Source organism: Halichoeres trimaculatus, unplaced genomic scaffold, assembly GCF_033239565.1.
Source record: "Halichoeres trimaculatus isolate MK-OKI-2021-1 unplaced genomic scaffold, fHalTri1.1 fHalTri1_scaffold_16, whole genome shotgun sequence".
Classification (NCBI taxonomy): Eukaryota; Metazoa; Chordata; class Actinopteri; order Labriformes; family Labridae; genus Halichoeres; species Halichoeres trimaculatus.
The window spans coordinates 2,642,157-2,697,572 of NW_027437194.1; the positions used below are offsets into that span (position 1 = coordinate 2,642,157).

General features: G+C 38.1%; 1 protein-coding gene across 3 annotated transcripts; it reads right to left on the minus strand.

The window, feature by feature from the left end:
• Positions 1-209: 209 nt before the first annotated feature.
• kcnt1a (potassium sodium-activated channel subfamily T member 1a) lies at positions 210-50,295 on the minus strand. Of its 3 annotated transcripts, none has more exons than XM_074690281.1 (31): positions 49,815-50,295; positions 46,862-47,035; positions 36,254-36,333; positions 35,861-35,984; positions 32,616-32,663; positions 31,968-32,016; positions 31,393-31,452; positions 31,017-31,091; positions 29,124-29,207; positions 28,778-28,872; positions 27,352-27,532; positions 27,109-27,273; positions 26,876-27,012; positions 21,792-21,855; positions 21,508-21,616; positions 18,743-18,851; positions 17,458-17,607; positions 14,850-15,079; positions 14,543-14,759; positions 14,112-14,217; positions 13,806-13,978; positions 10,887-10,958; positions 10,605-10,739; positions 8,683-8,794; positions 8,401-8,502; positions 8,043-8,126; positions 7,829-7,957; positions 5,961-6,255; positions 5,822-5,881; positions 5,638-5,722; positions 210-2,138 (listed from the first exon to the last, which is right to left on the minus strand). In XM_074690281.1, exons 1-31 carry the CDS (start codon positions 49,982-49,984, stop codon positions 2,021-2,023), a joined length of 3,792 nt encoding a protein of 1,263 aa, XP_074546382.1. In that variant the 5' UTR covers positions 49,985-50,295; the 3' UTR covers positions 210-2,020. The 3 variants fall into 3 exon arrangements, with proteins under 3 accessions (XP_074546382.1, XP_074546383.1, XP_074546381.1); XM_074690282.1 differs by having other exon boundaries at positions 5,822-5,884; positions 5,961-6,249; positions 49,815-50,294; XM_074690280.1 differs by having other exon boundaries at positions 5,822-5,884; positions 49,815-50,294.
• Positions 50,296-55,416: the final 5,121 nt, after the last annotated feature.

Genomic DNA, 55,416 nt, shown 5'->3' on the forward strand with positions numbered 1-55,416 from the left:
TTATAGTTTAGTTTTAGTTAGTTTTGACATTTTATTTTCCATTACAGTTTAGTTTTAATTAGTTTTAGAGCAGGCAATCTAGTTTTTATTTAGTTTTGATTTTTGCAACAATGCTTAGTTTTAGTTTAGTTTTAGGTTAATTTCAGTTTAGTTTTAGTTTTTTCATACCTTTTTTAACCAGGTGCAGGATTCAAAAAGGTCAGAGTAAATATTTTTTAATACTGTTTATTTTCAAGTCCAACATAGTGCTAACTGCTCAGTCAATGCTGATACTGAACTGTTGGCTGCTGCCTTAAACACAAGAAAATAATATACACTTAATATAAAACATATAAACATCAATTATATAAAATAATTTACATAAATACATAAAAATAATATTAACATAAATGATAAAAAAACAATATAATATGAGCTTCAATAAATAAAAACTTGGACTCTGTAACAATTAAACTATTACAGATGCTCTGATTCATTGCTCCACGTTTCATTGCAGCACAGTACACAGCCAGTCAGTGCAGTAAACAAGCTCGTCCCTATACGCCGCTATAATGGTGCTGTGCAGCACTGACAACTGCCTAAAACTGTCTAAAACTGGTTGGGAAATGTGTCGGATTAATTTAAATCCTGAAGGCGATTAATATTGTCAAAAACTATAACTAAGGGAATTTTGTCTATCATTTTAGTTAGTTTTAGTTAGTTTTGTGAACACAAGATACAGTTTTAGTTTACTTATCATTTTTGTTTTCTTTTCTAGTTTTTATTAGTTTGAGTTAACTGCAATGTATTTTCAATTTTAGTTTTCCTTTTTTGTTTCGTTTTAGTTAACGATTATAACCTTACTGCAAATTCAAATCTGTTCTGTTGGGAGAGTATCTCCAAAGTTAAGCTTTTAAAAAACAAGACAATAAGCTTGGTTACCAGGGCACGTTATGCTAACATCCTGGCTTGGGACGCAACTGTTTTGTACATATTTTGCTCTTCAGCTCAAACCATGAAACAATCCCTCAGCAAAATCATCTGACACCTCAAAGAAGATGCTCCATGCTCGTTTTTCATAACACAGCACTTTAATGTGCGAATTATGACTGAGTTCAATCCAAGTACAAATATATTCAACATTTAAATATGTAAGAAGCTAAAGAGACAAAGTCAAAGTAACTCTGTATAGGTTGTACTTTTCTATAAATATCTACCTTGATCAAACTGCCACATTCAACAAGCATTTTCTTAAACAGGTGTTCTTACTACTAATATAGTAAAATTAAATCAATAAAAATCTTTATGGCACAAGTTAGAATACATGGCATGGTCCGTGTAAAGGGCTGAAGTAGGCTAGTGCGCAAAAATCTAATCTAAACAAAGAAATGTAATGCAGCAAATTAACAAGTTACCATCACTCAATAGTTATACCTCTGCACTACTGGTTAACTACTTCTATAGTTCAGCTACAAATAAAATAAGTGGAAACCCAGAGACTAAAGCCTTAATGCACATCTTTTGTTTAAGTCACATCGTGTTGGTTATTTATAAAGGGAAGTTTTTGCTTCAGGAGCTTTTGTGTGTTTGTATTTTGCAGTTGAAAGTCAAGAAAAGACGTATAAATCCTGGGCTGGAAACTGTGCAAACTTTGACATGTAATACTAATGTTTAGCTTTTACTTTCCTGAGGGATCCACCACTCAAAGGATCAGGAGAAAATATACAATCAGATATAAATACTCCAGACTAACTCTTAACAAAGTCATTTCTTCTCCAGTTGGTCAGAGAAAGGTACCAGAGACATTAATAAGCTTTTCCTAAATATAGTCTGTGGCAGAGGATCAAAATGTCACAAATGACATCAAATGCCATCTGCCAAGCAGTAGGCACTCGTATAAATACAGCTGTGGACTGCAGAGCTGGAACATTGATGTGAAAATTGTCCTCTTTCAGACTGGACCTGTGGGATGCGACCCGCCGCCCCTGGCAGTAGAAGAGGGGATGATTATGAAGAGTACCAGAGAAGGTCAAGGATGGTATCAGAGCTGAGTGTCCTCTCTGATGTCTATGCTGGACTCGTGTCTTTCTTTCAGGCTGCTGCTGTGGACCGGAGGTACCTCTGGGACGTGAGCCAGAGGGTCCGGACGAATCAAGTATCTGCAGATGAGAGGAAGAGGACAGACGAAGACCTGGGGTCAAAATTCAACAACTTGTTTCAAAATAACTCACTTTGCTCCCCCGCAAACGTCTGGGGCCTCACGGACAAAGAGTTGCATGGATTTCTTACTGAAACTTGCGTACGCTCAAATCCAGAAACATCATAGGCATCGTAAGTAGGCTCATAAAGAAATTTAACACTTTACACACAGGGTTATTAACATGAGTACTTTGCACACAGAGACAATCAGGGGCTTGTCAGAAATGGCTCAAGCTGGCGGTCTGGGTCGCACTCGTCATGAGGTATAAAATCCCATCACTTCCTGCTCTTGCCCTGTTTCCTGCTCTATCCACTGTCCTCTTAAAGGATAAGTTCGGTTTATACAGCTTTTACATTGTTTATAGAATGAAGTAGAACAAAATACTCACCCAGAAGGTTTTCCTGATCCAAGCAGTGCTTCGGGAGATATTTAGATCCAAAATCCTGCAGCGGACGCCCATATAATGGGATCCATCGGGGCATAGACAGCGCTGCTCCTAAAACTGCATTAATCGTCCAAACACTTGTGTTTTTCACCAATATTCCATCATGGTCCGCTCCAGGTTAGTCCTCTGCTGCAGTCTGTGTCACTCCAGACAGCGCTGTTTGGTTGTAATGACCTCTGAACTGACAAAGACTTTGTTTACGTTTGCCCCTCTGTGCATGCGCAGTACTCTCTGGAGAGCTGACTCCACTTCCTCCTTTCTTAAGTCTTTGTCAGTTCAGAGGTCAGTACAGCCACACAGCGCTGTCTGGAGTGACACAGACTGACGCAGAGGACTAACCTGGAGCGGACCATGATGGAATATTGGTGAAAAACATCGTTTTTGGACGATTAATGCAGTTTTAGGAGCGGCGCTGTCTATGCCCCGATGGATCCCATTATACGGACGTCCGCTGCACGATTTTGGATCTAAATATCTCCCGAAGCACTGCTTGGATCAGGAAAGCCTTCTGGGTGAGTATTTTGTTCTACTTCATTCTATAAACAATGTAAAAGCTGTATAAACCGAACTTATCTTTTAAAGGCATAAAAGCCCCAAAAAAATAACTTAAAAAAAAAAGAAAAATCTTAAACTGTAGTTTAACCAGCAAAAAAAGCAGCAAGTCACGAACTCAAACTACCAACTGGTAATGATGCTGTGAAGATAGGGTAGAATTTAGGGGCGCACATGCTCAATGCACATCACAGGGATTAATACAAGTGACAACCTCCAGCGACAACCTCAAGCTCGCTTGATCTTGATTTTCAGTATGAATATGAACCGTGAAAGTGGGGCCTCACGATCCTTCTGACTTTTTGGGTTTTAAGCAGGAGGTGTCAGAAAAGTTACTGACAGGTGCCCCATAGCAGTACGCGAAGCCTTTGCCACTTCCAATATGGCCACGATAGCCGATCTGCTTCATTTTCTGTTTCAGAAACAGACGGGTGACGTCGGGGAAACTATGTCCATGTTTAATACAGTCTATGGATAAATTTCAAGACAACTGACCTATGGCCAAGTCCCGCCCACAAACAAGAGGAACCAATCACAGTACGTATAGCCTTCCAATACATTTGGACAGTCTCTGCCCATATGTCATGTCCTGAGAGGCTGGGTGACGGGATGTACTTTTTACCCATAAGCAACATCTCAACAGAGAAAAGTGTCTTCTTTTGATAAAGTTGTGCAGTATAGCAACATCAGCTCAGTGTGAATCAAATGAAGAAGGATGCCCCCGTCTGTTCTAAGGTAAGCTAAAATCGTAGCTGAGGCAGCAGATTGTGACTTTGCTGTAAAGAAATATAAAGTTATCTTTAACACTAAAACCACCACTGCAATAACGGACCCTTTGAGATTTTCTCTGAAGTTAGCTAAAGTTAGCCTAACGTTAGCGCCTAGCTGTATTGTTCATCATGTCTCTTAAGCCACGTTTCCACCAAGCACTCCGGGTCGGTTCAGTACGGTTTGGCACGGTTTGGTACAGTTACGCCTCATCCCGTTTGTGTTTCCACAGTAAACTGTGCCCTCTGGTGGTAGGCGGCGTGTAAGCCGGATGCCGAAAGCCGCAGCTGTTAAACAATAGCGTGATGCCGTAGCAGCTTACTGTGCTATTAAATCCAACAAAGAAGAAAAACGCGACACAGTAAACAAAGAGCACAGATGAAGACATGCAGCATTTCATCCTCTCTGTGATTGGCATGTAGCTCTTTGATACAAAGAACAATCAAACTTTGTTTCAGATAAGTCTGTGAGCCGCCAGGAGAAATACAGCCGCTGTCGGGGTAAGTGACGATTCTTTTGACCAATCAACGGTCTGCAGTGTTATAGCTCCACCTTCCGAGAGCGGATCGGTTCCGTCTTGCACCGATACGAAAGGGTCCCAAAAAAGTAGGCTGGCTCGTCTCGGTTTTTAGGGATCCGTCCCGGGATAAGTTAGCGGAAACACCACAAAATGAGCACCGTACCGAGACGAAATGAACCGGTCTGCTTGGTGGAAACGCGGCTTTTGTTTGTTGGGAGTTCATTGGCCTGTTTTGTTCCAGTTTTTGTCTTTTGGGATCATACATCATTGTTAGCTGTTGTCCAAAGAGCTCCAGTTAAGCTAACGTTAGCTTCTGGAGCTTAGCTTCATTAGTATATCTGTAACAACCGAGATAACAAAGGTTGGTAAAAGTAGTGCTGAATGATTCAGTGTAAATACTGTAGCTCCAGTGAATCTTCTTTGTCTATAAACACACGCTCTCTTCTTATTCCACCATTTACAGTGTCCTTTAAATCTGCTGAAGCAGTTGTTTTCATGCTATTTTGCACCACTTTGGGCATGCTTACATACAGTTTCCCAGCATCACCTTTAAGTGCCGTACGCCAACTTCAGGGCTAGCGTACGTCATTTCACTCTTGATCCATCTGGACTTCGCTGTGAAAAAGAGTGTACGCCATGTTCTTCTGTGTACCCACTCTTTGTACATGAGGCCCCAGATGATTGTTTTCACAGAAAGTCAAAATGTTACAGAAGGTTTCATCAAGTGGTGAACCAGCCACTCTTCATCACAAACAGGAAGCTGCCATTGCCATGGATACGAGTAGGGGCATTGCACATCAAGCTGTTGTGTTAAAAATCATGTTTCCACAAAACCAGAAGGGTCTGTCCTCTTAATTTAAAAAGTACTGAGAGATTTTTCTAGTGTTTGCTTTAAGATACACATCCATGAGTCACTTCTTTTGATGTGGTGTCATTTTTCCAACCATTTCCATCACAATCATCCAATATTCAGCGCTCGTTTAGCTCTGGTTTTTAATCTTCAAAATCTTAGTAGGTGAAAAAGAATGATTATGTGTCCCCTGCTGTTGGGTGCGGGGTGGATAGATTATCATGGGCTTTTTTAGATGGTTTTAATGAGGAAAGAAATGCCAGCTTGAAAATGTTAGAATCATGTAAAGTCCAGCGTAATACTCCCCAAAGGGTTATTCTTACACGATGTCATTGAGCTCCAGTCTGGTGTCAGGAGCAGGATTAATCAGGACGTAGGACAGCGTGTTCTGGTTCTCGTTCTGCTCATCTGAAACAAAAACATCAGGTTATTTTAACAGAAAAAGAAGAATCAGACACATCTGAGCTATTGTTTTATTCTCATCCCTCTCAGTGACTGGATTCTTACCCTGCAGGTATCCCAGATTGACTCTGTTCATGACGTCACTCGCCGTCAGATTAGTGAGGTCTTCTACAAACACAATATCGTTAAGCAGACTCTGTGATGTTTGAAAAAGAAATCTTTAACAGTGTAAGTCTGTCCTTACCATATCCAGAGGTGGGTAGTCCAAGATGTCTCATGCGGTTTCGGACCAGCTCAGATAGCTCCTCCCTCTCAGAGCGGCGGTACAGGTTGAGGCGCTGCTGAGCGATTCGCTGGGCGTGGTCTCTGCTGGAGTCCCGGTTCGCTCCCTGCCACCTCATGCTCTTCTTACTCAGGCGCCGAGCCCACTGCATGCTCTTCTTCCTCAGCAGGGGATGATCTGAGGGGTCGTTGCTGCGAGACTCATCTCGACTCTCTTTGGTGTCCTCGCAGTCGTCGACACTGACCGAAACCTGTGACTTGAGTGAGGGGACAGGACGTCTCCTCTTAGACCAGGATGCTCCTCGTAACAAAAAACCTGAAATCTTAGGTAGTCACTCTTCTTATTAGTGAACTTGTTTACTTTGGCACTGTTAGCATGCTAACATTAAAACCTAGCAATGTTCAAATTAGCATTTAGCATGCTAGCTTTTAAATACAGAGTTTTTGCATAGTATCTTGCTAACTGCTATGATAAAAACTGAAAGTCTAACTTGTTAATATTGGATGGTTCTCGTTCTAAACTACACCTGCTAAACACCTATGCTATGCTACATGTTTATATAATCATATTAGGAAGTGGTTTCCCACAATTACTTGTTGAGGTCTGCAATAACTGGGTTTCATATTTTTCCACAGAAATTATCAGTTCTTACTAAACAAACAGTCCAAAGTTAGGGAAACGCTCAGAAAAGTGTTTAAATTGAAGAATGTTTTTGATGTGGCCAAACCATAGACCAGTGGTCTGCAACCTTTACTTTCATCAGAGCCATTTTGCCTCAGCTCACCTGGATAAAAAATTGTTCAGGGGCCACAAAATCTAGTTTATCTTCACAATAAAGACTACAGAATATATAAAATTCTATACATATTTAAAATCAGGAACATAATTGTCTTAACTGTAAGGTTGTTGAATTCATGAAATTTTACATCTGATGCACCAGTTTTTAATATTAAATTTGTTATTTGAATTTACAAAAATGTAAAAAAAAAAAAGAACAGCATACGTTTCGAAAGTTTTTGAAATTTCAAAAATTTACAAAACTCCCCAAAAGATTTTGAAATAAAAAAGAAATGTCAATTTAAAAAAGAAGAATAAATAAAAAATGAAATGTGAAATTTGCAGAATTTTTTTAAAAAATTGTGATTTCAAAAATTTGAAAAATAAAATAAAAAAATGATAAATTTGCAAAAATTTTGAAATTTTCTGAAATAAAAAAAGGAAAATTAAGAAAAAGTTTGAAATTTTAAAATTTGCAAAAATCAAGTTAAGTTTGAAATAAAAAAGAAATGAAAATTAAAAAAGAACAAACAAATGTAATGTGAAATTTGCAGAAAAAAATAAAAAAATGATTTCAAAAGTTTGCAAAAATTAAAAAAAAAGAAATATACGAAATTTTCAAAAAAAAAAAAATTCTGAAATTTATAAATATGGGAACTCAAGAAAAAATGTGAAATTTTAAAAGTTTGAAGAAAAAAAAAAATCAAATATCACAAAAAACGTGGTTAGTTCCAAATTTGCAAATTATGGGTGGGCTGTTGATGTTGTAGGAGGTGAAGTAGAGCGGTGGCAGGCTTTATTGACAGATGGGATGAAGATTTAGTTCAACTAAATGTTAACACAGGATTTTATTTAGTGTCAGTGTCTTTAATCATCAATACCCTCTGTAAGAAAAATAACAATTCTTTATTTCAATAATATTTTTTAAAGCTACAAGGAGCCACTGGAAAGGAGCCAGAGAGCTGCAGGTTGAAGACCCTTATCATAGTTGGTAAAAGCATTTTAAATGCATTTTTACTTGATTATAAATTCAAATGGCTCTGACATCTCACCTCATAGGTTGAGAAAATGTGGGATTCTGTTCGATAGATCCCGATGGGAATTTCAGCACTGGAGGAGCAAAGTTTCTGGAAAAGTCTTCCATAAGTACCAATCCACAGATCCTCTTCCTTTACTTTCATCTGCAGCAAAATGATAATTAAGTAAATAAAAATACAGCACTGTCTGATCTTTTGCTAATGTAAGTTATTTTCTTTCAAAACTCACGGCACAGAGGTATCCTGATCCTGGAGTTGTGTCCAGTCCCAGGAGCAGTCTTGCGATCAGGATCATATAATCCTTCACGAAAGACTGACATGGAAAGGAAAACACTGTTACAACTTTGTAACTGGTGAATGGACTGTGCTTTAAACTTGAAACTTCAAAATAAAAGAAATTGGATAAAAGGACAGTGAAGTAAGTCTGTAATAAATGACTGAACACAAGGTGGCGCTTTGGCTCCACTGCTGCTCTGCTTCTTCAGGTGTTTCTGTCTCTCCGCTGAGCTGCTGTATGACACATTCATTCCCTTCACCTGGTATTTAAAAGAGTCATTTAAGGATTTTAGCTGGAGGTGTGTACCAACCTGATACAGCAGGGTGTCCAGCATGCTAATGCTGAACACTCTGCCTGCTGCGAAGGGTAGGCGAAACATGAAAGCCAAGTTGGAGCCTTTATCGCGCTCTTTCTGTGGGGAGGGGGCAGGTTAACAGCTTTTTAAAGGTCTGTCAATTTTTCTGTCAACGTAGAAAACAGATTGAAATGGCAAACAGCGTGACTGCACTTAAAAAGTACGGGACAAAAAATCCTGTGTTTACAATTCCTGCACATGATTCTGTTCCCCGGAAGCCCTTGTGTTGTGTCGTACCTTCTCCAGCTTGGAGAGGGCCAGTGAGTAGCAGTCCTTTGCTCTGAACTGCATAAACCTCATGTTGGATGGATGAGTGAGCTCGGTGATGATACTGAGACTGGGAAACAACCTTTGAGTGGAGAGAAGAGGAAAGTTACAGAACATGATTAAAAAAGAAGAAACAATCAGCTATTTAAGTAGTTCAAATTAGCGCTAAAACGATTCCTTGAATTCGAGTAATTTGATTACATAAAAATGATCGAGGAATCGTTTTATTTCAAAAAGATCAAAGAATATTTCGTTGGACAACAATCGATGCGGCACAAAGAGCTGAAACTACATTTGGTGACTTTCTAGACCCCTCCAGAATTTTTTTTACAAAAAGCAACCAAAAACAAAACTAGCTTCTTTTCCGGAGTCTGCAGCACCAACCGCTTCTCAACGAGATCGCCACAGATGGACGTCGCACTGGCCATCTGAACCGTGCTCAGGGACGCTTCAAAGTCCAACGTTTGGCCAGTTCACCTCTTTGGCACTTTTAGAGAGGAGTGCTTCAGCACGGTACACTTTCTGTGACTACACCAACATGTAGACACCACGTATGATCAACGACTTACGTCGACTGCTCCTTTCAAAACAGTAGCAACGGTGTCGGACCAAACGACTTGAAATGAGTGTCGAAGTCACTTAAGTTATAGCAGTGTTCTCTGCGTCTCTTGTCCAGGCAATCCTGCTACAGTAAGGGTACGGTCACACTGCCTACCTGAACCGTGCCGTACTCAAGCACAATCTTTCCCCTGCAGCACCGTTAACCCCCTGGAAAGTACGGCCAGCGGGGGAAGAAATTGTTGAGAGGAGCAGTTACAGCAATCATACGTGGTGTCTGCGAGCTTGTGCTTGCTGAAGACCACATCTATGACGCGTGCCAAACAGAGAAGTGAATTGTGCTCAAGCACGGCACACTTGTGGTCACACTCGCCAAACGATCTGGGCTTTAAGGCTGAAGCATGGTACGGTTTGCCAGTGTGATGTGTCCTCAGGCACGGCTAGGATGGCCAGTGTGACTCCTTTAAGCCGCGTTTCCACCAAGCAGTCCAGGTCGGTTCAGTACGGTTTGGGACGGTTTGGTACAGTTAAGCCTGATCCCGTTTGCGTTTCCACAGCAAACTGTGCCCTCTCGTGGTAGGCGCGTGTAAATGGTCTACAGTGTTGTAGCTCCACCTTCCGAGAGTGGATTGGTTCAGTCTGTCACCCATACGGAAGGGTCCCAAAAAGCAGGCCGGCTCGTCTCGGTTTTTGGGGATCTGTCCCGATATAAGTCAGTGGAAACACTGCAAAATGCGAGCCGAACCAAACCGGTCTGCGTGATGGAAACGCGGCTTTAGTGACTTGTTATGCAAATTAGGTGATTGCATCATTAAGTGACTTATTTGATCCGTAAAACAGCGCTGGAGAGAGGGACAGATGAAAAACAAAGACGTAATAGAGCTAACTGGGCAGCTGTCAAATTTAGCTCAGTGATAGATGAAATATAACGTAGCACTGGAGCAGGGATCATATTCAAGTCTGAACACTGCAAAGACTCAAAATCTTATCAAAAACGTCTTGTTACAAGTTAAAATGTCTCATCTCTAGTCAGCTTGCATTGAACTTAACCTAAAGTCACTTGTTTTACCACTTGTTTGAAACAAATTTTTTTTTTAAAAATAACTGCTCTATAACAAAATTTGTTTTATCCGATTAATCGATTAATCAATTAATCGATTATTAGATTAATCGATTAATTGGTGCAAATTTTAGCAGAACACTTAAATACTAAAATACCCAGTTGCTGCAGCCTTAGTTGAAACACAGTGTTCATGCAGCCTGAATTCAATATGAGGGGATTCTGAAGCTCTAATTAAAAAACAGTAATTATAAAACTTATTATGATTAATCACCTGAACATTGTCTGTACATTCACAATAGTTTTGGCATCAGCCATGTAGTCCTCCTCAGCACTCATTGTGCTCTCTTTATCCACAACAACCAAATTATCGGCGTAGATAATTCCACACTGCAGCAGGCTGTCCAGACTGAAAGAGCAGAGAACAGAAGAAAACACATTTTCTGGAACATGCTGAACATCCACATAAATATGAAAAGAAGCAGAAACTTTTCTCTGATAGCAGAATGAGAGAAACACGTAATGAAGTTGGGAATAAAAAGAACAGAGGTCTTACTTGTCTATGGCACCAGCCATGTAGTAAACCATAGGGAAACAGCAGATGGCCTCCAGAAAGTGATTATCAGGCCTGAGGGAAACATACGGGCACAAAGGACAACACATGTTCCTCTTTGTTTTCATTATCTCCTTCAAACAAACACAAAATGTTTCCAAGTAAAGAGACATTTTGGGCCAATCCCAAATCTACCCCTTAGCCCTTGGTTTTGCATGTGCACGTGTAGTGAAGTGGTGTCCAAATTCTCTGTACGCCAAGGTGAGGGGTTACACAGCCTCACTTGAAACCAAGGGGTTTGAGCAATTTCCCCATGATACTGACATTTATTTAATCAGATATCCGATCCTTTGCCACTCCGGGTTAGTATTATCCATGTTTTGAATTGCTGGTTTTAATTTGAAATTGCTTGTCATAACAATCTAGCTAACGCTGCAATAGCTACAACTACTAATAGCTACACCAATGTCAGACCGAGGTGATAGGTTCGTTTCATGAGTGATTGGACAGATAAGCAGCTTTCAGGAGCTGCATAAGCTATGATAAGCTAATGTTACGGTTTTCAGCCACAGCTTCTGAATACCTTAACGTTTGTTAGCTTTTGGTTTTCACGGTTTAGCTATCTCTTTACTCATGTGATGATGATTACGGATGGGTACCTTTCATGTTTAAAACTATAGGGTACCAATGCCCGGTACCTGGCAATCAGTTTACAGTTTCATTTAGCAGACGCTTTTGTCCAAAGCAACGTACAACACAAGCAAGAATTTGGACAGAAGGAAAACCTTGTTAGTGCTACAACAGTGCAACAAGTTTTTCGGCTGCAGGTGCTGCCATTAAGAGCAGGATTTTTTTTATTTTTTTTATTGATTTATTTTTCCTTTTTTTTTATTTATTTATTTTTTTTAGTTATTTATTTATATATTTATTTTATTTTTTAAATTTTATTTTCATTTGTATTTTACTTTTATTTATTTATCTACTTATTTATTTATTTTCATTTATTTATTCATTTATTTTTATTTTGTTTTAATTTATTTTATTTTATTTATTTTTTTGGGGGGGGGGGGGGGGGGGGTAAAAATAATCAACAAGCCAACAAAGCACAATTAATTGCTGCAACAGTAAGCTTCAATCTTCAACAAAATTCAGTGGCAGTACTGAAAAATCACAAGAGCTGAGTCGTAGACCTTCTGGATCATTCTCCCCCTGAGGACAAAGAGGAGCAGGCTCAGATTAAGGGTCTAAGTGTTCCCTGAACAGATGAGTCTTCAGACATCTCTTAAAGTAGAAAGGGACTCTGTGGATCGTTTAGAGTTAGGTAATTCATTCACCATTTGGGAACAACAGAGGAGAAGAGTCTGGCTAGAGATTTGGAGCCGCGCTGGGCTGGGAGCACCAGGAGTCTTTCACAAGCAGAGCGTAGTGGATCAGAAGGAGTGTAGACCTGGATGAGGGACCCCAGGTAGGCAGGAGCTGTTCTTGTCAATGTTTTGTAAACCAGAAGAAGAGCTTTGGATTTGACTCGCGTACTCTATGGTACCAATTTTGGTAGTTTTTGTGTTCGAGTGATAAAAAATGTAAAATTGTTTAAAATAAAATCTTAATTTTTTTTAAATCTGACTCATTTATTCTTCAACATATAACCTTACAATGCTGCGTTTATGTCCAGCATGGAAAATCACCTACTCTTCCCTCACAGTCACAAGGATGTGTTTAGGTACCTGAACATGGTACCTTTTGATTTTATGTGAATCTGGACCCGTTATTGCCATATTCTCAGCAAATGCCCATACTTATATTTCACATACACTTACACTTCCATTAAGTACTTTCTTATATTTGCATTTTTTGAATTTCTTATGTTGCATAATTTTATATTTTTTACTTTCTATTCTATTTTAAACACTTTCTGAAGAGAGTAGCTGTGACTAAAAAGCAATTTCCCCTCAGAGATCAATAAAGTATTTCTGTGTATTAAGTCTATGAGATGTTTTTTAAACGCCTGCTGAAATTTCTTCAAAGCAGACTGCGGAGTGCACTTGCATACAATTTCATAATCTTTGCACAATCACCCTTAAAGGTTCATGTTTATATCACTAAATAACTTCTAATATCACCTCTACAGTTTTAAGAGATATCTGTTTATATCCATCTGAAAAATCGGACGGGCTCTACAGTTTTCTGTGTTTATTCGAGCTCATTCAGTGCGTATGATACTGTGACCAGCGCTGCTGCTCGGTGTGTCTAAAACACGAGGCTGGAGTCCATCTGGAGCCGAGCGCTCTCACAGATTCAGTCGCTTCATTTCTGCCGTCCTCCAACTGAACATTAGTTTATGCATCTGCCCAGTCCTGCTGACTAGAGACCCAAGGCTGTCGTAAGTGCTCGAACTGCGTATCCAAGTGTGTGTGGGTGTTTGTATTTCTGCGTCTGTGTGTGTGTGTTTGTGTGTGTGTGCGGCAGTGATAGGAAGGCAGAGGGAGAGTTTATTGTTTTGAGCGTGTTTCTATGGGAGTCCTGAGAGCTTCATGTGGGGGCTGAAAAGGGACACACCAGGGTTATCAATGAAAGCCTGCTTGGTTTTCCAGCAAAGAAATCATTTTCTTCATCTTTTCTCCCCTTGTAGAAATATATATATATATATATCATTCAAGTTCAAGGCAATGCAAGTTGCTATGGTTACTGTCTCGAGCTAGCGAGAGCAGCTTTTTTTTTATTTTCTTTGTCGTTGAAAAACACACCGTCACCATGAGCAGTAACCTCAGATCAGGAGCGACAATGGAGTTCCACCTCCGCAGCCTTGTCCTAAGTGCTCGGCTGACGTGAGCTTTTAGCATACTTCATGTTTACCAGCGTGGAGTAGCGAGACACTGAAAGGTGAAGGTGTGTGTGTGTGTGTGTGTGTTGCAGTGAACTCACGGGTTATCAAGCAGCAAAACAATAGGGTTGAGTTCTTTCCGAGGTCTGTAATAAGCTCGAAGAGGCACAATAAAGTTATAAAGGCCATTCCCAGCAGTCTCAGCCGACACGATGATCAGCTTGTTTTTGAAACCGTACGCCTTAGCATCCTCAAAACTGTTGTGCCTGCATCCCTGGGAAGAAAAAACACACAGACAGGTATTAGAGGTTTGAAGGACGGAGACAGAGGAGGCAAGAAATGGAAGGGAAGAAGGGGGAGGCGGTAAATAGTTGAGTGACTAAGTTGGAGGAATAGCGGCTGCCCACCTGGTCGAGTCGTAGGCAGCAAAACGGGGCTTTTTCAGCCAACAGATGGCACAGGGTGGGCGAGCTCCCAATGTACGGAGAGTTAGGGGGATAACCTTTCACGTACCTGCCAGCAGAAAGCCAAAACGCGTGAGTGACACATCTCAAGGAAACATACTGAGATCCAAGGATTTGTCAGGGTTTCTTCTTGTGAAAGAATAAAAAAATATATAAAGCTGCATCTCTGCGTCAGAGTCGTTTGGAGAGGAATCCAAGTCGTGCAGAATTCATCGAGTGATTCATGTTGTCCTGAAATTAGTGTGTGCATAGTAACCTACGATCAACACATTCATCATTTTGCTCAAACATGTAGCTTTATTTACAAAAGTTGTTTCTTATGTGGTCAATCTGCTGCCCCCTAGTGGTTCACTAGCTCCATGTTTAAACCGTACTCTGTGGATGAGCGTTCTTTCTCGTCTGTGAACACCGAGTCGTCTTCTGATTGGTCACCCAGGAGGTCACACGGCAGAATTGAAGAGGAGTCGGCGATCTCCTGAACAGGAGCGATGCTCGGTCGGCGTCCTCCTGTTCCGTTTACGGTTGGAGGGATCAGTTTTCCTCCCGATACGTCAGGAGGGCTGGTGTTCTGCAGATCGATGGCGACGGTGCCTGGGAACGGAAACAAACTTTAAAATCACAGAGATGACAACACGCTTACAAACAGCAGGTTTTTCTTCACTCCTCGCGCTCTCATCTTACCCATGCTAGCGAGGATGCTGTGCACAGGAAGCTGCGAGGGTCCCTCAAAGAGCCCCCCTACAGTGCGGCCCTTCTCCTCCCCCTGGTTGAGGATGAAGGCTGAGTTTTCCTCTTTGGTGATGTTGATGTAGTAGCAGGTGTCGCTGGCAGCCATGATGTGGCGCGGGCCAGGGTTCAGCAGAATGCTCTTGTTTTCTTCCCTCTTGATACCGATCAGACACACCCCGTACCTGCTCATCAAATAATTTAATGGAGACAGATCCGAAACACAGTGAAGGCTTTAAAACCAGAAGTGACCACTTAGGAGTTTTAGGCTAAAAATAACTGATGGACGTTTTATGAATATGTTCCATGAATGAATGAACGGCATTTTATGAAAAGCCAAAAATGTCAAAAATTAACTCTTGTGACAAAAAAGAAAAAAAAACTTCTTTTGCACTTCGGGACAATTAATTTCTGAGAAGTTTCTAGTTCCAGTGTCTAGTATAAAATACATTGCAACAATGCTTTTGACCAGTAGGTGTTGCTGTGACTATGACAGTTTTTTAATCTTCAGTAATATGGGTGAGAAAATGTGAAAGACTGGAATTGATTTAAAGCATGTTTATGGTGGCAAGTATCACTTGTGTCCAATAGGTGGCGCTTTGAAACATGAGACTAAACAAGTGTGTTTGCATGTGTTTTGGTCCAGATCCAGTATTGTAAATGAGAGCTATCAAGGATTTTCATTTGGCCAGAAAAATCATCAAGTTTGGTGGGTGTTGGAGGCCACGCCCATTAAGTTTGAGAAAATACCTTCATAACTTTTAATCATCAATGTGTCTAGTAAACACAAGACCAGTGTGGAGTTGATTTAAAAAAATTGTGGCAAAAGAAAGTTAAGATACACCCCCTATAAATCACCAAATTCCGACATTTAACCTAAATTTGTGAACATCCTGTTCATAATTCAGCAAGGTCGTTTGAGACTTTTTTTAATCAAGTTTGGTGGGTCTTTGTGGCCACGCCCATTAAGTTTGAAAAAATCCCTTCATAACTTTTTATCATCATTCTGTCTGGTAAACACAAGGCCAGTTTGGAGCTGTTTGGAAAAAAACTGTGGCAGTAGTAAGCTTAGATACCTCCCCTATAAATTGCCAAAATTGGACATTTAACCTATATTTCTGCACTTCCTGTTCAGAGTTAAGCAAGGTAGTAAGAGACTTTTTCTTATCAAGTTTGGCGGCTGTTTGTGGCCATGCCCATTAGTCTAAGAAAATCCCTTCATAACTTTTAATCATCAATGTGTCTAGTATACTCAAGTCCAGTTTGAAGGTGATAGAAAAAAAACTGTGGCAGTAGTAAGCTTAGATACGCCCCCTATAAATCACCATAATCCGAGATTTAACCAAAATTTCTGAACTTTCTGTTTAGAATTCAGCATAGTCGTAAAGACTTTTTTTAATCAAGTTTAGCAGTCTTTTGTGGCCACATCCATAAAGTTTGAAAAAATCCCTTCATGGCTTTTAATCATCAATGTGTCTCGTATACACAAGGCCAGTTTGGAGTTGATTGGAAAAAAACTGTGGCAGTAGTAAGCTTAGATACCTCCCCTATAATTTGCCAAAATCGGACATTTAACCTATATTTCTGCACTTTCTGTTTAGAATTCAGCATGGTCGTAAGAGACTTTTTTTATCAAGTTTGGTGGGTGTTTGTGGCCATGCCCATTTAGTTTGAAAAAATCCCTTCATGACTTTTAATCATCAATGTGTCTAGTATACTCAAGTCCAGTTTGGAGTTGATTGAAAAGGAAACTGTTGTAGATGTAAGCTCAGATACGCCCCCTATAAATCGCCAAAATCTGACATTTAACCTGAATTTCTGAACTTCCTGTTCAGAATTCAGCATGGTCACAAGAGACTTTTTTTCAGGTCTTGGCATGATGGTTAAGCACAAAAAATTTCAGGCCTGTAGCTCTAAGGCTGACTTTTCAGTGGCCAGGGGGCGCTGTGGAGCAAGTACCATGATGAAAAAACTGCAGTCATACAATTTCACTCAGGGCTGAGGCACTTATTTCGAGTCAGTGTTTTCCTTTTTTTGTGTTTTTTTGTTTTTATTACTATTTTTGTTGTGTTGTCTTTTATGTTGCTTTGTCTTCTCATTCTGTATTATATACATGTGGCACATGGGATGATACTCGAGTTTTTAGATGATAGAAAAGGTATCAGTGTGTTTTATACATCAAACTTCATGGTTTGTTCTTATGACATGAAAAAAAGCTAGAAATAAATGAATAAGAATTCTAAACACATTTGGGGCTTTTTTGGATGAGGTTAAAAGTTTCCGGTAAAATAAAGTAGATAAAGGGCTGCAACACATTAGTTTTTGATGTCCATAACTAAGACGATAGATATGAGAAATAGGAGTAAGATCATCTGAAGACGTCAATGTAACATGTTTGGAAAAAGCTGGGTGTTGTGTCAAATCTGGCTTTTCATACAGGAACAGTCTGTTTCCTGCAAGGGGTTTGTGTTCATTTTTTTTTAAAGTTTCAGTTATAAAGTTTTCTTTTCTTTTCAGTGTGTGAGTATTTGAAAGAGATGCCATAGCTAAAGTGTCAACTCACTTCTTATGAGCGTGAAAGGAGGCGTACGTGAAGCTTTTGCCATTATACTCTCCAAAAAACTTGCTGTCACACACTCGGATGTGGTAGACCTCGTTGCCGGAGCAACATCCGTACTGCCTCTGCCAGTGCTCGGGGGACTGTTGTCCTTCTCTGCAGCCATTCAGGGAACACAAGCAAAAAAATGATGTGTCGTTAAAGGTAGAGTCTGCAGGCTTTTCCTAAAAAGTATGTTTACAGGGATAATCCTGCTTAATGGTCTCCTTTGTGTGAGTCAGTGTCTGTGTCAGCCTTAAACCCCCTACTCTGCCTGGATGTTGATGTTTTGGTTGTTTCCGGACATTTCTAGGCTCTTTCCTAAACAAGGGTGAAGCTTGGCTTTACTTTTACTTTCAGGAACTTGGAGAGCAGCTCAGGACGGAGAGCGACATTAGTTAGCTTTCTGCTTTCTGATTAGCTTGTGCTGACATGGCAAGTCAGGTGCACGGCTCTCGAATCTCTCCCAATCAAAAGTGGATCAAAATTGGTCAATGCCAGGAAGTTAGAAAACTCTTTGGGCAGCAAAACACGACTCTTGAGACTGAACCCTCATCTTTGTATCTCTTCCCACCTGATCCATCCACAGCCTCAAGGTCCCACTGAAGCTTTTGTGCCCTCGAATGAAAGCTAATAGCTTGATTTTTCTGTCAGTCAGGGGACTTAGCTCAACAAGTGTTTTCAGAGCCTTTCACTCATTAAAGTGGAGTTTATCGGGTGATGAGAGACACTCAGCAGTGGGCAGTTAACTTGTTATTAATTTAGCTGGATGCATCGATGCTGCTAACGTCTGTATCCTCGAACTTGGAACAAGTTTGTCAAATGAAAGCTGAAAGTTTCTCAACCCAAAGAGTTTTCTGGATCCCAGTCAGCGGCATCACCCATTGATCGCTCCTTAATGTGGTTTCCCTGAGCTCCTGACATCAGTTTCTAAAAGCGACACTTCTGCATGCTGTGAGAAATCATTTCCCTCCGCAGAGCTTTTCACACCGTTTCACAGAGCACACATCCTCGAAAATCCATTTTCTAAGTTCAATGCACTCTCGCTTCCTCCCTGCAGTTTTCCACAAAACAAAAAAACCAAGAAATAAACCAAGATTTTTTTTTTCTCCTGGCAACCTGTCCATGCCAGCTCTTCAGGAAAAACAGACACAAAAGCATCCATGAAAACATGAGTTTGAACTTTGCTGTCACACCAGGGGGGAAGTCAATACGCTCAAAGACTCGCCCGGATTATTCAAAGACGACTGACCGTCCACGGGAGGTGTGCACGAGGAGGGTGACCAGGGTGGAGGTGGCGGGACACACGCAGTTGAGAGCGAGCATGGCGTATTTGAACTCCTCCTCGCACACGACATGATCTGGAAAGGAGAGGATGAGATCATCAGAAAGAGGAAAAAAACAGACGAGCAGGTCAAAGTTTAGAGTCTGTGAGCAATCCCTCAACAATTACCACATTATATCGTTGACATAAATCCATACAGCGTTCCAACTCCAGACCCAGAGGTTAAACGGCGTTACGTGTCGTCTAACTACAGTAATTCTTGGGGACAGAAGCCAGCCTGCATTTTCACCAAACACTCAGAGCTGTAATTACTTTTTGTGTTCACAGCAGACGGCGAAAGACAAAAGTTAGAAAACGGTTTTATGCCAGTACTTTTCTTGCCACTTGGCTCCTCAGGGAAACTTTTAACTGCCGCCAATTTGACAGCTGCATCGGGGAAGCTTCCATCCACCATATTTTTACCGCCACTCGGGGCCAGAGGCAATTTTTTTGTTTTTACAAAAATCACAAAGCTGGGCTGCGAAGGGACTCGGGTTGAAAAGTTCTGAGAAAATTCATCGAATTTTTGGGAGCGAGCTAGGAATTTATAATGAGGAACTGAAATATAGCCAGGGTACGTATGGAGGGTTTATTTTATTTATTTATTTATTTATTTTTGCTATTTTTTTTGTTTTGTTTTATTGTATCTTATTATTTTTTACCTCCTTTTTAATCTAATTTAATTTTTATTCTTTTAATATTTTTTCTTTGTACAGCACTTTGAATGCCTTTGCTTAAATATGCCATATAAATGAACTTGCCTTGTCTTACCAACACGTGCAACTTGAGCGCAGAAGCACTTTTAACCAATAAAAATAAATAAATAAATAAAAGAAATAAAAATAATGAATAAATAAGAAATAAAAAAGAACGCTCTGTGCTATACCTTGGCCAACACCATCTGAGGACTATCAAGTCTTCAAGTTTTGATTAAACTATTAAGAATATTTCCAAATGTCCCCAAGCTGAACTTCTGAAGTTTCTGGAAAAGTTTCCAGAAATTTTTCACTTCTCTATAGCTCCATTGGGGACACTTCTGCCTACCAGAGAAAAAAGGCTTTTTGCCACAAAGCAACAAGGGTGTGAAGCCTGGCTGTTTTTTTCAACAGTGTATTTTTTTGTAAACAGCATCACATAGTATCATACTGATGCTATTTTTCTCTCAGCCTTTTAAAGCTGTGGTCTACGATTTGGAAGCTTGGTAATTATTAATAACGCCGTTAATGAGGCTGTTATGGTCCCATTTAGAAATATAAAAAGCAAAAAGAATGAAAAAAATCCATTCAGTACATCAGCTGCAAAACGGCTTAATAATTGACCAATCAGAACTGCTGTTCCCCTCATTTTAGGTTTGTGCGTGAGTCCATCCAATCCTCTGTCTCCCCTGCTCCACACCGCCCTGCCCATGGTCCCACCTCGTCCTTCCCCACCACCCCTCTCACGTCAGCTAGCTGCTCAGCTACCGAAGCGTCATAGAGCCAGAGAAGACCGAAACCAAAAAAGTGGGAGATGTCAGCTGAATAACTTAGCATTGTAAGCTGAGCTGGTGAAGACACGCCGAGAAAGGTAAAGCCTCGCCCACAGTCGGCTCTGCTCTGATCAGCTGGCAGTGGCAACTCCAGACCTGTGGGCAGGCTGCATTTTTCAGATGTGTCTCATCAGCCAAACTGGGTTTCAGATCCTAGACCATAGCTTTAACTATTATAACTAATACAAAACTACTTTCAAACTTGTGTAGTTTAACTTTAAAACAGTAAAACAAGATGGGAACATCTACGCTTTTACACTTGATCTTTTAAAGAGGGGTATTGTTTTTTTTTTTTTCTAAGGTTCATTAAGCAGGATGCAAACTGGAGATGTACACTTTGTAAGTTGCCAACTTAGTTCTGAATTTAGAGCTTAATTATTTTGAAAAAAATTTTTATTGTAGTTTTTATGGACCAACATTGGGGTGGCAATTTAGCATGCAGTTTCATTAGTTATTCACTAAACACATGCAGTAAATCATTCTGTAGTACGACCAACACAACAGTTCTTTCCTGTGGTCTAAGTAAACATGTTATGATGAAATAAACTTTTGAAACTTTTTACCTGTGAAGTGCTTTGAGCTTTTAAGTTGTAAACGCGCCATATAAATAAAGTTGACATTGACAAATGAGATGATTTTATGCGTGAATTGAAAAGAATACTTTTTTTTTCATTTTATTTAGACGTGTAATATTTTTTTTGTTTGTTTGCTTTAATTGCAGCCTTTGTTTTTCTGACCGACAACAACTCTAACAAGACAAATGCTTTAATTTCAACCAGAGCATTTTATAATTTAATTTAATAAATTCATTTTGTTCTTTTTTATTTTGTTGAAATAGTGATTAAATCAATTATTTAATTTTAATTTTTATTATTTTTAAATTTATTTATATTTATATTATTTTAATTATTATTATTTTTTTTATGTTTTTGTATTTTATATTTAGTATTCTTTTATCCAATTTTAGCTGCTGTATATCTTACTGTATTTTATTAATTTTTTGTACAGCACTTTGGTTAAGTGTCTATTTTCAAAGTGCTTCACAAATAAAGTTGCATTGGACTGGATGGGTCAGTGCCTTTTTTGGCAAAATGGAGGTGAATAACATTTTTTATCACAACCAAAGGGTAGGAAAATAATTCTGTGACAGTTTCAAAGCTCTCACCTGCAAATTTAACGTGAAACTTATTTTCTGGTTTGAGTATCTGGACATAAAGTGGGCAGTTTGGAGCGAAATCCTTCACCGCCCAGGCTCTCAGGATGGTCTGATGGTCCTGTAGGGAAACATTGAGACATAAAACATTTATACTCTTTCACTCCTCAATTGATCTCCTTTAATTAATCAGTTATTGTTTCTTTGAGTGACAGCATTAATGAGTTGAGTTTGGGTAAACAACAAAATGAAAACTCATCGTGGATTAAAAGTCAAAGAGCTGTCGTTGTTCCTACCGCTGCCATGCGATCCACTTCGTTACGACTGCTCAGAATAAAACAAGCCTCTGCGTCGTCCATTCTGCAGTGAAATCAGTTGATAAAGATGTTAAATCAAGTCAAATTACAAGAAAACTGGAGATTCAAACTGAACAAAAACAATCTGCCAATCAGAAGTGAAAAAACAACATCTTTGCCCTGTCAGAGGAGATAAAAGCAGCGTACTTTCATTCACTGCGTGCACTCAGACAAACACACAGAGAAATGTTTGAAAAGCATCGTCCTGTGTACGAGCTGTGAGTGAGGAACTGTTTCTGCATATGATTAACACAGCCAGGAGAGTGCAGGATGCAAAACAAGCGTGGGAGGACTTGAGATGGTGCCAGATGCAGGATGTAAGCTCGACACACACGCCCAGTCCTCTAATTCTGACGGCTCCACCAGAAACCTGACAAATGTTTACAGTCAAGTTATATAACTGGGTTTATTCAAGTTACACTTTGGGGATTTCTGATGTACACATTTTTTAAAAACCTCACAACAACGGTGGGTTATTCTCAGGGGTCTCACACGACACTGCACAACATCATCTGCCTGGCAAAAGTGTTAGTTCCTGTTCCAGACTGGTCTCTGAAATAATGACAGTTACTGGGCACAGATGTGGGAGCAGCTTGAACAGCCACTGACAGGGCTGTAACTTTCCTGACCACAGACTCAGGATGATAATCTCTTCTTGATTCATTTTAGGTTCTGAGCTTGGTCTATTACTTTTTAAATCTTTAAATTTTGGAGTTAAACAGCCTTTTTGAAAAATAAATCTCACTGCCAGGGCTGGAAACTTGGAGGGGCTGTGAGGAGTTTCAAATGATCTTGAAATAATTGCAAAGATGCAATTCAAACAAAATTTCTCCCAGACATTGGTATTAACTCAAATAATGCACACATGAAAAGAAATCTCAACGTTCAGGTCCATAAATAATGATTATGGTGAATTAAGTACGATAACACAGAAAAAAAGTATTGAACACACCATGGAAAGGCTGTATACTTTGGACAGGAAATGCTCCATACCACCTGAAATCTGTCAGTAATTATTACTTGAACTTCCAATAAGTGCAAACCAACACCTGAATATTCCAGTCAGCACCGTTGGGGCCATTATTCGCAAGTGGAAGAAGCACCACCTTACCATCAACAGGCCACGCACAGGAGCTCCTTGAAGATTTCTGACCAGGGAGTCAGAAAGATAGTCAGAAGAGGACTCAACCAGCCAAGGACCACCCTGAAAGTGCTCCAGAAAGACTTGGAGGCAGCAGGTACAATTGTTACAGAGAAAACAATAGGCAATGCACTCCACCGCCATGGCCTCTATGGACGCTCAGCCTGCAAGACTCCATTCCTCAAGAAAAGGCATGTTGAAGCTGGTTTAAAGTTTGCTAAACAGCATCTTGACAAGCCTGTAGAATACTGGGAGAATGTTGTCTGGTCAGATGAGACCAAAACTGAACTTTTGGGCTGTCATACTACAGACCATGTTTGGAGGACAAATGGCACTGCACATCAGCCAAAAAACACTACACCAACAGTGAAGTTTGGAGGTGGAAGCATCATGGCATGGGGTTGTTTCTCATCTCATGGTGTTGGCAAACTTCATATAACTGACAGAGCAATGAATGGAGCCATGTATGGGGAAATTCTTGATCTGAATCTGCTGCCATCCACCAGGATGATGAAGATGAGACGTGGCTGGACCTTCCAGCAGGACAACCATCCAAAGCACACGGCAAAGTTGACTCTCAAATGGTTTCAGAAAAAGAAAATCAATCTGTTAGAACGGCCTAGTCAATCACCTGACTTCAATCCAACTGAACATTTGTGGAAAGAAGTAAAGAAAAGAGTTCACCAGAGGGCACCAAAGAATATTCCAGATTTAAAGACAATCTGTGCAGAGGAATGGGCCAAAATCACACCTGAGCAGTGTGGGCCATTAGTTCAAACATACAAAAAGCTTCTGGAAGCTGTCATTGCAAACAAAGGCTTCTCCACTAAGTATTAGATGAGTCTCAGTTAGCGTGTTCAATACTTTTTTCCTGTGTTATCGTACTTAATTCACCATAATCATTATTTATGGACCTGAATGATGTGATTTCTTTTCATGTGTGGATTATTTGAGTTAATACCAATGTCTGGAAGAAATTTTGTTTGAATTGCATCTTTGGAAATAAATGTGATGAGAAAAACGCGTTCAATACTTATTTTGCCCACTGTATGTGAAGGAGTAATTCATAATTTGGGTTCATACCTTTGGGTTTATCTGTGTGAAATACTTTGAGTCATGTAACGAAGGCTTCATGAATAAACCTGACAGACAGATTGACAGCAAGTTTTTCAGCCCTTTTTATCGCGGCTACGTTTTCCCTCATCGTCTCATTCATAACACTTAAAATAAAACCCCTCAGAGAAAGGGGTCCATTTACCAGCTGGGTTTCAAAAGGAACGGTGGCTTGAATGAATAATTACAATGTTGTGTAACTGTGAGGCAACACAAAAGCTCTGACAAGCCTTTTTATTAAGAGAGGAAAGAGAGAATATTAGATCGACTTTACAAAACGGAGGACAAAAGAGATTAATGTCCTATTGATGATTTGAAGTGATTTATTATTCATGTAAAGTATAAAAAGTGAGCTGTTATTCAAGACGGTTTGCTGTGAGACACAGGTTTGTGCCGGGGAACACAGGGTATAACAAAAAACTGCTTTACTCTGAAAGAGTATGAGAAAACACCAGCCCCTCCAAAGGATGCACACACTTCTTCATCCAATCACTGAGTTTACTAATCATTCATGGTATTTAAAAGAAGCTGAAATCAGCTGATTTATTCCACCTTTAAGTAAAGTGATTACAGCAATTACACAAATCAGCGTAATTTCTCAGAACAGCTGCACTGCGGTTAAAAAAGTGATTTTTAATCACACGTCAAACAAACAAGAGTTCAGCAACAAGTCTTAAGTGTTTTCTCAGAAATAAGCTAGGCTAAGAAGCTAAATGCTAACACCAACAACACATTTTTTTTTTATTTGCTGCATTTAATTTATTTTACCTTTAACTTATTTTCTTTCACTGTACATGGGGATATGCTTAAATTCTTACATATTGTCATTTAAATCTCTTTTCTTTTTTCATTTTTCTTTTTTTATGTTTTCCTTTACTTTATTTGGTGTTGGTTTTTAGCCTTTTATATGATGTCTTTTCTTTAGTTCCTTACATTTCTCCTTTACTCCTCTTTCATTTCTCCTCCTGTAGTTTTTTTACTTTTTTATTTTTTTACTGTTTGTTTCATTTTGTACAGCACTTTAGAAAAGTGCCAAATAAATAAAGTTTATTATTATTATTATTATTATTATTTTTATATTCATAAAAGGGAGAAATTTTAGCACAGTTATTTGTTAGCTTACCAACTTTTACTAGTTAATTATTTTTGATGTTTTTTACTGTTTGTTTCATTTTGCACAGCACTTTAGAAAAGTGCTGAATAAATAAAGTTTATTATTATAATTATAATAATTATTATTATTCATATAAAGGAGAAATTTTAGCACAGTTATTGGTAAGCTTACTAACTTTTACTAAATAAATTTTTTTTGCTATTTTTTCCCTCTGTTTCTGGCATATCCTTGGAATTTCTCACCCAGTTTTTTCACTTATCTTAAGTAAAACAGTTTCAAAGACTGTGTAATAAATGGACATGAAGTCAGTGATGTCACCCATCTGCTTCTGTAACAGAGATTTGAAGAATATCGTCAACAGAGGCCATATATATATTTAAAAATTTTGTTTTTACTTCCAGTTTTCTTTGGATTTTCCAGCAGGAAGCAGGGATCCATAAGTGTGACTATCTGGCAGTCAAGCTTGAAGTCAGAAAAAAATTACTTGCAGTTACAACAACTGACCACTAAATGAACCTCAAAGCAGTTGAGCAGCAGAGAGCACTCTATAGGTTGGCAGTTCCACCATGAAGGCCACTGCATTTAGGAGAAAATTAGTTTCATATAGCTGTTTACTACAGTGACCACCATGCACCAGAGTTATAATAAATCTGAAAATACTGAGTTATAATAAAAAGACTGATGGAGAAGTGAGCTCCTAAGACCCAAGCCATTTTTTGTACCAGGATGTAAACAAGTTAAATTTATGGCCTGACTTTCCTGCAGCCAATCTCCAGCTGACTCTCAAAGAACTGCAGTTTTTAGCACTCCCCCGTAGGCTTCACCTATGAGTTACAGCTCGGTCAAAACCCAATAACAATGGTTATTAATTCTGTCCAGCACAGACGGCACTATGGACTGTCAACTGCTGAGGACTTCACCTCTTTGTGTTTACTGCAACAAAAATGTGGCTTTCTAATAGCATTGGTAAACAACATGGAAGATGTTTTTTATATTACTCCTTATCTATTTTGGAAACTACAAAACTTAAGACGTGTGGTTCATGGATGACAAGTTTACTGAAGAAAGAAGAGGATGAGAGTTGGGGGAGAAAGCAGCAGTTAGCAAAGGAACGACAATGAAGGAGACGTCAAAGAGACTGAAACAGAATATTCAAAACATTTTCTGATCCCTGGCTTAATGTTGTTCTGAAATCTGTTTTAAAGCTCTTTTCAGGAGCTTCCCATACATGGTGAATTTGGCGCCCTCTATTGACAAAGTGAGGCCTCTTTTTCTTCGCCGACTGTGCCCTGTACATTTGAAAGTAGTGTCTTTTTATGGGCCGAAACTTAATCTTGCTTCCTTTAAAGATGCTATCAGGAGGATCTGTTTTAACTGGGCTGGCTCGCCACTTTTTGGCCCTGAGTCTCTCGCACACTGTCTTCAACGAGCCGTAAATCAATCCAGTCCTTCTTGACTTGATCGGGAAGCTAAGAAGTAGCATTTCAGGCATCAAGAGGGCACACTTTTTCAAGACCACTTAAAAAACTCCTCACATCTCCTTTGAACAGTCAGCTGATGTTTCCCTGAAGCACTCATCAGGTCAATCTGTAAAATGTTTAACGACCAGAAAAAAAGATGGAAGTTGTCCCTCACATGATGAGATGTGTCACTCACTTTGCTCTCAGTAGATCCTGGTCTTTGAGGACTGATCCTTGCAGATAGATGACCCTTTGAGACCAGAGAGGGATCTGCAGCACTCTCCGCACCTGGAGGTCCATTTCAGTTGGGCACAGGATCACCACGTAGTAATCCTTTAAGATCATACAAGGACAATGTGAGTACCTGTGCAGTAGGATGTGAAAGAAGAGCATAAAATATAGAAAGGCTTCCTCTGTGTTGTTTCATACCTGCAGTCGGGGATGGGCGTAGAATTCATTTAGAAAATCCATAAGCAGATCTATTTTTAGCGCGCTGACACACAGCACTACATGCTTTTCTGTCTGGGCTCTGTGGCGGCTGTAATTCCCTCCAGACTTCTGTCTCTCCATCCACAGATAGATCAGCTCCTCGAACTGAGAACACAACACGCCGAGTGAAGCTATGAGTCAAAGACACGCGGTGACTCGCAAATCACCCGCAAGACTTCCCACCTGCAGAGGCAGCACCACCAGAGCCACGCAGATCATGATGACCACCAGGAGCTGGGACGGCCATATGCGCGGGGTGACGTCTCCGAAGCCCACGGTGGAGAAGGTGACGATGCAGAAGTAGAAGGAGTTGAAGAGCGAGAGGTTTTTACCTGCTCGCTCCAGGTGCTGGATCCCACATGTGCTGCACGGGAAAGGTCAAACTTAGCACAAAAAGTAACAAAATCTTCTCTGGCAATCCTAAACAACAAAGGTAAGCCTGGTATTAGCTAAAACACTAAACTTATAGGGATCTATTCATGTGCTTCAGTATCTGTGTCTGCCTTAACCCCCCTCCTCTGCCTGGATGTTGATGTTTTTTGTTGTTTTGGGACGTTTCTGGGTGGAAAGTAGTCGTGGCTACCTCAGCCAATCACAGTGTGCCCAGTGTGCAAGGGACTAGCAAGTGGAAGAAGCTAGCCTGAGTGACTAAGATAGTAGACGTAGCACTGAGGAGAAGCTTGGCTCGACTTTCACTCGCTTTCAGGAGCTCTGAGAGAAGCATGGGACAAAGAGTGGTGCAAGTTAGCTTTCTGCTAACCAGGTATGTTCAAATTCCCCGTGATTAGCTTGTGCTAATATGCCAAGTCAAGTGCACAGCTCTCAAGTCTCTACCACGTAGAAATGTGATGCTACAGGTGGTTGCTGGGCTAGTGAGTGTGTTCATGCAGTCACAGTCGGAGGCTAACTTTAAAGTTCTGCTAGAAAAGTCATCATTCGTCTCGTCTGTTCAACAGTAAAATGAAGTATTTGTTGAAATTTTGAGTTGTTATAAGGCATAGTGATGTATATTGTGCAACAAACTGTGCAAAAGTTGTAATAAAGATGTGGCTCCAATGTAGGAATAGACCGATTATCGACGCCGATATTTAGCATTTTGAAGCAGATCGGCATCAGCCTTTTTTTAATCCAGCTTCGATAAGAAATTAATTTTCAGACTATCTTGTTTTGGCTCCAGTAGAGCCACACCCCTTTGTCTGAGAGGCATGCAGAGGCAATTTTTGGAGAACTAGAAAACTGTAGAAAACTTTAAGAAACTATTTATCTTTTAAAGTTTTGATTTAGCTTTTAAAGACAGCAGCTAAGCCTGGGAGGTTTTTGAGAAACATTTTCTTAAAGGCTTTAAACAAAGTTAAGTGTTGGAGTTTGTATTATCCTAAATTTTGACGCCAATATTTTCACTCTCACCGCAAATGAGTATCGGCCCCAAATATTGGTTATCGGCTTCCTTCACAACTGATTATCCGTATCAGTATCGGCCCTGAAAAAACATATCGGTCTATAGCTACACAAATGTCATGCAAAACAATCCAAAAGCTCTGCAAAATATAAAAGTCTTGTTTTTGCTTTAAATAAAACAAAGCAAGAGTTTGAAAGTGTTGCGCCTCACCCTGTGAAGACCAGGCAGAGCAGGGTGCAGATGAGGATGAGGACCTGGTTGAACATGGCTGAGTTCGTCCTCTGGATGGCTCTGTGGACGTCGTTCTACCAACAAAAACACACTTTTACACTTTTTACACTTTTTACATCTGATATGGAGAACTCTGCTCACACGCTTGGCTCAGCTCTTCGTTTCAAACAGAGATGATCTGATTGTTCTCTCTGAACCAGCGTGTAAAGCTGCTTCAGACAGAGCCATGGAGTGACTCACAGCGCCCGGTCTTAACAAAGTCATTAACATGTTGATTAAAAACAGTTCATTAACAAAAACAATTAGGCTAATGTTTTTGACTCACGATCATGTTCTCCAGAGCACACTTGGCGAGCCAGCAGTTGAGAAACACAGGGATGAAGATGTTTCTTATTGAGGGCCAGAAAATCTGCAGAAGAAATGAGACACTTTATTTTCTACTGGATCAAAGTATTTCTCAACATGACTAAAAAAAAAAAAACCTCAGGAAGTGCACGCTGCCGTATGGTTCGAGTACTCTACCTGTGAAAATCTACAACCTGATGTTTCTAATCCAAAGTGACTGTGAGTTAGTAGTGAAAACCTCAATATAAAAAAGAAAATCTAGGGATTGTTAATCCTGTAGATCACATAGTTGGAAAAAATAATTCAGACACTTTAGTTAAATTATGCATACAGTATTTCCAGGGAGAACTATTTCCATACAATTATTTGGATATCAGGAGGTTTAAATTTTTTTCCTAAAGCACCTCATATCTGTGACCAACATCTGTTGAATGTGCTTTCCTAGTTGTCACTGCATGTACCCGGAGTTTACCCGGTGCTGTGTGACCATGAATGAGCTCTATCAGGCAAATGTCCTCACTTTTAAAGGTCCCATATCCTGCTCCTTTCCTGCAGTTTAAACTGGATCACTGATGTCTTCATGAAATGGTAGCAACATGTTTTGGTCCAAAAAGCCAATAAATCAAGCACAGCAGCATTGTTTCCAGGCTCTCATAGCCCCTCTGTTCAGAACGCTCTGATTTAGTGGGCGTGGCCTTCACATGTAAATGAGCCACCGCTGATACCGCCCCACTCTTCCACGTCACTGAGAGCGGCGCCACGAGCTCCGAGTGCACAATGTTTAGAAAACAGCGAAGCTCGTTTACCGTAACATTACAGGCTAAAACAACAGGCTAACTGCAGCTAAAGTTAGCATCCTGAAGCTAACACAGAGACAGGGGGGACACTGGGGAAAAGCTCTTCCATCTGCTCCACAGCACACAGCATTTAAAATACTCACATTTCCAGGGTCCCAGGTTTGTTGGAGGATGGTTGGTCATGCGCCTGGATTCAGGACCAGTCTATTGGCTAGCCCTCTGTTGGACTGTCCAAAGTTGGAAAAGCAGTCGGCCGTGAAGTGACTAGCACACACATGCACAGTTTTACTGAGTGTAGCTGGAACATTTCCTGATCTCTAGACACTCAGTCTGTCTTCTTCTGAGATGGGAAGGGGGTTCGGGGGTATCTGCTCCGGTGGACCAATCAGGTCAGACTTGCTCCTGATTGGTCAACAAAGGGAATCGCTGACATCGGCAAATCCCCAAACTCCAAACAGCTCGTTTTAGGTCAGGATTTTACATCCACAAGCTCTACTAAGTTCAGGTTTGGTCATTAAATATCACATTTTGTGGGCCGTTAGTACGCAGCGCCATCGCGGTGTGGAGACATTTCCTCTTTAATATTCCTCATGTATGAACTTAGTGATCAAAAAACAATAATACTGCGCGTCAATTATTAAAATTTGCGTCGATAAATGTTTATAGTCGATGAGCAGGGAAAGGAGAGAAGCGGAGTGCGCAAGTGAGTAAGAGGAGCACACGAAGAGAAGAGAAACTGAAACTTAACTATGGTCATAGATATGAGGTGCTGTAGGAGAAATACTTAAACCTCCTAATTTACAAATATTAGCTTATCAAAGTAGTACCATGATCATATAAAAGCCATTTATCAGCGTTTCACTGCTTTTTCTTAGCTTGTTAACATCCAGGCAACAACCAAGGTTGGTAATAATTAACAGTTTGAGTTATAAACTATAATCACAGACGGCTGACTTCTTCAAGCTATGAGAAAATATGTTACAGGTTATATTTAACATGTGTAATTAAGGAGCTTGACGTAAATCTGAGTATTAATAACCAGAGGAATCAAAGACATCTGATAAAGACGGTTTTACCGTGATGATGAAGGGAACAGTGTTGATCATCTCCAGAAGAAAAGACACCTGGAACATCTGCTCCCAAATGTTCCCCTGAAATGAAAAACACTTTTACCGGTTTTACCTGCGAGCACACAATAGACGGTGAGTCATACTGAAACGCACTTCTTAATTGTAGTCTGTCACTTCTATCGACCACTTAATCCTTCGCCTCCACCAGATCCTGTAATTACCATCTGTCCTTAATGCAGCCGTGACAGATGACTTCGGCTAATTGCACCACTTATGAAATGTCAATCTCTGCGACTGTAAGTGGCTAATTGAACCTGACTGTAAGATAGTTAGCACAGGGATCTGCTTCAAGTCTGTGTGTTTCTTTCTTCTTGTGGCTTACCTTGTAGCTCAGGTACATCAGTAGCATCGTTTCCAGGAAGCTAATGATGGCGACAATAACCTGTACAAACATGAATTGATAAAAAGTGGTAAAATCAGGGCTTCTTCTCCAACACACTTAAGATTTTTTAAGTTAAAGATGTTGTGAGGAGGATCTGTTTTAATGTGACTGCAGCGCCACCTTCAGGCCTGGAGTGTCACGCACACTGTCGTAAAGATGTGACTTGTGTAATGTGAACACATTTTCGTTGTTTAAGTCAACTTTTTACGAGGTAAGTTACATAGCGCCGTTGTTTGAAATGTGACAACAAGCTAACGTTGTAAGTTTATGCTGTACATCAGTAGCAGGCTAAATGTAGCGCTGCTAGCCATCCAGTCCTGCTCAATCCGATCAGGAAGCTACTAAGTAGCATTTCAAATCAACCTATATTGGTGCTGATAATCTTATTTTAAAGTGTGGACTACAATCAGGCAGATATCTAGAAAGGAGACTTTTTGAAAATCATTTAGAAACTCCTCACAGCTCCTTTGAATCATTCCGATATTATTTTTCTTTGCTTATTTTTTCTGACTCACTTGAATCGCCCAGACAGGAAGCTTTCGATCCACCCAGAAGATCAAGCCCCTGTCAAACACAGCACACAGTAACAGTTTTAGTAACAGTGAACGATAAAATGTTTATCTAAATATCTAAATAAAGGGCAGGGAGCTCTGATGCTATCTGTCTCCATAAAAAAAAAAACTCACTGAATCTGCAAACTCAAAGCAATGAATTAAAGCTCCTGTGAGGAACTTTCAATTTGTGTTGCTTTGGCGCCCCCTGTGGATGAAGTGGACTGAATTTGTAATTTGAAACAAAATGTGTGATCCTGCTCTTTCTAAAAAAAAAGTCTATCTATAGAGCTACAGTAGAGAATGACAGTAAATTTTATTCTCACCAGAAGACTTTTACGCTAATTAGCCGCAGTTAGCATAAAATTAAGCTCAGTTCACGCAGGAAGTCTGCTGGTTAAGCTTTACCTCCTCCTGTAAATCCTGTATCAATGTTTTTACCCATGTGGGGGATTTCTGCAGTGCAAAGCTAAAGCAGGCTACTTGGCTAACTCAGACAGCACTCTGAGAAACAGAGCCTACAACGCCAAGCATAACTGTATCTCCATTTGGCAAAACATGTTTAAAATCTGTGAGTAGAGTTTCCAACTGTGATAAATTTCAGTAACTTACCAGTTGATCTCTCTGTCCTGCACTGAGCCATTCCACGGGGTGTCAAAACTACAAGTAAAGATGAAGGAAAGAAAGAAATAAGGGCGACAACAGCTTGAAAAGTTAGTGAGAAGCAAAGTTTTTGAATCTTATCACACATGAAGCAAAAAATGTGGATTAGATTTCATAAACCCTGCCTGTCCTTATGAATAATTTATTTACAATTCTTCCATTTTTGTTAATGTGGAAAAAACTGTTTCATTCAATCAATAACTGTTAATATTATTGGTTTATTTGAACAATGACAGTATACAATACTTTTATAATCAGACTGTGGTTAGTACTTGACTCTGATTGGTCAATACTCCACAGTAGGGGTCTGTTATTTCTGAACAGCACACTGTTGCTAAGACTACGGCCCTAATCTCACCCTGATAGATTAACTGTAGCCAAACAATACCTGGAAATTTTATATCTAAGAGAGAGAAAAGACAACAAATGGTTAAGACAAAAAACCGTAAGCTTTAACCATAGACTACAGAGGGTATGCTTTTACGCCACTTCCCCTCCGGGACACGCCCACTGTCAGCTGGACTTGGCGTTGCAGAGCGCAGCAGTAAACACAGTGAAACCAGAAAAAATCTGGAAGTCAACATGAAATTAAGGATAATTGGACTTGATGGTGAGTCATAAAAACTACTGAAGAACCAGGGGTCCACGAACATCGACATGTCGCCAGAAATCACATCCTGACAAACGTGATGTCAGTCCCACGACACTACTGGCAATGTTGCTTCAGCACATAGAAGTTTAAAGTGAGTATAATTAAGGACGATACCTTTCACATCTGAACTGATACAGTACCAATGCCCAGTACCTGGCAATCAGTATCTGTACTCAACGGTACCAATTTTGTTACTTTTGTTTGTTTATGTGGTAATAAATATTAACTTGTTAAAAAAAAAAAAAAAAAAAAAAGTTTTACAATTTAACATATTTAATAGGGATGGTATCGGTATCAGGCTGATACCAGCCTTTTTTCAAGGTATCGGTACTTGTGAAGGCTGCAGATACCAGCAGCAGATTCTCTAGGAAAGAAAATCTTACGTCGAGTAAGTCCTCCTCGCCACTAGTTGCTGCTAACTGCTGTGGTTTAACACTACAGCAAATGTGTGTCACGTCCTGTTCAGAGAACATGAATGAACCAGGGAGAGTTAAGAGTTAAACTGTTTTATTTTGCTCTTAAGTTTACTGAAAAAAATATTTAAACTCTAACAGTTGCTAGTTTTATTGTGCACTTTTAATATTTATCAAAAAGTTTCCAAACTCAGAGAGAGTTGTTTGTGTTTTATTTTGGACTTAATCAGGGTTCCTACAGCTCAAGGCAAGTTAAATTTAAGACTTTTTAAGACTTTTTTAATGACATTGGAAATAAAATTGAAAAACAAGTCGATAACGAACCACAGTTGAAACAAACAAAACTAACAAACAAAAACACAACATGAATTACCTGGGTTAAAGGCTATTTTAACCCAATGTTTCTTTTACATAGAACATCACTTTTGACCTTTTTTTAACCCCATTTTTACAACTTTATGCCTATTTTACCCCCATTCATCTTTTTTGGCCACTGTCACAACCATTTTTGGAATTTTTTCATGGTTTTTGAAACTTAATTTCAAATTTAATTCTCAATTTTGCTGCTATAATCAATTTTCCACTTTAAGAATTTTTTTTTCTGATTTTCCTCATTTTTTTCTCTCTCCAGGCACCCTAGGTAGAACCAAGACATGCGTCTGCTTTAGAAGTTCCTGGTGCAACCACATCACCATTTTGTTAGTTCCGCTATTGTGATTACGTGATGTTGCCACGAGAGTAAATCAAGAAATTATTTAGAAAAATAGATAAATGTTACTTGATATTTTTTTTACTTCAAACTAACTGAAATCTTACCAATGTGTTCAATACGACTTTTGAAATTTGGATTTAAGACTTTTTAATGCCAATTCAGGCCTAATTTTGAGAATTATGAATTCAATGCCTTTTAAGACTTTTCAAGGATCCGCAGGAACCCTGTTAATGTCAGAGTGACTGCTGTCTTTGATCAAAATGATCTTTGACTGTTTATTGAAATTTTATGCATCAAAAGTACTAGTAGTATCTGTGAGTGAGTACTCAAGAGGGAGTACTTGTACTGATATCGGTCTAAAAAAAAAGTTGTATTGAACATCCCTAACGTTTGTTCATTTCTCAATATGCAAACTTGCAATGCTGTGTTTATGTCCAGCTTGGAAAATTGCCCCTCCCTCACAGTCACACAGCACAAGGATGTGTTTAGGTACTCAAACATGGTACTGTTTGATTTTACACGAATCTTTGCTACAGACAGAATTCAGTCGGTACCCATAAAAGTACCTAATTCTAAGTATAATAACAGTAAATAAACTTCAACAAGGCTATGGAGTCACTATCATAGACTGTAAAAAAAAAAAAAAAAATGGATGTCATCTCCCTCAGTTTAAAGTAAGGTCGCCACAAAACTGCTCCCCCTGGTGGCTGGCTGCAGTATAGGTCAAAAAATCCATCTCCCCAGTCATTCCAGATGGGCTGTGGTCAGACTTTAACAAATTAATACACCTGGTAGAAATGTTTCCTACATCTGATTGTTGTGGTGATTTGAAGATATCATCTGGCTGCTTCGTAGTCAAGTCCTCTTTTTTCTGAAAAGTTTTGTTTTCATTAATTATAAGAGGTTAAAAACAAAGCTTTATGTCCCGTTTAACAATGATTGACAGCTTTTGTCACCCAGCTCCAGTCAGGGGGTATCTTGGCTTCACTGTGCGTGTACGTAAAGAGTAAAGACATTGTCCAGTTGGAAATTGTTGGAAATTATTGTTTTCTTGGTAAACAGACGTGTAACAGGCGCTTCAGGTAGGAGAACATGTATGTGTCATGTTCGAGTACAGCGTGGAAAACAAACTGGCTTTCTGAGGGTAAAGTGAAGTGCTGTGAAATTGCTTTTTACACCGACATTAAACACCATCCATTAGAGTCGGAGTTAAATGAGCTAAATTACACAGTGGAGCTGACCCCCAGTGTCGCTTCTGTTCCTGTTCTCCTCTTTCTCAATAGAGAGGCCAAGGTGAGCGTCACCTCCTGTGGGGATACGCTCCCCGCTGACGAGTGCCTCACACAGCCACACTTAAAAGAAAACTAACTATCCTAAGTTTGCTGAAATCTTGTGTTTTCTCTTATTGGGAACAAACCATTTGCCGCTGGGAGCAGTCTGTGGTCCTGCGATGTGACTGGGGTTGTCCGTCACCACCCTGATGATGTAGAGCAGGCAGGTGAGCAGCTTCAGGGAGAAGTTAAACACACGGATCCTAAGACCTAAAGGCAGAGGAGACGACCATTTACAACACAGATACAACAAACAGCTTCACAGCAGCGCCGATAATTTGATTATTTTTATTCATCACGAGGAGCATCAGAGGATGTACGAGCTTTCATCTGTGTAGATTTACAGTTCGTGGGTAATAGTGCTGCAAATGTTATTTCATTGCATTCAGCACAAATAAAGCAGAGTCTTTCATTGTGACGTCCATCAACGATGCCGAAATGCTAAATTAGAAATTCATGAAAAGATAGCTTGCACTTACTTGATCTTTGGTTTTTGATGAAGAAAAGCTTCAGACGCTCCTTGAAGGTGTTTTCGTTCACATAAAACTCTACCTGCACTCTGCAGAGGAGACGGACAAGAACAAACAGATGAGAAAGAGAAAGAAAGCAATCAGGAGAAGCAATTTGGGATTTTCTTTTTGGAGCAGTTTTTCAAAATTGAAACTTATGACAGCGTGATCAAAGATAATGCTGTTTGTCTATTCATGTGCCTGAAGAGCGTTTGGTAATTTTCTTTGATTGTGTTTTCAATTATTGGGTAACCAGGTAGCTGAGGGACACGCAGCTAAAACTGAGGAGCTGAAACAGCAGCGGTGACATCATCAAGGGTGGTTTCAGCCAGAGTTAGAAATAAGAAAAAAAGGACGAGAGAGGGGAAACAATGAAAGGAAAAAAAATATTTTTAATAAAATAATAAAATAAAATAAAAATATTAAAAATACTATTTTTAATAAAATAAAAAATAGTAATTTTTTTTTTTTTTTTTTTTAAGTACCAGATACTGTCAGGAAATAATAATAAAAGGATAACGTTGATTTTTTTAAAAGTCTGTTTGCTATTTAATTTGCTCTAATTTCACAAAGGTAATTACAGTCAAGGTTTGAATTTAAGTAATTTCACCTTTGCTTAATGGTTTTAAACTAGACTTTTCGTTTTCAATTTGAAATCTCACAAAAAAAAAAAAAATGTGACCCTCAACAGATAATTATTTTATCATTTACTGTTATTTGATATTATTCCTCTTTTTTTAACCTTTTTTTTTTTTTACTTTAACTTCCTTTATTTAATTTTCTGTTCTTTTTTTCTGTAGATAATATTCGTAAGGTAAAATGATTTTTTATTCAAGTTTCTCCTTTTAAAGCTCCTGTGAGGAACTTTCTGTTTGAGTAGCCTCTGGCGCCCCCTGTAGACAAAGTGGCACATCTACACAGCTACCTGCAGTTTTCGACCCATCATAATTCAACAGTATTTTCTAACAAATCTGTCAAATGTTGAGCTCTTTTTGGATATTTGTTGTAGCTAAATTAGAAAGTTAGTTTCACCAATATAAGCCTGACACCTACCCCCATGTGATGATGTCAGGCATTTAAAATTACAGCATAAAAAATTCAACCTGTGTTGTCTGTGGTTCTGGCTTGATGGTTTTGCCAAACAAAGGCATTGCTGTTAATTTTGTTGAGTTTCAGAAACAGATCAAAAAATTCTTACAGGAGCTTTAAAGCCAGTGCTCTGCCTTATAAAACAAAGTACATAGATTTGAGTTTATTCTACACAAGATCTACGCTGTAGTAAAAATTTTTCTTAATATTTTACAAAGTCAAAAACATGGCTTATGGACTAGGGGCAGGCACAAATATATTCTATATAACCTTTTTGTGTGTGTTTTTTTTTTTTTGGTTGTAGTAGTAGTCTTATTTATAATTATCATTATTCATGATAAAACTATTATTAAAACTATTATTATTATTATTATTGTTGTTATTATTATTATTATTATTATTATTATTATTATTATTATTATTATTAAAATAATAATAATATTAATAATAATAATACAATATTTGTCACATGGCAGACATTTAATTTTTTTTCCCTGAGTTTCACTGTAGTAATATTTGTTCTTTGAATTTTAAAACAGTCAAAAATACGGCATATGCTCAAGGGACAGGCACCAGTATAATCTTTTAAATCTTTTTTGTGTTTTTTTTTGTTTTGTTTTTTTTTGTTTTTTTTTTTTTGTTGTAGTCGTAGTTTTATTATTTATTATTATTATTGTTATTGTTGTTATTATTATTATTATTATTATTATTATTATTATAATTATTATTATTCAGTCCCTATATATAATACAACATTTGTCACATGGCAGACATTGAATTTTTAATTTATTTATTTATTACCCCCCCCCCCAAGCTTTACTTATTTCATCATTGTGGGGATTTTGGATTTACCCATTACATCAGATTAATTTCATCATGATCAGATAAAGAGTGTTTTTATTAGTATATTTGTATATATTTTGGAGTTATCTGACAAAAAACAACAACAACAGAGCGGTCACTGTGATCAACAATGCCATCACTGTCACCAACAATGAGGTAGCAGACGCCTATTTCTATGTCTGTCAACTCTACGATCGCCCACTGCTCGTTATTACAGCAAAGCTCAGTTAACTGAAAACACACGTGCATGCTTAGGAGCAACCATACAAGCACGTTTTCAGACAAAGCAGAACACAAAGGGCGCTGGTTGACAAGAGGGGTTAAAAAAACCTCAACCAGCAAGTAGCTTGGCAACACAGAGCGAATCTTTACACTATTAAGGCCTAATCTTCACAGAGCTGACTTCAGAGGAGAGTGCAAACAGAGGGAAATGAAGAGAGCGCGAGCACAAAATGGATTAGAGGAATTTGATGGAGGTTGAAAGCTGCTGTAGAAATTTAGAGTTCTGGATCGTGGCTGAAAGGTTCACAGTGGGATGGGGAAAAATAAAAACAGTGTGGGTAGCTGGATGGAGTGACTCCGCGTTTGACAGCTATTTCAGAACGTCTGGTACAAAAAAACAGAAGAAAAAAAAAATCCCAAAACAGAAAAGAGGAAACCCTTCAGAGGGATCCTCTGTCATCCGTGTGTCCACCAGTTGGGCATCAATATGTCACATGTGAGGGCTCTACAGACTGTTGTCAGTCTGTCTGTCTAACCCCCTTCACCCACCCACATTCACACTCACGCATTGTGGTGCAAGTAATGGCCCATAATCAGATCCTGTCGAGCACACAATTACCAGCTGAAGTGGTCTGACATTAGTCATACTCCTGTCACATAGAGTTTCTGGCGATAAGACGCTCTGCTCTGGGAGTAATCAGATCTTTTTAAAAACTAATTGCGGCATAGAAAGTTCTGCTACTGAAATTATTCTGTGGCTCTGAAAGTCTGATAACATCAGATTAATCCACCTTGAGGTGTTCGTTAATAACAGAGAGAAACCTGATCATAAACCGAGTCTGAAACATGTTTCTAAACCGAATCATAGCTCCTGCACATCTGATAAAATACTTAATGAATAATGATACTTTTGTTCGGGCAGAAAACAAATTGATTGCTTTAGTTTTGAGGGATGGACAAGGTATACTTGTAAACTTGTAGCGTACTTCAGTAGCCAGCTATATGTAGCGCTATCAGCAACCCAGTGCTACAACATACCCATAGGCTAACGTGACAACAAGCTAACTGTCAGTTTGAACCGTAGTTTAGCAGCTGTCAATATGTAGTGCTATCGGCAGCTACGATATACCTGTAGGCTAACGTGATAACAAGCTAACTGTCAGTTCACACACCAGTTAAGTAGCCCATATGTAGCGCTATCGGCAGCATGGTGCTACAATATACTAGCAGGCGAAAGTGACAACAAGCTAACTGACAGTTTGTACAGTAGTTTAGTAGCTGTCAATATGAAGCAGCACGGTGCTGCAATATACCTGTAGGCTAACATGACAACAAGCTCACTGACAGTTTGTACTGTAGTTTAGTTGCCATCCATATGTAGCGCTATCGGCAGCCCTATGCTACGATATACCCGTAGGCTAACATGACAACAAGCTAACTGTCAGTTTGTACAGAAGTTAAATAGCCGTCTATATGTAGTGCTATCGGCAGCCGGGTGCTATGATATACCAGTAGGCTAGCGTGACAACTCACTAACTGTCAGTTTGTACAGTAGTTAAGTAGCCGTCCATATGTAGCGCTATCGTCAGCCAGGTGCTATGATATACCTGTAGGCTAACCTGACATCAAGCTAACTCTCAGTTCATACAGTAGCTTAGTAGCCGTCCATGTGTAGTGCTATCGGCAGCTTAGTGTTGTGAGACGTGTCTGTAAATTGTAACGTTAGTGAATATAGCTCATCGACCCAATCAGGAAGCTAAGAAGTAGCATTTTGAAAAAGTTTATATTGGGGCTGAGAATCTGATTTTGAAGTGGGGATTAGGTTCAGGCAGATATCCAGAAAGGAGACTTTATCAAGACCACTTTAAAAGTCACAGCCCCTTTAAACTGAATAGTAGAAAATTAGACTATTAATGTAAACATATTGCAGTGTTTCCTGAAGTATCATCGCTACTAGCTTCATTCACCTGGCTTTGTTACCTTTAGGGTCCTTGTGACAACAATAACAAGAAAACACATTATTTTCTGTTTGCATGGTTCTACATAAAATTTCACTTCTATTTTCATGTTTTTACAATGTCGGATGAAATATGTAGTCGAAAAAAGTTATTGATTTTGGGAGGCAATTCAAACTACTGTCAACATTTTTTTCTTCCCTTTTTTGGGTATATATAAATCTTTACAAAAAATCACCAACTATCTTTTTCTTTAAAATACTTAATAAAACTCAACATGTTTTTGTTTGTAGATTGCTGGATTGACATATTGTAATTAAACCTACAGCCCTCAAGAAACTGTTATAGACAAAATAAAACTCTGAGAACAAGACTTTTACAACAGAATATCTTTGAAAGTCAGTTCCACAAATTAAAAAAAATGTAAGTTTTTCAACTTTGTGACCAAAAATATGCCTTGATATTTCTACTTTGTCATTGCACTCTGATATAAAATGTGATAATTTAAGTATTAGGCCTGATTTAAGCATCAAGAGTTGTTATTTTCTTACATTAAGTATGATTTGAAGCAGATATTAAGGTTAATCTTAAGACTGTATTGATGTTAATACGGATTTCTTTAACTGCAGTTTCTGTTCGCGCGGAAATTTGTCAGCGCGTGCTCACGGTGTTTACCTGCGAACTCACCTGTTGCCAGACGGTAATTCAACCTCGTCAGAAATAAAACATTAACCTCCCGAAGAACGATACAGCCCCACTGTCAGCTGTTATTAAAAAGAAAAGCTGTCCCTCTCCGTCCTACCTCTGCCCGGTGTCACCACCAATAGGGTCCGACCTCCACGTGCTTATGGACGGACTGGCCCAGGTGGGGATGACGAGTCTCGGATCCATGACACCTGTGGCTGCGTCGTGTTCTTACTCCTTAATCCCACAGTGAAAAAGCTTGTTGACCAACGCGCCTCCCCTCAGCTTCAAACGGAACAACCTTTTTATTTTCAGGATAAATTATTTTTATAACTTTCAAAAGAAAAAATATCAAAACATGCTGATGATGGCGGCCAGGCAACAGCCGCAATCAAAGGGAAGTGATGTGTTGATTGATCATTTTATTTCGCGGGAAAAGAAAAGCTTATGGGAATATTTATAGAAATAGGCAACATTCAGTCTCTCCGTCTCCCTCCCTCGCGGGCCTGTTGCCACAGCAACGTTGCCTGACAGTGTTGCTCTGTAACAAGCTGAGCTGCAGCTCCTGGCAGGGCTGTTCGCTTTCCCAATGACACAGTGAAGTATGGTCACATGGATCATGGACCTGCTTTCTGTCTCCAGACATCAGGTGCAGAATAGTCCAGTTTACAGTTTTATGGGAGGGCCTCGAACGCCTCACACAGAGCCATAATGACTTGAAGCCTAAAGGCAGGCACATCTGTTATTCTCATCCACTTTCTGTTCCTCGTTGAGTTGGAGTTTCTCACATTATTACTGACATTCAGCAGCGACAGAAAGACGTTTCCTGTATTTTTCTGTCCTTTTAGATTTGAGTAGAAAATTACAGGCGAACAGAAAATCAACAATGTAGGAGGCTCTGCTCTCCGTGTCTCACTCTCTATTCCTCTGCATCCTTCCCACCTTTTCCTGCTGTTGCTTAATTTGAAAGTGTCTACAGTAGTAATTTATAGATGACCTGTCCCACCAGTCAGAGAAAATACCGGAAAAGGCCAGTCCACTTGACCCCCTTTCGCCCACACGGGAGCTGAAGTGGCACTCAGAGTGGCTTTTCACCGAACTTGAGGAGACCCAGCTTAGGGCAAAGTCTTTCTGACAAAATACAGGAACTTTTTGACATTTAGCTTTAGCTTTTCAAATAACATTTTTTAATTCATATCAATAATTAATTTGTCTGAATTTTGTATTAACTATGATTGTTATCAGTTATACCAGCATAGTGGAACAATGTTTTTGTAAGTGATACAGAGCTAATGCAGTGACATCCACTCCAGAGTCATGTCTGTTTTTAGGCTCTGAAGATCACTGCCACCTGTCATTTTTACAGAGATTGCGACAGAATCTAGGTTTCTTCAGTAATCCCAATTTTATTTTTTGTTGTTGTTTTTTTTGTTTGTTATTTTTTTACACATGCATATTATTATTAAATAATCATTAAAAATGTAAATTAAAAAAATAAATATAATATAATTAATTAATCAAATTAATTAATCAAATTAATTAATCAAATTAATTAATCCAATTAAATTAATTTAAATTAAATTAATTTTTTGGTAGTTTTGTGTGTGTGTATGTGGTAATAAATATTAATTTGTTTAAAAATAAAATCTCAAAGTTTTTCAATTCAACATATTTATTCTTCACTATAATCTTGCAACACTGTGTTTATGTCAGGGATGGGTACTAGATTAGGTACTTTTATAGGTACCAACTGAATTCTGTTTGTAGTTCTGGGTACCACTTCAGTTAAAATCAAACTGTATCATGTTTAGGTACCTAAACCCATCCTTGTGACTGTGAGGGAGTGGAAGAGTAGGAGATTTTCCATGCTGGACATGAACACAGCATAACAAGGTTATATATTGAGAAATAAATATGTTTAATAGAAAAACTTTCAGATTTTACCGTCAAACAAATTAGTATTTGATACCACATAAAAACACCCAAAAGTATTGAAAGTTGGTACTGTTGAAACTTTTTTTTTATTTCAAATGTTTGCTAATATAATTAAAAAAAATAAAAAGTTGCAAATTTTCAAAAATATTTTGAAATTTTAAAAAAATCTCAAAAATTAAAAAAAAAAATTCTTGTAAATTTTCAAAAATTTTAATTTAAAAAAAATACTTGATTTTTATAACATAAATTGATAATATCACTTCATTCATCATTTTTCATTTTATTTTTTGCTCATTTCTTGCCACATTTAGAGGTAGAGTTCATCTTGGACTCTTATTTAGAAAACTGGTGACCTCCTTGCTGTGAAGCAGCAGAGCTAACCACTGCACCACCATGCAGCCCCATTTATTTTTCATTTAAAAAAAGACACTTTTTTCAATTTCAGCATCTGATATTCTGTCTTAACACTATTTTCCATCAAACATAATTTTCAATCATTTGTAGAATTCCAATCCCTACTTTGTTAGCATATTGCACAGAGCCCTATCAGCTCAGGTGTTTGTGTCACTGTCTGTTTTTAAGTCTATTTACTCTTATCTGTATGAATGAGGGGTTGTTTTTCAGTTTTTTAAAATAACATCTTTCAAAACATAAAAGAAATGAGTCTGCAGAATAACAATAAAAGCAGGTTGCTAAAAAGAAAAATGCGTTTGAAACATGTTGTAAACCTGAAAATCAGGCTTGAATTCAAGAAGGTGAAAAACCACTTCAGAGGAAAAAGGAGCATGTGTCAGAGCTCGTTTCTCGTCATGCATGGACACCTTTAAGAGTGACGGATGTGTTCAGTGACATTTAGGACTTCATACATACACAGCCACCGACACAAGCTGTGAATCTGACAACTAAAAACCTAAGCTGGAACATCGCTCTGCAAAGCTCAGAGCACAGGTTTATCTGCAGAGAACAAGAGCAAAAACAGGAACAAGTGTCTGAACAGAAGATGAAACCGCAGACAGCTTCAGCGCGGAGAAGAGTGGTTGTTGCAAGGACAGCTGGGGAAAGGTTACATGGGAGCGAAAGCACTGGCAGAGCGTGTTGTTTTTCAGCGTCGAATAGATATGTCAAGTATCACAAACAGCATCGCAGTCTCAAAGGTACGATGCTGCAGCTGTAATCACGTCTAAAATTACATCTGATCATCACTCTCATGAGGTCCATCTGGCACAATCCTGGATTATAAAACTGAATAAATATCAGCAGGAGATGCAGATGAGAGCGAATAACTAGCCACACGAGCTCGTTGAATTCAGCAGGAGGAAAGGGGACACACGGTTTTCGAGTTATTTTTCCACTTGTTGTGTTGGACTTTAAAAGCAGAAAGGATGGGAATCTGTTGCTGCTCAGTGTTTTGAATCACAGGATGAAAACAAATGAAGCAGAAAACTGGGTGCAAAAACAGAAACACATGTTCACGAGGGGAAGTAAAACACCAGGCCTGATTGTGAGACCTTGATTTAAATTCTGTCACTGAAATCCTCAATAAAGTGCTCGATAAACACAAGTTTGAAGTGTTGTTTCTTCTAACTCAGCCTCTTGTTTTTCAGCACCACGGACAGCTCACACACTCTGCCATCTTTCTTTCTCCGCTTCCTCTTCCAAGGTAAAGTCTGCAGCACTTAAACATTCACACACGCGGCTGGAGAGCAATTCAAACTGCATTTTATGTGTAGCTGTGTTTGCTAACACTGTAAGCAGTAAACAGGGTAAAAGCTCCACGCGCTGTAAAGGTGATGTAACTAAATTATAGCAACACTGTGCAAAGGTCAGCTGCATGGCACTGAATGCAACATAAGAAGCTGTTCACTGTACTTATGGTCTTTGTTCTGCAACCAGCGGCTTTAAGTGACGCCATATGTGACAAAAGATGGTGAGGATCAAATAATGTCTGGGAAAGTTCAACCTATTGACCGAGCTTCAGTAAAGCACTGTTGCTGACTTTCTTCTTCTTTTTAACCACTAAAGGATAATAATGACAGTTAACTCTGGATAAAGAAAAAAAATCAACAATAATCAAACAGAAATTAAAAAGTTATATTACAAAATAATATATACAGAGAGATCAAATGAAACCTGTTCTCTTGGGGGTAATAAATATAATCCACTGTTGCTGACTTTCAATTTGAAAAGGACTAAAGGGTGACTCTTTTCCAATCAGGTTAGTTGGAACTGGTTAATGCGTAATGGACCCCATCAAAGGTGAGAGCTGAAAACAAAAACAAAACAAAAAAACAATTGTGTGTGTGTGGTTATGAACTAACAACTGGAGCAAAAAAAATTCAATAAACTTGAAATCTTAAAAAATTGCAAAACTTTCAATTAAACCCCAAAATTTAAAAAATTTAGTAAATTTTTCAAGTTAAATTTATTTGCAAAAAGATAAAGAAAAAATAACAAATAGGCAAGATTTATTTTTTTATTTAAAGTTATTTTTAATTAAAATTAAAAAATTTCAGAAAAAACACAGCAAGAAAAAACTGATCGAACAACTGTGTTTTGTTATGAACAAATTCAAAAACAACTTAATCAAAAAAATTTCCAGATAAATTCGAAATCTAAAAAATTTGCAAAATTTTCAAAAAATTTTGCAAAACTTTCAACTAAAAAAAAAGAAAAACTAATTTTTTCAAGTTAAATTTATTTGAAAAAAATAAAGAAAAAGTAATAAATTGGCGAGATCTATTTTTTATTTAAAGAATTAAAATGAATAAAAAAAGAAAAAGAAAAAAATCAGAAAAAAAGAAAAAACAGATCAAACAACTTTGTGTGTGTGAGCGTGTGGTTATGGACAAATTCACAGACAACCAAATAAAAAAAATCAAAATTTTAAATAAATTAAAAATCCAAAAAATTTGCAAAATTTAAAAAAAATTGCAAAACTTTCAATCAAAAAAAAATTTATTTAAAAAATCAGTATTTTTTTCAAGTTTAATGTATTTCCAAAACATTTTTTAAAAAATAATAAATTGGCAAGATTTATTTTTTTATTTAAAGTATAAACATGGAGTAAAAAAAAAAAAAAAATTCTGAAAAAAAAAAAAAACGGATGAAACAAATGTGTGTGGTTATGAGCAAATTCACAAACAACTAAATAAAAAACTTTCAGATTAATTTGAAATTAAAAAAAATTGCAAAATCTTCAGAAAATTTCAAAAACTTTAAATTAAAAATTCAAATTTTAAAAATGTAGTTTTTTTAATTAAATGTGTTTGCAAAAATAATAATAATAATAATTATAATAAATCAGCAATATTCATTTTCTTATTTAAAGAATCCAAATGATTACAAAATTTTTTAAAAGACTTCTTTTTTTTATTTCAAAGAAGATTTTTTTTTTTTAAAAGCTAAAGCTTGTTTGGGGGGAGGAGGGGGTCTTTACTGTCTCTCTGGTACCTCATTGAAGCTTTACATGATTTTCAGCCTAAATAAAGTTTCTATTTTCCTCACATTGGTCTTTTAGGAAACCCTCCAATTCATTCTAGCTGCTGTCTCTTTAAGGCTCCCCACTCCACAAACCCCCTTCCCTTTGATTGGCTGGTCCTCTGGAGGCCAAAGCTCCCTCCAATGTGTAGTGACGTAGTTAGGGGATCCTTATGCCGTGACCCGATCATTTCAGCAAGTCTTGTGAAGAGCTTTATACATGAATATGTATCTTTGAAAACCTGCATGTTAAGTATAGACATGCAGGAATGTGATGTTTTTTTGCCCCTCATCGAAATGACCTGACATGTGTGTTTCTAACTGTGTCAGACCTATCTCCTGTGAGTTGGTGTTTCTCTGGTCTGCTGCCCACCTGTCGTCGTTCTGGAAGTTCTGGTCCCCGAGCAGCAGGTCCCTGAAACGGAATCGTGGTGGGAGCGGAGGAACCTCACTCTCCTGTTGCTCCATCTTCAGGGTGGAGATGTCTAAGATTACCCCACTGCTGCTGCTGCTGTTGGCGTTGGTCTGGAGCGGGGCTCGAGAGGCGCTGCAGGAGGACAGTGAAGAAACAGGAGGGAAACCGAGGGAGGTGAAAAGAAAGAAATAAGTGAGGGGAGAGGATAGAAAGCAGTGAAAGGAAGCATAGGAGGAAATGGTTCTGGTTCTGGACTGATACAGTGATGAAGAAAAGCAGGAGTTGAACAGAAACAGGACAAAAAAGCAGAGTCAAACACCGACAGAGTGAATTTCTGCCCAAACCCAGAAAATCCATAGTGAGCTCGTTGACTACGGAGCAATTACTCCTTTTTGTTTGTTCTGTGATACGAGCTGATCAAACAGCACCCCAGAGTCACACAGACAATAAAGAGCATGATGAGCTCTGTGTTTGTCTACAGCACAATGTAAACTAACTGCAGCACTACTGAGCAGCTTAAGGTCCCCAGCTTTAAGTTCACATGTGCCCACTAAAAGCTGATTAAAGCTATAACTCTTTAAGTTCAAGAAGCTGAAAAGTGCAAGTCTTTGACATTTCTGCTAAATTAGACTAAAAAGGTTTAAAGGTTCACAACATCAGTGCATCCCTAGTCTCTTTCCGAGTCTCTTTAAGGCTCCGTGCTCAACAAAAAACCCTCTTCCCTCTGATTGGCCAGCCTTCTGGAGGCCTGTAAGGGGTGGAGCTATTGGCAGACCTTGGTGTTTGAGGCCCACGCTCTTACATGTCATGAACACTGGGACAATATTTACTGTCGCAGTATCAGAGAAAAGGCAACCTAGTGGCAGAGCTTCCTTTCAGCGCTGTTGCTGACTTCTATTTTTGTGAGGACTACAGGAGGACTCTTGTCCAATCAGGTTAGCTGGAACTAGCTTTTGCATAACGGACACCATCAAAAGTGAGAGCCTAAATTAAAAAAAAAAAAAAAAGATCAAATAATTGGTCATGGTTATGAACAATTACACAAACAATTGAATCAAAAATTTGCAAAAATTCAAAAAAATATGCTTTTTTTTTTTCTTTTTTTTTTCCTTTTTTTTCTTTTTTTTTTCCTTTTTTTTTCCTTTTTTTTCCTTTTTTTCCTTTTTTTTTCTTTTTTTCAAAAAAAACAACAACTTAGTCCTGCATGTCTAAAAAAAATTAAATAAAAAATAAATGTGCAATTTTTAAATATGCAGAATTTTTTAAAAAATTGCAAAAATTGTAACTAAAAATGAAAAACTTTACTATTTTTTATCAAGTTAGATATATTTACAAAAAAATAAAAAAAATAAATATAACTTATTGGCAAAACTTTTTATCTAAAGAATTAAAATATACTAAAAAAATGAATTTAAAAAAATTGCAAAAAACTACAAAATTCTAATTTAATTTTGAAATTTGCAAAAAAAATATTTAAAGAAACGTTTTTAGATATATATATAAATAAATGTTAATTTAAAACTGGGTGCAAAAAAAAAAAAACAGGGGGGCTTTCCTTCCAGCAAATGCTGGAATATTAAAACGCTGAGTCAGCATTTCGACAAATTGTTACTCTGTGACTTTTTTATCACCACAGTCGTGTGGTTTCTATGGTGACAGAACACCTCCATTCATATCAATGGGAGGAAAAAAATGGAAAATTTTAAATATCTACAAAAGTTAAAGAGTTAAATACGTGAAAAATGTGAGCATGCTTCTTCTGAAAATGCTGAAATGTTTAAAGTTTGGACAGTGAGAGTCAGACCAAATCTGAAAGCTGTGAAGAGTGCAACATTTCAACGTAATAATTGTTCTTCATCCTCGCTAATTGATCCACTTCTAACCCCTGAGTGACATCAAGAGTTTAATATTAACTCACTGACATGCTGTAGCAATAAAAAGCTTATTACAAAACACTTTGGTGTCGTGGAGTGATGATTAATTTACTTTCACCGACTGTGGCTGGATGCTTGTTCCCCATTAAAACGCTGATTACCCAATAACCCTGGGGCTGGTCCTCATTTTCATCTCAGTATCAAATTGAATAATTTGATAAAAGACAAAAGAAAAATGTGAATGATCGGGAGAAAGACACAACTTTTCACTGAGATGTTAATAGCTGCAGATGTTGAGTCATCTCGTCCAGCTCCTCCTCCTCTTTCTCATCAGAGGCGAAGAGGAGAAGTGGACTTTAACTTTAACTTGAAGCTGGCGTCATGATGAATAGAAACTCCAGGAGTGAAGAACTATTAATATGGATATTTTTGATTTTACAGCTTTGATTTTAATCTTTTTTCTCTTGTATCTTCAAAATTGTCCCTTAACAGTCTTATAAAAAGCCTTCAACCTCTCCACTCCTCCATCTCTGTGCCTCCTGGTCCTCAATTACACTTGTCAAACTTGATGTATAATAGATGGAGGCTGTATTTCCTGTGAGGCTTTGTGAAATCAATCCATCAGAGTTGACCAAACGGAGCAGAAAACACTAAGAAGTATTTAGATTTCAGGAAACAGGGATGACGCCAAGCTGACCATCCCTATGAAGGGGGTAAGGAGTAATAAAATAAGACTTTAGTGGATCATTTACAGGATTTTATGGCTTAGACAGAGCGGTGGTGACAGGACATTGGAAGCAGTGTAAGGATGGATGACAAAAACAGCCTCACATGAAAAAATAAAGCAAAATTTCTCTTTATATTTACAAAGCTGTGACAAACCCTCTTCTATTTCCATGCTGGATGATAACTTTTAGAAATATGACAAAGAATGGCACACACACATAAAATAATAAACTTAATTATTCCTCCTTTGTCTCCTTAAATGATTCCTAAAGTTTGTCCCCTCACTTCCTTGGTGCTCAGTTGTCTCTTACCGTGGTCTGTGGTTGGCGTTCACGGTCCCATCATCGTTCACGAATGACTGGTTCACGTAACATTCACTGCACATTTTGGCCGAAGATCCGGCGCTGCTGTCGGACTGAGGAGCGGCGGTGGTCGGCGTAGAGTCCCCCGTGACAAAGTCTTCTTCCTGGGTTAATTGCATCGGAGGGAGATGTGCCAGAAAGGAGTGAACACACCCGGAGAGAAAGATGCGCTCTTTTGCAAAAAGCCCCGGGTGTTTTTTTTTTTTCCTGAGAGGGGGGAAAAACGCCCCCCTCCTCACCTATTCAGGTGCATTTTGGAGGTATGGGAGAGTTTTTGCTTCGCGCCCACGCAGCAGAGAAGCGGCGAGCAAAGTGACAGTTGGATGATTAACTCTTTACAGACACACACTGACAGATTCAGGAGGAATCATCTCAGGGTCTGGATCAAAGGTGTTTAAAGATACAACATGCTAAGGACAGGTCTGCGGCGGGAAACATGTCGGTGAGGACAGGGTTTCTTCCTGAGGCAGCTGTACAGTACACCTAATGACATAACTGTTGAATTATCGCCCTGCTCTCTATGTGCGCGTGCAACACCACCATCTAGTGGCGGCTCTGCGGTACTGCAGCTCTGCCGAACAAAAATAAAAAGGGACTAAAAATCTTTGAAAAGAAAGTGAGGACAAGACAAAAAAGTTTCTCACTGAGAAGTTTAAGTCAGGGACGGAGCCAGGATTTCAATTCTTTGTGGGCCAAATCGCCTTGTATTAAAAAAATTAGTGATTTTATTTATTTATTTTTTGTGATTTGATTTATTAATTTTGGTCAATTTGACAAGAGAAAAATAAAAATAAATACAGAAGGAAGAAAAATACAAAAGCAAAGCAAACAGAAAATGATCAAATCATCAAAACAGGGACTGACTCGTAAAGGTGTAGGCTGAAGCAGAGCTTATAACGCCTACCCTTATCTCATAACAGTAAAAAACTATATATATATTCATATATATATATATATATATATATATATATATATATTAATTAATTACACTGCAAATTAACGCGTTATAAAAATTAACGCAGATTAATCTGGATCCCAAACCCGCGGGGTGTTCCAAGACGCACTTATCAAATGTCTGGCATTTACAAACCGTGTGTCCTACATGGAATAAGAGGTGTTATCGTCAGATTTACACATTTCCGACGGTCCCTGAATGTATCACAACTGACGTCAGCAGTATGCTTTAAACCGGGAGGAAGCGAGAGTGATTTTTGGGGGACTGCCGTCCACATGTCGTTTATTCACACGTCCTTTTTGAAAATCTGCAGAAAATCAACCGTTTGCTCAATTCTGTAAAAAACAATACACGATAATTTTACATTCTTTACTGCATCAAACAAGCCCTGAATGATCGATATTTGTCCTGTATTTAAATCTAAAGAATTCTTTGAAAATTTGCTTCCATCTTCCTGGTGTCATGTTTCAGCTTGGGGCTGCTCTGCACCAATCAGCAACAGTTTGTGTGTTCAGAGCATGTAAAACTGAGAATACTTCACTTTTCTTTGATCCAAGACTTGAATTAAGTGTTTTGTACATAGTTCCTCACAGTTTTTAGCCTTTAGCCCTGGTTCTCCTGACCTCATAGAAGTATAGAAGTTCATATTGCAGTGAAAATTGAGTCAACATCGAGTAAAAATGTGACAGAAGCAAAAACGGTCCTAAAAATCAAATCAGCTTATCTTAGGTGCAGGACTGTGTAGATTTTGTAAAGATAGAACCATAAAACCTTTTTCATGTGTTCCTTATGCCTCAGGGTACCTAAAAATGTGTTGTATACATTCCCACCTTATTTTTAAATGTTTTAAATGTCTTTTAATGTAATTTTAATGTCCTGGAATTCAAATACTTTATTTTGGGACCTTAAGCAGATATGAGATTAAAATGCGATTAATTAGATTAATTAATTACAAATCCTGTAATTAATTAGATTAATTTTTGTAATTGCCTGACAGCACTCATAAATATATGAAACTAGACTTATGCATATATATGTACAATATACAATTTACAAGCATATAAACAAATATATATATGAATACATACATATGAATCTATAAATATACACTTTTGTATTCCTAGATATGTACTCTCCATGTCAGACAATCAGCATGAGGTAAATGTAATTACTTGAAGACACTTGGATATTAGAAATAAATGGATATATACGCTTAATATGAGCTAAACAAAATTACTACAACACACTTTATCGTTATTTGTATGAATTATATGAGTAATGGAATATTTTTGTAGTTATGAAACATACTATTGCAAAAATATTCCAATTTTTCATAGTAAATAACTTTGTATAACTATATAGTTAAGGATATAGGTATAGTACTGTTAAAGCAGATTTGGATGTTTTTTGATACTTCAATACTTGATAACATCAGACAGCAATCGGCCAAAGAGTAGTGCTCTAACACACCGATGTACAGTGGCTTGTAGGTGTCGGGCAATTTGCAAAATTCATGTTTTTGCTCTTGCATTCGTGTTGTGGCTTTTGCAAATTGTCCGACACCCACTGACTACCTTACCAGTGGGCTTCGCCACCTCAACTTCCCATGTGTTATAGGCTGGAAGAGCAGCAACATTAACCACAGTTAAATAAAAGCAGAAATCTACAGATTTTTATTTTGGAAAAAAAAAAAACGGGCATCTAACGATAACAAAACAAGCATCAAGTGACAAAATTTTATGATATTCCTATTTAATACTGGTATTTCAAAATTAACATAAAGAGAGAAAATAAAAGAATTAAAAGAAAAGTTTGAGGTGGGCCTGGGACCATTTGGCCCACCCACACCACACCCTCCTTTTTTTGCAATGAAACTTTAACTTCTCCTGAACTCCTTAACTTTGCAATTAGCTGGCTCATATTCAGAAATGTCTGTCAATAACACATTTCCCCATGACAAAGACTGGGCAATGACAAGCTAAATTATTCAGTGATCATTAAAACACTCATGAACTCATAAAGTGACTTTGAGCGTTAATTAGCCAGTGGAAGAAGCTATCCCAAGCGGCTGGGATGGTGGACGTAGCTCAGAAAAAGAAAAACCAAACCAAAGTGAAACGAAAAGCCAAACAGTTTAAAAAACAGATCTCAGACTTGGATCAAGGCCCATTCTTCTTTAGCTCCACTTTATCGATACGCAATGACCTGATCAGCTTCACACTGGGAGACTCTTGACTCAGTACTTCAAGATATTAAACAAGCAAACGTGAAATCAGTGATTAAAACCGTGTAAGATCTCTAAAGGAAGAATAACGACACAACTCTTAATCCACGCCAAGAAATTAGAATAAAATGTTAAGATTGACAGTCTGGATGTTTTTTTTAATTAATTATTTCTCTGTTTACTTGATGACGCAAACTGGAGCAAGTACAGAGGAGACGTGGGAGAGGTGATATGATTCATTGGGGACACGGTGACACAAGGTTGCTGAGGAGTTTGAGCTCATGGTGGATGTTCAGGACTGAGTCAGTCACTCGGTTTCAAGTGGGATTTTTTTCTCTCTCTCTGGAGAAAAATCACATCTGTCAGAGTATTGCTTTAAGACTTGATGTGGATTCTGTCTGCAGATCAAAGACAAATTATAAGGTTATAGTGAGCTTATACAAATCTAAAGAGGATATGTTTCTCCTTATTTCACTGAGCGCGCAGAAGTAAGAATAATGTGCTGAAATCATCCAAAGACTGCCCCGTGATGGGCACTGTTGCTCTGGTGACAGATTTTGGAGCTGGGGCATGTGCAAAATAATTCAGTCCTTTTAGCATCCAATAACCAATTAAAACTACATTTGTCAGAATGATGAACACTTGCACATAAATCAGCAGCATTAAAAAAATAGCTGCTAAGAGAAATCATGCTTCAGAAAAATGATTTGACGAGTATTTGATTTAATTTCACCCGTGTCCCATCTGTTGTAATAAAGGAGGCGGACTCAGTGACCTGAGGTTTTGGCCTCACTTTGAGAAGCTGTTATTCTTCCTATCAATCATGCCTTATTTATGTAAAAAAAAAAAAGATGTGCAAATAGGTTTTTAATTTTTTTTTTTTTTTTTAATTTTTAACCTACAGAAGCGTATTGCATTCACTAGAAGAAAAAAAAACGACTCAGGTAAGGAGTAATTTATTCTTCGGTTTGTTTTTTGTGGTAATTAATTTTGTTTTTCTGATTAATATTATTTTATTGGTTTGTTTTTTGTTATAATTATGATATTGTTTTTTTTTTGTTATAATTATTTCTGTTTTTATGAGTAATTTTTTGTGGTAATTAATTTTGTTTTTCTGATCATTATTTTTTTTATTGGTTTGTTTTTTGTTATAATTATTTCAGTTTTTATAAGTAATTTTTTTTTCTGTTTTCAGATTACCTTTTTCCCTGTTTTTTGGAGTAATTTTTTCCTGAAGTATCGAGCTACCTCAAAATCCCGTGAGAACCTCCAACCTGCAAACGACTCCCGTGGATGTGTGGTGGCTCCTGTGTCCCGCACGGATCAGAGATCCTGTTCGGAACATATATGCCTTATCCTTAACTTTCTACCTGCAAGTTGGAGATTCTCGTGGAATTTCGAAGTATCTCGATACTTCAGGAAAAAATTACTCATAAAAACAGGAAAAAAGTAATTTGAAAACAGAAAAAAATTACTCATAAAAACAGAAATAATTATCACAAAAAATAAATTAATAAAAAAATCTTAATTAGAAAGACAAATTAATTACCACAAAAAAATTACTCATAAAAACAGAAATAATTGTAACAAAAAACAAACCAATACAAAAATATTAATCAGAAAAACAAAATTAATTACAACAAAAATTAACCGAAAAATTAATTACTCTGAAAAACCTAAGTTTTTTTTTTTCTTCAAGTGAATGCAATACGCTTCTGTATTAACCGAGTGTTTTCTCAACTAGCTTAAAAAATGTTTTAAATCATAACTGTAACCAAGTTTAGCAAGACTTCTAAATACACATTATTTAAAAATAAATAAAAAAATCACCTTTAATGGAAAATATATAAACAAATTTTACAATAAGGATGTGATGGAGTAAAAGTACAAAAAACTGCTTCTTATATTTTTTATGTTTTCAACAATTTTTGTTATGCATTAATAATTGGATTTGGATGTTTAACACTTTATTGTTGAGTCTTGTGAAATGGGGGAGCTTTTAGTACTCTGTATGATACAAAGCCAAATTTTGGCCTTTAGATTTTTTTTTTTTCGATTTCGTCGCTGCGAAACGAAAAATTAGTCATTTATTTAGTCAACTGTAGAATTTTCACAAATATTTACATGAGAGAAAATATTGGATATAACAACTGTGTATGAAGAGGAAGGCAGTGTAGGCAGATAGAGCTTTGGCCCCGCAGTGGAGATGACTAGAAGAAAGCCTCTATGTTTTTGTGCCAGTAATTCTTTAAGAGAAAAATAAATAAATTAATAAATTTAATATTATTATTAATAATATTATTATCATTTTTTAAATTATTATTATTATTATTACTGGATTTTTCAAAATAATAATAATAACAATAATAGTA

What these genes read in the sequence shown, in the direction of transcription:
- kcnt1a (XM_074690280.1), bottom strand. Translation starts at nt 49,984, where the DNA reads ATGCAATTAACCCAGGAAGAAGACTTTGTCACGGGGGACTCTACGCCG. An exon ending in GTGCTCTGGAGAACATGATC is followed by an intron (nt 28,873 to 29,123) that starts GTGAGTCAAAAA and finishes TTTTGTTGGTAG; the next exon opens with AACGACGTCCACAGAGCCAT. An exon ending in AAGTGGATCGCATGGCAGCG is followed by an intron (nt 21,617 to 21,791) that starts GTAGGAACAACG and finishes GTTTCCCTACAG; the next exon opens with GACCATCAGACCATCCTGAG.